This window comes from Camellia sinensis, chromosome 7, assembly GCF_055761805.1.
Source record: "Camellia sinensis isolate YWXY chromosome 7, ASM5576180v1, whole genome shotgun sequence".
Taxonomy (NCBI): domain Eukaryota; kingdom Viridiplantae; phylum Streptophyta; class Magnoliopsida; order Ericales; family Theaceae; genus Camellia; species Camellia sinensis.
In genome coordinates, this window is record NC_138967.1 from 45092583 (window position 1) to 45164671 (window position 72089).

The 72089-nt window shown below is 33.0% G+C and overlaps 2 protein-coding genes across 5 annotated transcripts; both read right to left on the bottom strand.

The window, feature by feature from the left end:
- Positions 1-24794: 24794 nt before the first annotated feature.
- LOC114264210 (UPF0481 protein At3g47200) lies at positions 24795-41656 on the bottom strand. The gene is made up of 3 exons (XM_082880664.1): positions 41519-41656; positions 33802-34313; positions 24795-25482 (listed from the first exon to the last, which is right to left on the bottom strand). The coding sequence occupies exons 2-3, from the start codon at positions 34302-34304 to the stop codon at positions 24879-24881; spliced, it is 1107 nt and encodes a 368-aa protein (XP_082736790.1). The 5' UTR covers positions 34305-34313; positions 41519-41656; the 3' UTR covers positions 24795-24878.
- Positions 41657-65948: 24292 nt separating this feature from the next.
- Positions 65949-69404, bottom strand: LOC114264197 (putative inositol oxygenase). Of its 4 annotated transcripts, XM_082877811.1 has the most exons (10): positions 69203-69404; positions 68382-69104; positions 68119-68171; positions 67712-67906; positions 67238-67402; positions 67027-67149; positions 66846-66915; positions 66680-66758; positions 66497-66578; positions 65949-66323 (listed from the first exon to the last, which is right to left on the bottom strand). In XM_082877811.1, exons 6-10 carry the CDS (start codon positions 67060-67062, stop codon positions 66297-66299), a joined length of 294 nt encoding a protein of 97 aa, XP_082733937.1. In that variant the 5' UTR covers positions 67063-67149; positions 67238-67402; positions 67712-67906; positions 68119-68171; positions 68382-69104; positions 69203-69404; the 3' UTR covers positions 65949-66296. The 4 variants fall into 4 exon arrangements, with proteins under 4 accessions (XP_082733937.1, XP_082733940.1, XP_082733941.1 ...); XM_082877815.1 differs by lacking the exon at positions 69203-69404 and having other exon boundaries at positions 65989-66323; positions 67712-68022; positions 68382-68545; XM_082877814.1 differs by lacking the exons at positions 68382-69104; positions 69203-69404 and having other exon boundaries at positions 65979-66323; positions 68119-68250.
- Positions 69405-72089: the final 2685 nt, after the last annotated feature.

Below are 72089 nucleotides of genomic sequence, written 5' to 3' on the forward strand. Positions count from 1 at the left end.
AAGTAGGGGTGATTGCAAATCAGGTTAGATAGGGTGACCTCTCATTTTCCTTCCATCCATCCAAACTTATGCAAATTGAAAAAAAATTAATCCACATCTATTCACTTAGTTAGCGGATACGGATTGAGCGAAACGTGTAAGTTCGCACTGTGGATTGGTTTTGTTGGTTTAGACTTTACTGTTTTGGACATTTTTTGAACTATTTTTCAGTAATTTTTTAGGACAAATTACAATGATAGTCCTTGTACTTTACCTCTTGTGTCATTTGAGTCTCTATACTTTCAATTGGCTCGATTTTCACTATGAATTTATGATTTTATCTCAGTTTGGTCAAATTGATTAAAACTCTTAACATTTTTTTTTTTGAAAAATAGGCACATAAGTGTCACATGCATATTTTTAAAGACAAAATTATAAACTTACTCAACCCAATTAGGTACCCTCAACCAATTTAGTGATAATTTTTCTTAAACAACACTAATGATATTATTAATTGGACTAAATTGAAATAAATCAATCTAAAATTAAAATCAAAATTGAGCCAATTGAAAGTGTAGGAACCAATATGACACAATATAATATAAGAACCACCGATATGATTTTCCCAATTTTTTACTATTTTGCTCAAAAATTTTGATTGTTTATTTTTATAATAAAAATAAAGACCCAACTTTTATATTTGATAATAGTAAATATAATTACTAAATAAAAGGTCCGTTTTTTTAACACAAAGAATAAAAGCATAACATTATATTCTTAGGAGTGTTGGTGAATTGGGTGACCTTTCATCCATCATCCATCCGAACATAGGCGGATTAAAAAAAGTACATATGTATCCATTTGTTTGGACTATTAAAACCGTCTACTATGGGCCCGTTTGGTGTAACTGTTAAAACAACTTATAGATTATAGCTTAACAGATTATAGATTATGACTTTAATCAGAAGTTGTTAATCTGTTTGGTGTAACTGTTGGATTACAGATTTAAGTTGCCGAGTAGTGTTTGTTAAATAAGCTGTGAAATAATTTTTTCAATTAATTTTTATTTTTATTTTTTTTGTCTGCATTTCTCATAAAAAATAATAATAATAATCTATAGTCCATTTGAGTCTTTTTCTATTTTTAAAAAATAAAAAAATAAAAAATAAAAAAATTTAAGAGTATAACCATAAATTAACATGTCCACAGCAGAAACTGATAATCAGAAACAAGGGGTGAGCAGCTTCTCAGAATCAGCTTTTTTGAGTTAAAATAAACTGTTAGAATCAGAAGCTGTTTGAAATAAATTTAACCAAACAGTCCAAAATAACTTTTTCAAAGGTAAAAGCCATAAGTTAATTTTGAAAAGCTGCAACAAACACCCCCATATGTAGTGGATTGATTCGGACTATTCAATTTTAGCTGGTCTTATGGATGCTTACCCAATCCTAAACCTAAAGAGATACTTAGTGAGCAAAAGGCTAACCACACAGACTTCAACCCTTTCGTCGAAACTTAACATTTTTATGAACGGTAATGATACATCCCACTAAAAGTGGTGCTCTAAAGCACCACTAATGAGTTGGCAAGCACTTTAAATAAATAAATAAATAAAAACAAGACACAAGCAGTGGACCCCGTCCACTGCCACATCACTAGTGGTGCTTTTAGAGCACCACTTTTAGTGGTCTCCAGCATTATTGTTTTACGAAATGCAAATATGTGCATTGTATTATTTCCAATCCTATTTTTTGGTTTTATTTTACAGAAATTATTTTTAGACAAATTTTCATTTGTCTTTATAGAACTTTTTTCACATGTTGTCAAATATTTTTACTTTTAGATATATCAAGATTAGTTATATCTAAAAAGTAAAATAAAAATAAAAATAAATAAAAATATGAAAAATAATTAAAAACAAACGGAATTCCTAACAAAAATGCACAGTATTTTTGTTCAGATTTTTTATTTTATTTTTAGTAAATTATTTTTATATTTTACTTAATTTATTTTAATTTTTAGATGCATCTAGATTAGGTGCATCGAATATATATATATATATATATATATATAAGTAACTAAAATGTAAAATAAACAAAAGCACATCTAAAATATATTTTGGGTAAATTATAATAAAAAAATGGTTTTAAGCTTAAGGTCATAGTAAGATTTATTTTTTTTGAAAAAAAGGGCATGTAATATTTTCATAGTAGTTGGGATCTATCAACATTTTCACAGAGAAATTTCGGTGCAAAGAAATTTCATTGCAGGGAAATTTCAACTTTACAAAGAAATTTCAGAAATGATGAGTTGGAATTTCTCCGATAATATTATTGAGGGATCTTAACTAATAAGAGAAAAAAATATATTGCACCTCTCCTACTACCAAAAGCTGGAGAGAGGTGTTTCACTAATTTTTCCAAAAGAGAAAACACTAGGGTTTGACCTTTATAACAAAATAAACTTTGAATTTTTTATTTTGTTAATCTAAACGGTAATCTTTTGATTTTTTTTTAATCCACACTATTTGTTTACTTTTTTAAAGTAAAACTGACGAAAAAATAGCATTTTTGCCATTAAACTCAACAAAAAACAATATTTTGAACATTTTATATACATTTACATTAAGTTTAATAACCGAAATATTATTTTTTTCATCCACTTACTTAACGAAAATTGATAAATAGTTTAAATTGAAAACAAATTAAAATTTTATTTTTTTACATGATTAGACCCTGAATTTTTTTTAAATTTTTTTTTATAATTCTCTAAATGTTTTTAAAAAATTAAAATAAACATAGCAATATTTAGGTGCCGTTTGGTAACACTTACGTTTTCAGTTTTCTGTTTATATTTACAAAAATTTAAAAAACTTAAATAAAAACTTGTTTGGTAAAATTTTTGATTTATAAATCAGTGGTCTCAGTTTATAAATTTGGCCAAAAAATGAAAATATAAAAAATGTGTTTCCGTTTTGGGTTTTGAGTTTTTTATTTTTTTACCACTCAACATTAGCCACCACCTGCTACAATTTTCCACCACCATCTTTCGCTGCCACCACCCACCACCACCACCCATCCCCACCACCACCTGCCACCACCACCCGCCACCACCACCACCCACCAGCCACCACCTACCTTCCATCCACTCACCACCACCCACCTGTCATTCACTTACCGCCGCCACCGCCACCACCACCATTACCACCATCACCCGCCCGTCACTACCATCCACCGCCCGCCACCACCAACTGCCACCTACTTGCCACCACTACTCACCAGCCACCTGCCACCACCATCCACCATCAGCCACCTGCCATCCACCCGCCGCCACCACCACCACCACCACCACCATCACCCACCCGCCACCCACTTGCCACCGCCACCCATCACCCACCATCACCACCCACTCGCTACCACCCACCCACCCGCCACTTACCCGCCACCAGCCACCACTACCCGCCACCCACCTACCACCCACTCGCTACCACCGACCACCTGCCACCGTCACCCACCCACCACCCACCCACCACCACCCGCCATCCACCTGCCACCACCACCGCCACCCACCTATCCCCACCACCACCACCACCACCACCACCACCCACTCGCTACCACCCACCACCAGCCACCGTCACCCACCCACCCACCACCACCACCACCGGCCACCTACCCACCACCACCACCACCCACCCACCACCACCACCCGCCATCCGCCACCCACCTGCCGCCACCACTCACCACCCGACACCCTCACTTACCCACCCACCACCACCACTACCCACCCGCCACCACCCACCACCACCACCAGCTACCCACCACTCACCGTCACCACTTTCCACCACCGTCTTCCGCCACCACTTGCCATTTCTCACTCTTTTTTATATTTTTAAAATTTTTTAAACATTTTATCAATTACCAAACGCGTTTTTAGTTTATATTTTTCTAAAAATAAATAAAAAATAAACAAAAACTAATTTATAAATTTTTTATAAATATAAATTAAAAACGTAAACGTTATCAAACACACCCAGTAACTCATACGACTTGTTAGAAACTCCGCAACTATGTTCCGCTTCCCCCAATGAAGAGTGGATATGAGGGGGAGAAGACCTTTCACCTTTTTATGGAGTGGAAAAGTGCTTCTTTTTGGATTGGTGCTGTTTTTTTAAAAAATTAAATTTTTTTTTATATATAAATTTAATAGTGTAATAATTTATTAAAATATGTAAGATAACTTTTCTAATAATCAATTAATTATTTATTTTACATATTATTAAGTCTTAAAAATAAATTTACAAGTGGTCTTTCATATTATTATTTTTTTATTTTACGTATAATTATTACTATGCATGATGCATGAGTTTCATTCAAAAATAAAATAAAATAGGAGACTAGTCGGCATCTAGAATCTGAGATGATATTTGGTGGTAACACTTGGTTAATGGTTGTCTCAAAAATCAAATAAATGTGCTGGCTCTATTTTCAACTAATAAAAAAGTACAAATTATATTGACCTCCAATTAAATTTGTTGAAATTATGGAGAGTTCTTTTGAAAGTTTTGAAATTACACTGACCTCCCATATTAAACTTTTTGACTTAACATTGTAACTGGAAATAATCATTTCACCTTTTAGTTCAAGCTGTAGGAATTTATTTTTTATTAGACTACCACATATTATATTTTATTTGATTTGTGAAAAATAGGTTGAAAGTGATTCAGACAAATTGACTGATATGAGCTCAAAATTAGTATTGTGATCTATAAAATTTTGGGCCATAACCAATCTTAGTATATTTATTAGGAGGAGAATTTCCTCCGGTCCAAAGATGCTGTTTAGGCCCGTGAGGCCAACCATGGGTCCCGTTTCGAATTGTTCATTTTATCGGACATTTCGTGTATTTTATCCACAAAAAAAACTAGGTTGATCAAATAACTGTAACTTATTCAATTTATTACGTTTCTCATTGAAAAAATGAACGGTTCGGATCATCAAAATGGGACCCAAGATGGGTGTCACGGGCCCAAACAACACCCTCCAGTCCACATTTTGGACTAGAGGGAATCCTCCTCCTATTTATTATTAGGAAAATAACCAGTAAGTTCTATTTTCTCTTAAGATTACTAATGAGTCTTATCAAGTTTCAATATGGACAACTAAGTCCTATTTGTGAGAAAATATTCTCAAAAGATTCATTGCTCTATAATGGTGTGCCTTATCCCAATTTTAACCTTCCTATTTAATATGAAAAACAATTTTAATTGTAAACACTATTAATCTTATACTTACAATTTTGTTTATGAAAAATCATTTAATTTGAACAATTAAAAATAATTTAATTATAAAGTTTCTAATAAATTAAAATTGTTTATGATGTTTTTTGTTTCTATTTTGATGAAAAAGATAAAATGAAAATAAAATATTCTATTATGAACAATTGATTTCTTTTTTTCATTGTGATTTATGATTTTTTTAATACAATATCATAATTTTTACAATTAAAAAAATATTATTTCACTTAGATTAAACATATTTTCATATTAAATGAGGGGTAAAATTGAGATAACATCTACCATTATGGAGCAATGAACTTTTTGAAAATATGTTATGAAAAATAAAACTTAGTTGTCCATATTAAAACTTGATAGGACTTTATAGTAATCTTAAGAGCAAATAGGACTTATTGATTATTTTTTCTTTATTATTTTATATGTGGGTATGTAGTATGAAAGTGTAAGGTTTGTTTTAAGTTATTTGAGTTTCTTAATGGGAGAACTCAATTATTGTTTTATTTAGGTTCGGTCCCTCTTCTATTCGATTAGGATTTACATATATCTATAAATATGTAAATCAAACAGTTGTCAGTTCCATTGAAAGACAACATAAAGAACAAGAGAATGAAGGGAAGATCGGTGCTAGGATTTTCTAATTATGAAAACCATTCATCAATATCTCATGGTAATGGTGAAATTAAACAATACGCATTTAAATTTATTTTAATTGTTTAATTTAATCCAATTATTATGATATTTTAATTTCTGATATATAGATCCTAAAATGTGACTTTTAGTAATTGCATGACAAGGGAAGAAGACCTTTCTCCTTTTTGTAGAGTGAAAAAGTGTTTCCTTTAGGAGTAGTGCTATTATTTCTTCAAAGTAAAATTTATTTTTTAAATTTAGTGATATGATAATCTATTAGAATATATAAGATAATTTTGTCTCCCTTTTATTTATTTTCTAATAATAATCAATCAATCATTTATTTTACATAATACTAAGTTTTAATATAAATCTAAAAATTGCCTTCTATATCATTTTCTTTCATTTCCTATACAATTATTACTATGCATGATGCATAAGTTTCACCAAACCAGTGACTTGTCGGGACAGAGAATCCGAGATGATAATGGGGGGTTTCTAAGCCTTCTCAACCATCTAAATCGGATTGGATCATGTGCTTGTCACTAAGTTCACATCGATGATTTAAAGTATTCATTGTGTCGAATTTGTTGAGTACTTTATACTTGTAAAAAATCACATTGATTAGATATCGGTAGCCACTTGATCAGGTCAGTATTGTGTCAATGGTAAAAATAATTTTTGAAATAAATCATTAATACAAATGTGATATGATCAGTGGTTACGGATATCCGATCAATGTGATTTTTTATAAGAATAAAGTACTCAACAAATTTTATACATTGAAGAATTTAAATTATCAATACGAGTTCCGTGATAGGACCACAAATACCCAGCAACAACCTCCATTTAAGATTCTTAACTGAAGAGAACCAGTGGCCTTTGAAAAAATCTTCCCCATCATTCATCAACACTAGGTTGTCTAAGAAATCAACATAAATGTGATTGCTCTATTTTTTAACTAATAAAAAAGAATAAATTATACTAACCTCCCTTCAGGTTTGTTAAAATTACAAATACCTTCTTTAAAGTTTATAAAATTATATTGGCCACTCCTAATAGACTTTTTAACTTAATACTATAAATGAAATTAATCATTTTACTAAATCACCCTTTAGTCCAAGCAACAAGAAATACAAAACATCTCATTGTATTCGGATTGCTGCATAATGGTCATTTATGTATAATGTAGCAAGGTAATGACACGGTTGGGTAGCTAAAGGGTTGGCTTAATGGTAAAGATTTGGGACTTGATCCTTCAAAGTCTCAAGTTCGAAACTTTCTAAGTAAAAACAATTTTTTTAGGATAATCCATATGGGACTTTGTCTTGACTTTAATTGGAACCCTCGCAAGTTTACGATAGAATTGATCCCCTAAATTAATCTGTCCAACGGGTTGGATACCGAGTTATTCAAAAAAAAAAAAAAAAAAAGAAGTTATGTGTTCAATGTGGAAATCCCTTCAGTATATGTAACAAGCTAGTTACATATATATATATATATATATATATTTTGGTAATTTATCTTATTTTTGTGATAAATCATACATAAACTTCTAGTAGGGTTACGATAATTTGTGGTTAATTCATTTATTAACCACAAATTGTTATAATTCTATCAGAAAATTAAGTATTATTTATCACAAAAAATACGTAACATTTACTAAAAAATACGAAAGAATGTCCATTTAGTACACCTCTTCAGGAAAAATGTGTACCAAAAGGATTCCCCTACACTGTATGTCTGATATTGAGTTGCTGCATAATGGTATGTATGTATGAAAAATTAGAGGGTCATTTATTCATAAATCCCTCTTCATTTACTCCCTTCTTTTGAGAAGAGCTAATTCTATCTAATTTTTTGGCTTTTTGGCTAATTTAGCCTAATTAAATTAGCTCTGGTAGGGATGAACTTTTGGATTTTTTTTTTGTTTGAATGTGATGGTTACGAGAGAGAAAGTCAAATAATTATAGTTTGGATGTGACATTTTGTCTTATTGACTAAATTAACCTATTTTATCTTTTTGTGCTTATTTAGTCATTTTAGTATGTTTCTCTTTAGTTTAAATTATTTACTTATATTCCAATAAGCCCAATGGATGACATTGTTATCAAAATACTCGTAATAATAATTGGGGGTTTCAAAAAAAGGGAAGTTTCACTCCAGTCCAAATCGAATTCGATGGTGTTATTGGGCCCCCATGGACCTACCATGAAGCCCGCATTGATGATCCATACTGTTCAATGTGTAGAACTCGTTGAATACTTTATCTTTACAAAAAATCACGTTGACAGATATCGGTAGCCACTTGATCAGATCACTTTTGTGTCAATGGTAAATATGATTTTTAAAATAAATTGTTAACACAAATGTGATCTGATCAAATGACTACCGATATCCGATCAATATGAGTTTTTACTGGGATGAAATACTTGACGAGTTTTACACATTAGCGGTTTGGATTATCAATGCAGGCTCTATGGTGGGCCCACAGAGGCCCAAAGTACGATTCCTAGTTTAAGAGAACCAGCCTCCTTTAAAAAAATCTTTCCCACCATTCATTAACACTTGGGTTGTCTCAAAAATCAACATAAATGCAATTGCTCTATTTTTCAACTAATAAAAAATAATAAATTACAATGACCTCCCTTGAGGTTTGTTGAAATTACAGACACCTCCCTTAAAGTTTTTAAAATTATATTGACCTCCCCTATTAGACTTTTTTTGACTTAACATTGTAAGTGAAAATAATCATTTTACTAAATTACCCTTTAGTCCAGGCAACAAGAAATACAAAACATCTTATTGTATTTGGATTGCTTCATAATGGTTATTTATGTATAATACAGCAAGGTAATAACACGGTAGGAAAGGGTTGGCCTAATGGTAAAGATTTGGGACTTGACCCTTCAAAGTCTGAAGTTGGAAGCTTTCTAAGTAAAAACAATTTTTTTTGGATAATCCATCTACAAATTTGTCCTGGCTTTAATTGGAACCCCTGCAAGTTGAAGATGGGATTGATCCCCTAGATTAGTTGGTCTAATAAGTTAGATATCGAGTTATTAAAAAAAAAAAAGAAGAAGAAGTGGTGTGTACAATGTGGAAATCCCTTCGGTATATGTAACAAGCTTGTTACATATTTTTTTGGTAATTTATCTTTTTTTTGTGATATATCTTACATAAACTTCTAATAGAATTACGAAAATTTGTGGTTAATTCATTTTTTTAACCACAAATTGTCATAATTCTATCAGAAAATTAAGTATCATTTATTACAAAAAAATATGTGACATTTACTTAAAAATACGTAAGAAGGTCCATATAGTACACCTCTTCATTAAAAATGTGTACCAAATGGATTCCCCTGCACTGTATGTCTAATATTGAGATGCTGCATAATGGTTTGTATGTATGAAAAATTATGGGGTCATTTATTCAAAAATCCCTCTTCATTTACTTCCCTCGTTTGAGAAGACATAATTTAATATGATTTTTTGGCTTTTTTTAGTTTGAATGTGATGGTTATGAGAGAAAAAGTCAAATGATTACAGTTTGGATATGACATTTTGTCTTATTAACTAAATTAGCCTATACTTATTTAGTCATTTTAGTATGTTCCACTTTAGTTTAAATTCTTTACTTTTATTCCAATAAGTCTTATGGATGACATTGTTATCAAAATACTTGTAATAACAATTAGGGTTTAGAAAAAAAGGAAGTTTCTCTCTAGGCCAAATCGGATTCGAGAGTGTTATTGGGCCTCTATGGGCCTACCACGAAGCCCGCATCGTTGATCCATACCGTTCAATGTGTAGAACTCGTCGAGTACTTCATCTATGCAAAAAATCACATTGATAGATATCGACTTTGTGGTGGGCCCACAGAGGCCCAAAAGTACTCTCCAATTAGGATTGCCAACTGGAAAGAACCAATCCCCTTTGAAAAAATCTTTTCCTCCATTCATTTACACTTGGGTTGTCTCAAAAATCAACATAAATGCGATTGCTCTATTTTTCAACTAATAAAAAAGAATAAATTACGATGACCTCCCTTTTTGACTTAACATTGTAAATGAAAATAATCATTTTACTAAATCACCTTTTAATCCAACCAACAAGAAACACAAAAACATCTCATTGTATTTGGATTGCTACATAATGGTCATTTATGTATAATGCTGCAAGGTAATGACATGGTTGGGTAGATAAAGGGTTGGCCTAATGGTAAAGATTTGGGACCCGACCCTTCACAGTCTCAAGTTCAAAATTGTCTAAGTAAAAATTTTTTTTTTAGAACAATCCATATGGGACTTTGTCCTGACTTTAATTGGAACCCTCACAAGTTGACGATGGGATTGATCCTTCAGATTAGTTGGTCTAATGGGTTGGATACTGAGTTATTTAAATTAAAAAAAAAAAAAAATGGAAGAAGTTATGTGTACAACGTGGAAATCCCTTCAGTATATGTAACAAGCTTGTTACATATTTTTTTGGTAATTTATCTTATTTTTGTGAGAAATCTTACATAAACTTGTACTAGAGTTACGATAATTTGTGGTGAATTCATTTTTTAACCACAAAATGTCATAATTCTATCAAAAAGTTAAGTATCATTTATCACAAAAAATAGGTAACATTTACTAAAAAATATGTAAGAAGGTCCATATAGTACTCCTCTTCATAAAAAATGTGTACCAAAGGGATTCCTCTACACTGTATATATGTCTGATATTGAGTTGCTGCATAATGGTATGTATGTATAAAAAATGTTATAAAACCTTTGGATGTTACACGGAAAAGTTGAAGCCTTTTTAATTATACACGGTGAGAGTTTGAACACCTTCTCATAAAATTTAAAGGAGTTTCTTTGGTACATAGAGAATAATTTTCAAGGAAAAATGGGGAATTTTTTTTTTTTTTTTCAATGCATAATGGGTAGAGAGTCCTTTAACCTTGTATGAAAATATTGTGTAACGAACTGAGCTTGGATTGCTAACTATGTGGTTGTGTATTTTGTTACTTGTAGAGGCATTTGTGACCACACCTATTTAATCTTGTTTCTCGGAAACCCATACATAATGGGAACTTTGTTTTGTTTGACCATAACCGCTTTGGTTCATAGTAGATGAATCGTGAGTGACTCACTATGCATTATGTTTCTATCTTTGTTACTCGGGTGTCCTTTGGGCACTGAGATGAGAGGCTGAAATCTGGGAAACTATCTCAAGTATTGATCTATATTTTGATTGGTGGATGTAGTTCTTTGTGATTGGCCCACCTTGAACCTTAATGTCAATTGTTATCATACCATTTTAATCATTTTATTGTCATAATTTCAAGGACAAAATTTCCTAAAGTGGAAAGGTTGTGATATCCCAGGTCATTGACTTGATTTGAGTGTGCATTTTGAACTTATCATTTTACATTCGGAATCTCGAGTGTCGTGTGGTGTGTCGATGTTTGAGATTTGAACTTGGTTTAACCTTCTTGGCGATTGAGCGAGTGAAAATTTTTGAGTTCCAAATGTAAGGATGGATTGAAGAAGTGTGGGATTACCTTCAACTCCATTACTATCATAATTAGAACCTCTTTAGTTGATGTTAGAGCATGGATTGGGGTGGCATTGTGACGGTGGAGTGAGATTTGACCAAAAGCCTTGATTCAGATTATTGTCCTTTGAGTAATCATCACTCTTTTATCATTTTCTCTCTTTGCACTTTGAATCTTTATGTGAAGCTAGAACCATTGGAAAGTTTAATTTCGGGGCTTCGATTTAGACACAAGAATGACGAAAACGAAGTCCAAACAAGAGAGTTATATCCATTTGAAGTTTGCAAATCTAAGTTATGAGCATAGTTTGCTCGAGCACAAATTTGAGCGCTTGAGTGGTTAAAATTTGTCTGAGATACTACAAGTATTAATTCATTGCTCGAGCTCACTTTTGACTGCTTGAGTGGTTTGTTCAAGAAAGTAGAGATGCTGAGAGTTTTTATTCACCGTTTAAGCGGTCTGTTCGAATTTAGTGTATTTTAGCTGTCAATTTGAGTCAAATTTGTGGGTCCAACCCGTCTTTTTTTCCTTGCGCTATATATAGTCTCTCTCTCTCTCTCTCTCTCTCTCTCTCTCTCTCTCTCTCTCTCCCCTGTAGAACCATTATCAAAACTATACAAATCCTTCAATACAAGCAAATCAAAGAAGATTTTGATAATAGTTCTTTAGATCAAAATGACAAGTTCGACAAGGGCTACATTTTGATTAATTGGATCGAAATTCTTACAAAGTTGATTTTCTGGGTTTCTTCTCTTCGTTTCAAATGGTAAAGATTTCTTTGCTTCTTTTCAATATTTCGTTACAGATAGATATGTGGTACTTTTTATTGCATAAAAATATGATTGTGTTATGAGAATTTGAAATGCATATAGATGAAGGTTAGGGTCTCAAATTAAAAGTATTTAATGTTGGATTTTCTAGTTGATTATGGGAATTGTGAGCTAATGAAAAATATTTACGATGTTTAATGTAAGAAGCTCTAATTTTTTTTTTTAAATTTATGATTTATGAGAAATGATGATTTTATAAGCGTTGAGCCATATTGATTTTGTTGAGAATTAGAAATAGAAAGAAGTAATTGGTTGCCATGATTGATTATTGAAAACAAGGGAATTGATCATGGAACATTATGATTTTTTAATAATGAATTAGACTATATTGATGTTATTGAAGGTATGAAAATTATGAGAATTACGTTGTTCTATTTATAAGAGCTTATATTAATTAATGCTTAGAGGTTTTGTCATTGGTTATTGATGGAGGATGGTATTGGTTGTTGTACAATAGGTTATGTTTTGTTGATCAATTGTGTAATCTAGAATGACTTGAAAACATTATGGGTTTGTGTAATCATGTAAGTAGATGAGAATGAATAGAAGTAATTTGAGAAGCTGATGTTTTGTGGAATGTAATTGTACTACATAAAGGTAATGTGATCCTTCAGCTAGCAACCAGTAAAGCATGTTGGGTTATATAGAGGTAATATGTTTCTTCCGGTTAGCTACCGGTAAAGCAGACGATGATATATAGAGGTAATGCATTCCTTCTGGCCAGCAACTGGTAAAATAGACTGTGCTATATATAGGTACCGCGTTCTTTCCGACTAGCAACTGGTAAAGTGGGGCTCTGATGTAGGGCTTGGCGAGACCATGGGATGTTGTGTATTTGAGATTTCATAGTTGGTGTATGTATATCTGTTGAGTTACTGGTTGATAATCAACTTGTCTAAGTGAGCTAGTAGTCATGGATGTTATCCACGGATTGTTAATTGTTAGCTATTGAGATTATCTGCATGAACATGGTTTTGATTATAAAGAAAGTGAAGGGAAAACTTTTGAATAATTGAAAGTGAATTTGGAAAGATGAGAATTTACTTTCTTAAATTACTAAACATGGATTCCTTGGAATTATATACTATTGTATGTATATTTTGGATATCAAAGAGAACATTACATATATGTATATGTATTGACTTGGAACATTCATGATCATATATATTTATAGGTTATTATTGTTTAGAATCATCGGAGATCCGTATTGGATATATTTGTTCATCCCAGTTGTTACACCACTTTTCAGGTGCGGAGTTGAATGCTTCGTCCAAGAATCAAGAAGTTTAATTTATTTGTGGGATTTGAAGTTTGTTAATTTTAAGCGAAATGTCAAGGTGTGGTGGGAAAAATGTATTTCTTTTCATCGCAGTTGTCTATTCTGAAATTTTGTAACATAAGCTTAAAGACATTTGTTATAAGTATTATGTTTGAACATTTCATCAATGTATTTACGAGATGAGACATTTATGGTTTATTCTTTCTTTATCGTGCTTCCACATTTTATTATTTTATAAATTAATTTAAATATGAAAAATTGGTAATGATATTTGAGTAATAAAAGTTTAGACATTACAAAAATCTTAATTTGTTGTAGTGATGTTAAATTTGCAGGACAAATTAATTACCATGTGCCAAAATTAACATTAGAATAAGTTAACAACAAGATTGCCTCTTTGAAATTTAAATTTGAACTTGGAATAATTGTTTGGGCGTATGAGACCCACTAGGGGTCCTGTTTTGATAATCTAAAATCATTAAATTTACAAGGGCCTCGGTATATCATTCAAAAAAATAATTAGGTCGATCTAGTAATCGTAACCTTAGACCATCTCTAACGGTGAATCAAAATTTTCATAAAATTTGAGAAAAAAAAACTAATTTTCTCAATCTGATATTTCTTCATCCAACCATGCATCAAAAGGGGAGGGTCGACCGGTAAGGCAAAAAAAAATTTTTTTTTTACCTGGTTGAACCTTTTTGACCGGTTTGAACCTACCTATTTGAAAGGGAACCGGTCGACCGGTTGGTCAACTGGCTGGTTGACCGGTTGGTCTCTTCCAACGGTCACCCATAGTAAAATAGTGAAATGTATACCCTATTCTCACTTTGATGAATTTTTTGGTGAATTTTCATTTTGATACCAATTTGCTAAAACCATTGGAGCTCTAAAAAGTGACTTTTTCACCAAAATTTAAATTTGATGCCAGGTTTGGTTCACCATTGGAGATGCTCTTATTATTTTATCATGTTTGTCCCTAAAAATAAACAATAAATATGTTTTTGAAAATAAACTATCTATTTTTTTTTAACACAAATGTAATAAAATGACAAGATTATGGTTATCGGAATTTAGATCAGCCAAATGAGGGGTGGACCCTACGTGTTCAAACAATTTTCTCAAATTTAAATTTAAATTTGAGAAATCTCACCCATAAAGCTAAATGAAAAATAGATACCTTTGCATATGACCAGAATTTAGGGGGTACAAAACAAAACAAAACAGCCGAGACAACTGATTCCCCCACTATCCCCCAGTGTTTTGTTTTTGATAAAAGGCTGCTATTATTCCTTCAGGACCTGGGGCTTTAAGCCCTCCCATGGAAAACACAGCCTCTCTAACCTCCTCCATCACGAAAGGGGAATCCAGCAAAACTTTATGTTCTTCGGAAATTTTACAGTTTATAGCAGACAACAATTGAAAATTACTTGGATAGGACAAGGAGTTAGGAGTACCTGAATCAACAAGGCCATGGCAATAGTATAGCTTCTTAAAATAATCCACAAAAGCACGTTGAATTTCTTTCTGATCAGTAACAAACACACCATCCTCCAAACGCAATTTGTGCTGCCAGACTTCTATTTGAGCAATAATGCCAATTTCGAAAGTGTCTGATTGTAATCTGTTGATGCTGAGTTAAAACAAAAGCCCGTGAGCCCTGAATTGGAATTTTCCACACTTCAAACCTTCTAAACCCCCTTTTTCTCTGGAATATTGGACTTGTATCTATAACAAGAGGACTGTGATCGGAATCCATAGAATATCTTTGTTTTAACTGTTCTTTCTCCAAACACATTTGGCGGGGTTCCCGGTTAGGTTTTAACTTCGATTTAGGTCAGCGGATTTCAGTAGGAGAATGGATTGAGAATTGGTTCCAAACTGCTCCAGATGATGAGGCTATTGCTGAATCAATTAAAGTCCTTTGGGGAATTTGGATATACAGGGACAAAGCAGTGTTTGAGAAAGTGGTGGTGGATCTATATCAGATTTTATCTAGTATTAATCAAATGAATTGGGAATGCTGCAAACTTGCTTCAAAGGTGGTTAACAGATTGATTTGAATACAGGCCATGTCTCATATGTGGAAGTGGATATGGAATACTCCTTCGATCCAAACGAGCCCCTTGGATAATTTTCCAGCAGTGACCTGAAATAAAAACAAAACTGCGGACGGTGGTGTCGGAATTAGCACTCTGACGGACAAGTCAATTATTGTAGAAGATGTGGTGCTTTTTGGGTTTCTTGAGGTTGAAGGTTATTATTTTTCACATACCTCTTTCTCCAGTCTCTCTCCTCCTTTTATAGAATCACTCTCTTTGATTTTCACTCCATGCAGCTTAGCCTTTCATCATGATCGTGTCAGTGCCCATTCCCTTACTATGCTTTCTCAAAATGGTCATTTTGGTCCCATAGGATGGGTCTATGCCAACTCACCCGACATATTTGGCTCTTCTATTCAGCACAGATACCCGCGATTCAGCGCTCCCCGATGTTCTCATGCTCAATCGGACATTTAAAGACGCAATTAGGTGGCCTTGGCCTATTCAACCCATTTTAACAGGCTTCGGCCTTATTTGGCCCACAATTACTCGGCTCCCACATCTCAGATTGGTCAACTTTTATTTTTAATAATAGTGCAAAGTGGTGTCCAAATCCTTGTTTTGACAGGTTTATAATTGATGGAGCTTGGTTGCCGAATTCATCAAGAGCTGGTGCTGCATGGATTGCATTAGATAACAGGGGGAATCAGATTGCTTACAAGAAGTTTTCCTTTTTCAGCATTGGTGGCTGAAGCTCGAGCTTGCCTTGAGGCGCTGAAATGGTGTGAGTTCAAAGGATCAAAGGATCAAAGAAGGACAGGCAATGGAATGGGATATTAGATATATTTTGCTAGATATTTGTAATCTATGTAAGCGTTTTGATATTGTATGTATAACATAAGTTACCAGACATGTAGTGCAAAATGCACATAAGCTAGCTAAAGCAGCTATAGTCTTTTTATTTGCTGAATGTTTTGTATCTTGACTGTCATATATATGAATCTTTACCTTCCTCGAAAAAAATAATTATTATTATTATTGTAGTTTCGTTTCAAAAAATAGTAGAGCAAATTATTATATCTTTCAGTCTCTGTAATTTATTTTATATGTTAATTTAGTCATTTCAGCTTATTTGGTTTGGGTCTTTAGGATATACTTTTTAGAAAATTGAAATTTTTTGTTTTTTGTATTTTTTTTTTTGTTTTAACTAATTTTTTTAAATATTCTAAGTATTTTTTTAAATTTTTAGATACACCTTAAATAAATACACTTAAAAAGTATAATATTTGTGAAAAATATGTTTGGAAAATTCACTAAATACCAAAAATATTTTTTTTAAAAAAATACAAGAATTGAAGACATTTTTCATATTCTTGTGTATTTATTATTTTTTTTAAAATATTTTTTCACAAATATTTTACTTTTTAAATACGTCTAATTAAGGTGCATCTAAAAAAAGTATAAAAAAAATTAAATTTAAAAAATATTCACTAAGAACAAAATAAAAATAAAAAATTCAACATTTAAAAAATTGAGTTCAGAAAATTAAAACCAAACACAGTGTCTGTAACGCCCCGAAAATTGGGCAGGGTATATCTATTTATGCTACAAAACTCATCTGATAGACTAACACATATATATAACTAACTATTCCATACATCAATTTCCATTAAATCCCAAATGTCAAATACATGCTATTCACTTCTCAATGCCCCAGTTCCAATCCCAAGCATACATTTTACCACAAGTATGAAATGGAAGCGAACAGATAATAAGTGCCCTACAGGCTTACAAATTTATCCAAGAACATTCTTGGTTACACAAAATGGAGTTTTAACTTGTATGAGAGGGTTCAGAAAAGTTGTTAGAAAATTCGAAGATCTTCGAAGATCCTTGAAGAAGAATTCGAATTCTCTAGAAGATGATGAGAGGCTTAGATTCTTCAATAGTCTCAACTAAGAACAAAAAAGAAAGAAGATGATGGAGATAAGAGATTGGGTGAAGAAGAAGGCAAAGTAGCTAAAGAGAGAATAATGGCAAGGCTCTCCCATGGATCTCCCACTTTCACTCTCAAGGTTGATAATGGAGATGGGAAATTAGTTCTTTCTCAAGAGTCATCGCTCCAAAATCAATCCCTTGTAAAGCTATGGGTGGGTGCTATTTATAGGCACCTCATGATGTAGGATGGAACCCATGTGCAAGGCACATGGGGAATATTCTCTCTAATCACCTTGTCCGAGGAGGTGACCTCTCCGAGGATGAGGAAAACCCCTAAGAGGAGATCAACCTCTCGGCAAACCCTTCTTCTTAGCCACACCTAACCAATGATCCCCAATCATCCCAAAGGGTCAGGGGTAATCCCAGAGGACGTCCTGCCGCAGAAGGGTCAGGGGTAGTTCAAGAGAACGCCTTGCCGCAAATATTGTCGAGTCTCAAGGACCTCCTAGATCGTGCCACCTCGACCCGGGTATAGGCTAGTTTAACCGAAGAGTGAATTTATATCCACTCACCATCCTCGGGATCAGGTCCTTTGTTTGAACTCCATTACGCCCATGGTTCTGGTGCGTAGATCCCGAAAAGCTCCAAGCCCACAAGTGTTCTAGGACTCATTAATGGAGTGACTTCTAGATTGCGTCTGAATCCATTCGAAGCCAAGTGCTTCGGACCTCTAGGTTCGTGGATCCGAACCATTTCGATTCCGAGTGCCTCGGATCTCTAGACTTGCTTAATACCCTTTCGAGTCCGGACCCGAGTAAGTTTCTAAGTTCATGGATCCGAATCCTTTCGAGGCTTAGAGCCATTCAGCCCGTTTGATGGTGATAAATCCGGGCCCACCAATCTTGGACTTGCGATAAATTCGGGCCCACCAACCTTGAACTATTAGGTCTAATTAATTTATGAGGCTCAAATTAGCTCATCTCACACAACTCAACGCAAATATATCCTTGGGCTTACATTCAACAAATAACAATAAAACAAAAATGAAGTCTCAGCTCTGAGTCCTCCCAAGTCAATGCCTTGGCGGAGGCATGGCACCTATACCTGAAATGGTTTTCCTTATAGGGTGAGCCACAGCCCAGTAGAGATATACTACACAGCATATGAACCATGACAAGACTAAAAAGGAGTATGCTCATGCCATGCTCATGATAAAATAATTTATCTTTCTTTTTATAAAGCATGCAATGCTGAGATGCAACAACAGATATAAAACCATTTCTATTTTAAACCATATCTGTTACATGAATATAGGCTCTGTGAATCTCTAGGTGAGTGTCTGGAAGTAGGCCCTAATGCACTACCACTGTCATTTTTACCAATAAACTGGAAGGCTCGACACCTAACCGCGCGGTTCTACACCCCCTACCCAGATTCACCAAGTATTCATCTTTTCGCAAACAAATACATTTCCAAACATTTTCCAAAAACAGATACATATTCAATGAACTGACCCCATGTTTGTTTGGGCGGACTGGATTAGCATTCCCATGACTAATAGTCCTAGGACTACGAATCCGTTGGATTATGTATCCTATCTTAACTAATAGTCAAGTTTAAAATAATTAGTCCGTACTTCAATTGTTTAACCAAACATCGGATTAATAATTTTATTGGACTATTAGTCCAATCTCAAGCTCATGTCCACCCAAACAAACATGACCTGAATGTAATGCAATGTCCAATGCAACAAATGAGGAATGTGGTTCAATTTACCTAAGTCTCATGCATTTCTACAACAATCATGGCTATCTTCCACCAATAGCCCAAAATAGATATTTCTAAACGGATATTTAAATAATTAAATTCTAAAAAAATTCTGATAAATACAGTCTATTCCACATCTTATCAAATATGAACAACTATACTAGTTTTCATATCACAATCACGTCCGCTAACCTCTCAAGGTCCATTTCTTACCGTGCCAGTTTTATTCTAACAAATATATTAAACAAAATAATACCGTTAACGCCCAAGAAAACATCATTTTCTTTCCAAACTCATTCTCCAAGCATTATTCAATCATGACATCCTATTTTGATCGAAGGCCCAAAAGTTAAACGCAATTCCTTTATTTTTTTAAAAAAAATGCTCTTTTGGTCACAAACTGGTAAAAATTTCAAAACTAATCGAATCGATGACCGTTTTTGTTCAAATTTAAAACATAACTCTTTCATAACCTTATAAACATATTCAAATTATACACTTTCGCAATTTGGGTATCAGCTTTTTATTTTTCTCAAAATTTCTCTTTTAAGCAAATAAATTACAAAATTTTCAAAAATTCTAATTAAATTATATACAACTCTAAACTCCCTATAATCAAGTAAAAGTGCATAAAGAAGTGTAGGAAAAATCTCTACCTCAAGCTAGAAGAGGAAACAAGCAAAATTCTAAAATTTCGATTTTGTCAAATTTTGATCTCTACCGGTCAAAATGTTGCTGTCGCCAAGCTCTTCATTTTGGCCTCAAGAACTAGGGTTTAAAACTTAATGGATGCTAGATCAAGAAAAGAATTAAGGGTTTGTGGTAGTGTTTAGAGAAAGATGAGAGAAATGAGGGAATAGAAAGAAAGAGAGAGAGACAGATGATGAAGCTCTGCTTCTCCAAAACAAAGAGAAAGGAAATCAAAGTAAAGGGAAAAAGAGAAGAGGGGGTGGCTCATGTGTTGCCTCTCTTGATTAAATATATTTTATTTTTATTTTATTTCAAACATCTATCTATATATATACACCAATATATGTATATATATATATATATATATATATCAACTAAAAGTACATTTCAACATCTTTAATGACAAAGTAAATAAAATATTTTCTCACCACAAAATATATTTTGTTTTCTTGTACACGTCACAAAATATAATATTTTGCTCACCACGAAATATATGCCCATTTTATTTACTACAAAAATATATAATTTTTCTCATATGGTACACCCCATAAAATTAACTATCAACTATTTATTATATAGGACCAAAATAGATAATAAATAATAACAACTCCCAAGGTGGTTATTACCAATCACATTTTAAAAGGACCAAAATAAACCCAACAAATTTATCTCAAATCATGGTCCGAACACTCAAAACTCAATTTTAAATTCTGCTATAAATTAAACTGAACACCAATTAGTCCGTGAATTTTCATAAAATAAATACTCATCATTAAATTCTGAAATTTTTATCCAACGTGCTAGACTCATATGAAAACAACATATAAAAATTTCATAATCTTTTGAGATCGGGAACTATTTTTAAAAAATACCAAACGAAACTTTTTTGGCACAAAATTTACACGGCAATCAAATTCGAAAATTTGCTTAATTAAATTATGCGCTGGCTATTTAAAAAAAAAATTTGGGGTCATTACAGTGTCAATTTTGTCCTTTAAATTTATATATATATATATATATATATTAATTTAATTCAATTAATAATATATATTAAGAAATTAAAAATAAGATAATAAAATTTTCTAAAGAGAATTAATCATTTTAAATTGGACACACACGCTCCAATGGATTGATCATTTTAAATATTAAATGACAAATTTACCTTGAATTTTGTTATTTTTAATTTGCACAAGCTCAATGGATTGTAATAAATTTATAATTGAGTGATTACAAATGATAAGGAAATCGAAAAATCTGAAAACTGAATCGGACTAGACTAATTCGATAGGTTTGATTTAGTATTTTTAATTTATGTTTCGGTCTTGATTTGGAAAATTAGGAAATCAGTCTCTGCAGATTGATTTTGGATTTAGGTCTACGATTCCGGATTAAAACCGAACCGGACCATATAACTTAAGAGCAATGCTACGTATCTCGAATTTGAGCTTTGCTCGAATGGCTCAAATTTCACTTTGCCAGTCGTCCAGCCGATCATCTGGTAAAAAGGCTGATAGCCTCAGTCGACAAGGTGACAACCGCGGTAGACAAGTATTTCACCCGGTTGTTCGGTCGGTCGACCGGTGAACAGAAATTTGAACCATTCGAGGTAGCTCAATTTGAGGCACCAAGGATTTCCCATAACTTAAACCATATATGTTTATTTACTAGGTATTATGTTTGTTCATATTAATGGTGGAACAATGTCAAAGTTTATATTTCAAAAAATCATGACAAATTAATATTGAACAATGTTTGCTTAATGTTATGTTTTGCTTAACTGATAAATATTATAAAAGTAGTTTGTTTGATGAACATATTATTATTTTTTAAATTTCTAATAGGTTGAATTTTTTAAAAATATTTTATGATTTTTTGTATACATATTATGTGAAACCATAGTTCCAAATCGAACTGAATCGTACCATGTTTAAATGGTTTGGATCGGATTGGTTCCAAAATTTTAATGATTTGGCTTAGTTCTAATTTTTATGGAATCGTAAACAATGAATCGGTCCTCATTTTATCCAAAATCGATCCAAACTGGACCATTAACCCCTATATCCATACAATGACAATGGACTACTACTTTTTTTAATTTTATTTTAATTACTAATTGTTACCTTTTTTAACATCAAATATATATATATATATATATATTCCATAGAGATATCATAACATCCGTGAACCTTGCCTCCGAAATAATTGGTTGATAGTCAAATTTAACCCAACTCAAATGAAGGACCTACCACCGAAATGAGTAGAAAATACACAACTCTTAACACACAGAAGACAAAGTCATAAACAAAATGAGTAATGATTCATCCCCCCTTTTTCCCTCACCCCCTTTGACCCCCTCTCTCTTTCATTGATTACCTTTTTTTTTTTTTTTCTTTTTTTTCTTGCTCCTCCAATCACCCCCTGCCACGTGGCAAAGGGGATGAGGGGATGACCCCCAAAAGGGGGTCCCAAGCATTATTCAAACAAAATATAGCATTACCAGCTTCACTAAATAAATGAGTCCACCCTCAGAAATCAAAGTCCTGCAGAAAGACTAGTGCCTTTCCACGCCACGGGGGTAATTGCTACTTTTAGGGCTGAGCAAGAAATCCGTAAAATCCGTAATCCGATCCAGTCCAGTCCAATCCGATAGGTTTGGATTGGTTTTTCGAATCCGTGGTTCGGTTCCGGATTGAAGAATTAAAAATCCGTAGTCCACGGATTGGTTCCGGATTGAACCTCACGGTTCCGGATTTGAACCGATCCGGACCGTATACAAATAGTCTATATTTTTATTATACATCCTCCCCCATAGTATCTTCTCTTATTCTATATAAAATCTAAACTCAAACCTAAACCACGTATGATATCTTCTTTTATTACTTTTGTTTTTTAGTTTTTAGTTTTAATTTGTAATGATCTAAATACTTATGATGAAACTAGTTTTTTTATGATTGTTTAAATTCTAGAACATTATGTCGCTATTATAAAAAAACATGTTGCTATTGTAGAACTAATATAGCGCTATGTTTATATTTTTATAAAATTAAAGTATTATATATATATATATATATAATTTTTTTTTGTTATTTAATTATGTGAATCCGTGGTCCTAAACCGATCCAATCCGTGTTGAAATGGATTGGTTCGGATTGGTTCCAAGATTTAAACGGATCGGATTGGTTCCGTTTTTTCAGAAACCGTAGATAACGGATTGGTCCTGGTTTTATCCCAATCCGGTCCAATCCGGACCATGCTCACCCCTAGCTACTTTGATCTTTGAACATTGTTGAAAGTGAGCCATTTCTACTTTCTCCATTTTTAAAAACCAATCAAAAATAATTTTTTTAAGAAAGCAAAACCAATAAGCAAGTTTGGTTTTAAGTTTTTAAAAACAATTTTTAAAATTTTTAATTTGTATTTTTATACTTTTAATAAATTTTTTAAATTTTTTTAATTAATTTTTAAATTCATTTAATATAATAAAATACGAAAATGTATTGAATTTTTTTATTTTTTATATTTGTATTTGGTTTTTTTTCTTTCACAAATATTATAATTTTTAAGCGTATTTAGATTAGGTATATCCAAAAAAATAAAATTTTTGAGTACAATATTAAAAAATTCACTAAAAATAAAATAAAAAACACTAAAAATAAAAAAAATTCAATTTTTTGAAAAGTTGACTAAATTTTCTAGAACCAAACATGGTAAATTAGATTTTTTTAAAAAAAATTTGTGTATTTTTTTTTTTTTTTGTAGAATATAATTTGTGTATTTTTATTTGCACCTAATTTGTACCTTGGCTTGTTTGATCTAGCGGAATATAGTATAGGATTGGTATTATTAATCTATAAGATTTGCAGTCTATTGTTTAGTTGTAAATTTTATTATTCAAATTATATTCCAATGGTCATTCTGTCCAACAAAATTGATAAATATTTTAATACGATAATTAATAATGCAAAAGATACATATAATTGAAATTATATTTTTTTTTATCATATTTATTACAAAACAAATATAAACAAAAGAAAATTATATACCTCACTAATCCAACTAAATAACTAATCCAATACTGATGTCATAATTCTCACTATCAATCTCACTAATCAAACATCCCTAAGGCTATGTTTGTTTGGGCAGACTGGATTAGCATTCCCATGACTAATAGTCCTAGGATTACGAATCCATTGGATTATGTATCCTATCTTAACTAATAGTCAAGTTTAAAATAATTAGTCCGTACTTTAATTGTTTAACCAAATATCAGATTAATAATTTTATTAGACTATTAGTCCAATCTCAAGCTCATGTCCACCCAAACAAACATAGCCTAAATGTATTGAATTCTATGTGGCACTGAGTTCCGAAAGAAGAATACCGAAAGAAGAATAGGCTGACACGTGTCAACCCATAGTAAAATGATTGAAATTTCCAAACCATTCAACTAATTGGTCAAAATATATATATATATATATATATATATATATATATATTCATATTTGTTCTTACGGAAGTGCTTTAGACCTCTAATTAGAGCTGCTACAGTACAGCTCTAATGAGCTGTTCACCTATAAGAAAAAAAAAAAAAGAAAAAATCAGTGAAATAAAAGACAAAAAATAGGAAAGGAGAAAATAAATTAGTGTTCCATTAGAACTCTCTTTTTAGAGGTCTAAAACATTTTTGTTGTTCTTTTTATGTTGAACAGTAGAAAGAGATATTATTGAAAAGAAACCATCACACAAGGCTCCCATTCTTCAACAAAGAATCGCGGAGCCAAAACAAGAGCGAGTAACAAAACCAACCAACCTACCTCATAGTCTAGCTTCTTTTATTTAGCGGCATAACAAGAAACAAAACAAGACTTGAAGCAGAGATATCTAGTTATATTTTCCAACAGGATGAATACTAAATATGGTTTGTAACACAGTGAGCAAAAGCAACACAACAGCAGCAAGAAACGAGATGAGTGCCCATGGAGTGTTGAAATAATCCCGTCTTAAGATCGCCAACCATAAGTTCCATTTCCTCCTGCAATGCTCATTCACATTGTCATAAACTTCGTTGTAACCTACATTAGATGATATGACATTGGAGCCGAGCTTGTTTATCATAGCCGCAACCGCTTCATTGTCACCTAAATGGTTTAAAATAATTCCACGGTGAGTAAGTATTTCGACATCTTCTGAGGTGTTCACAAGGCGATCCATAAACTTGCGATAAGCAGTGAAATAATTCCTTGAAGTGTCAGGAAGGTATTGCTCGTATGCAATTAAATTTCTGAAAAAACACTCTGTATCGTCCTCAATTTTTAAAGTTGGGATTTCCATTGTCCGATTTACAAACCCTATGTTGAACATATTCCGTCCCTCAATCTTCTTGAATTTGATCCCGGCTTCTTGGAGCTCTTTTGCAGATTTTAGGGACTCACCTTTTCTTCCAACAGTATTTCTTTGGGGTACCATTGAATGAAATTCACTGCAACAACAATATGTTGGAAATGGTTATAAAATTCTGGATAAAACCAAAATTTTTTCCTAAGTTCGGTCTATTTTTTAGGTGGGCCCCGAGTGTCGATTTACTCGGGTCAAAGTGGTAACGCATTCTATGCCGCGTTGTGATTCACGTGGTATATTTGGTTGATCAAAACCATTACCGAGTGAATGGGAAATTGAAGCCAAAGGGTGCTCCATGGAAATGGAGTTTTGGTGGAAATTCCTTAAGGTTGTATTGGCTTGTCCCACATTGATTTGGTGGGAAGTTTTGAAAGGGTTTATAAGGCTTGGGTTTGATACTTGGGGTGTGCCCCAAGGGGTACCCAAGTGTTTTAGAGGGAGAGGTTATGGGCAAAATGGGCTAGACCCATTGGACCCAAAAATCACCACACACGCGCGCGCGCCGCCGCCGCCGTCCGTCCGGTCGGGCGGGCTTGGGCGCGGGTGCGTGGTGTGTGGTTGGGTTGGGCTTCTAATCTTTTTGGGCCAAAAACATTTGAATTTAATTTTATTTTTTATTAAAATAAAATCCAGAATTCAAATTAAATTGGTTTGGATTTTTTGTACATCCAAACAGGGCCCTTCCCGTTTTCAAACAGAAATAAACTGTTTTGGAATTAGTGTACATCCAAACAGAGCCTTTCCCGTTTTCAAACAGAAATAAACTGTTTTGGAATTAATGCACACCCAAACAGGGCCCTTCCCGTTTTACTATCTGTTTGAATTGATTCAAATCTGTTTGAATTCAAAACCCAACAGGTATGATACCTGTTCAATTCAAAACAAAGAGTCACCTTCACATCTATAAATAGGACCACCCTCATTTGGATTTTGTAACTCTAATTTTCGTTCTTCATAATTCTGCAAACTTCCTCTTCATTTTGCTGCATTATTTTCTTGTCAGAGAGAGTATAAACACTTAGTGTGTTCGTAAGGCAAACAATTTGTAGTGCTGCTATTGTTTGTAGTAGATCATTTTATCCTGGGAGATAGACGTCCAAATTCTGAAAGCACCGTGGAGAGGACGAATCTGTCTTAAGGACACAGTGTCAAACACTGGACTTGATCAGAAAATAATTCGAAGAAATTAAATCAAGTAAGTTATTTAATTTATTTTCAGTGTTGTTTTTATTTATTTAAATCAGATTTTAATTTTGTTTTTGTAACAAAATAAAATCTGTTTTTATTTATTTATTTTTTATTCGAGTTTGATTTTTGTAATCAAACAAATTCTCTCCTTTTATCTATTTCTTTTATTCTTGTTGTTGTTTTGTACACAACAGAATTTAATCTATTTAAATACAGTGAAGATTGTCCTACAATCTTAAGACAGATTCCTTTTTGGGTATCTTCATTGTATTTAATTTTCTGTGTTTTCAAATTAATATTCTGGTTGGAAAAACAAATAGTGATTTATGCTATTTGACAGATAGTAGTAATATACTGTCTCTTTTCTTTGACAACAACTAGTAGTACGATACTGGTGTCATTAACAATTCAGAATATTATTTGGTATTACAGAAAATTCTTTTGATATTTTATTTTTTCTAGTTTTAGTAACAAGGAAAATAAAATTATTTTGTTGTTATAATTTATTTTCTGGTTTTAGTAATTAGAAAATTAATTTGTGTTTTAATTTATTTTCTGGTTTTGGTAACTAGAAAATTATTTTGTGTTTGTTCTGATTTTTGTAATCAGATAGTTTTGTGGTATTTTATTTTCTAGTTTTAGTAACAAGAAAAATAAAATGATTTTGTGTTATAATTTATTTTCTGGTTTAAGTAACTAGAAAATTAAGTTGTGGTTTGGTTTTCTGATTTTTGTAATCAGATATTATTTCGGTATTTTATTTTACTAGTTTTAGTAACCAGGAAAATAAAATTATTTTGTATTGTAATTTATTTTCTGGTTTTAGTAACTAGAAAATTAATTTTGTTAATCAATCATGTAACCTTTGTGACTCGGTCACAATCTGTTATTTTTGTAAGTAACTTATGGTTTCGTTTGGTAGACCACTTATTTTTGAACCCTTTGTGAAAAGGTGTTAATTATTTTAACTTTATCATAGTTCATCGTGAGTATACATGGAAGAATTTGTTTCTAAAATAAAATATTAGTTTTACAAACTAATTTTAGTTTATTACAATGTGGATTCATAGTCTTGAATTGTTTCTGCACTTGAGTCGAAAAATATATATATATATATATATATATATTCAGAAGAACATTTTAATGCATATTTAATTTATTTATTTATGTACAAATCAAACTGATTAAATGAAGGTATGTTTTGTCATTTTGAAGTTTAAAGTTTAAATGCGTTGGATTTTATTTATGATTTGAGAATCCTTTTATTTCATGATGCAAGTGATAGGATCGTGCATGATTAATTTATTTTGTTAATTCATTATTTTTAGTTGATGCGTTTGATATGCATGTATGATATCAACTCAAGTTATTTCTTAACAATAATTTCAAGTGATTTGGAATGATAAATTGTTATGTCGACATTGGACATAAACAGGTTAATTTGAATATTTCTAATCAATTTTGAATGGGTGTTTAAACACCAGAGAAATTTAAACATGAAGATGTATGTAATTATATCGGTCTGTTTAATTGGGAAGTAATTTAAGAAATCTTTTATGTTGATTATTGAATTATGTGACATAAGATGTCATTAATAATTATTTTACTTGCGTAGTAGAATTTGTTAAACCATGAACCATTTTATTAATATGGGGGTGTATCTCTTGCATTAGTTGAGATAATTTAATTTTCTTCTGTCACAAATATTTTTATGACAGTGACATTTATTTGTTATTGAGTTGCAAGAATGTATACAATCAAATGGGTTTTTGAATTGTTTGATTCTTAGGCAAAAATTTTTATGAGGATATGATTTTGTCAAAACATTAATTCTGACTTGAGTAGTCATAATTATTTTGGTTTTTCCTTGAATTTGTTTTAAAATTCATTGATTTATATCAGAAGTGATAGGGGTGGTGAATATGATGCACCATTAAATGAATTTTGTGCACAACATGGCCTTATTCACCATACTACAGCCCCTTATTCTCCACAGCAAAATGAAATTGCTGAAAGGAAGAATAGAACCCTAAAAGAAATGATGAATGCCATGTTACTAAGTTCAGGCTTACCACAGAACTTGTGGGGGGAAGCAATATTGTCTGCTAATTATGTTCTTAATAGAATACCCCACAAGAAAACCAAAAGCATTCCTTATGAATTGTGGAAAGGTCGACCACCTTCCTACAAATACTTAAAAGTGTGGGGGTGTTTGGCAAAAGTTGAAGTACCTGTTCCTAAAAAGACTAAGATAGGACCAAAAACAGTAGATTGTGTGTTTATTGGTTATGCTCAGAATAGTAGTGCATATCGGTTTCTGACTTATAAATCAGATATACCTGATATAAATGTGAACACTATTATAGAGTCAAGGAATGCTGTGTTTTTTGAACATGTCTTTCTTTACAAGAAAGGACATGAATTAAGTTCACAGAAAAGAACTTATGATTGTACACAAAGTCAAGAGACTAATGACAATCAAACACAAGAGACTAGTAATAGTCTCAACCAACAGGATTTAACTAATGATGAACCAAGACGGAGTAAGAGAGCAAAAACATCAAAATCCTTTGGTCCAGATTTTCTGACATTATTTTACTTGCGTAGTAGAATTTGTTAAACCATGAACCATTTTATTAATATGGGGGTGTATCTCTTGCATTAGTTGAGATAATTTAATTTTCTTCTGTCACAAATATTTTTATGACAGTGACATTTATTTGTTATTGAGTTGCAAGAATGTATACAATCAAATGGGTTTTTGAATTGTTTGATTCTTAGGCAAAAATTTTTATGAGGATATGATTTTGTCAAAACATTAATTCTGACTTGAGTAGTCATAATTATTTTGGTTTTTCCTTGAATTTGTTTTAAAATTCATTGATTTATATCAGAAGTGATAGGGGTGGTGAATATGATGCACCATTAAATGAATTTTGTGCACAACATGGCCTTATTCACCATACTACAGCCCCTTATTCTCCACAGCAAAATGAAATTGCTGAAAGGAAGAATAGAACCCTAAAAGAAATGATGAATGCCATGTTACTAAGTTCAGGCTTACCACAGAACTTGTGGGGGGAAGCAATATTGTCTGCTAATTATGTTCTTAATAGAATACCCCACAAGAAAACCAAAAGCATTCCTTATGAATTGTGGAAAGGTCGACCACCTTCCTACAAATACTTAAAAGTGTGGGGGTGTTTGGCAAAAGTTGAAGTACCTGTTCCTAAAAAGACTAAGATAGGACCAAAAACAGTAGATTGTGTGTTTATTGGTTATGCTCAGAATAGTAGTGCATATCGGTTTCTGACTTATAAATCAGATATACCTGATATAAATGTGAACACTATTATAGAGTCAAGGAATGCTGTGTTTTTTGAACATGTCTTTCTTTACAAGAAAGGACATGAATTAAGTTCACAGAAAAGAACTTATGATTGTACACAAAGTCAAGAGACTAATGACAATCAAACACAAGAGACTAGTAATAGTCTCAACCAACAGGATTTAACTAATGATGAACCAAGACGGAGTAAGAGAGCAAAAACATCAAAATCCTTTGGTCCAGATTTTCTGACATACTTGTTAGAAAATGAACCTCAAAGCTTTAAGGCAGCAATGACAGGTCCTGAAGCACCTTTGTGGAAAGAGGCTGTTAATAATGAAATTGAATCCATTATGCAAAATCATACTTGGGATTGGTGGATCTTCCACCAGGTTCTAAACCTCTTGGATATAAATGGATATTCAAGAGAAAAATGAAAGCAGATGGTTCAATTGACAAGTATAAAGCAAGACTTGTTGTTAAAGGTTACAGACAAAAGGAAGGTCTGGACTATTTTGACACATATTCCCCTGTGACAAGAATAACATCCATTCGCATGCTTATTTCTATAGCAGCGTTGTTTAATTTAGAAATACATCAAATGGATGTTAAGACAGCTTTCTTAAACGGTGATCTAAATGAAAAGATCTATATGGAACAACCCGAAGGGTTTGTAGTATCAGGGCAAGAAAAGAAAGTTTGTCGACTTGTAAAATCCCTTTATGGATTAAAACAAGCACCTAAGCAATGGCATGAAAAATTTGATCATGCAATGCTTACTAATGGGTTTAAGATAAACGAATGTGACAAATGCGTCTATGTTAAAAACACTGACCTAGGATATGTCATAGTTTGTCTTTATGTGGATGACATGCTTATCATCGGAAGCAGTCAAAACATGATCAAATCAACTAAGAAGATGCTTAACAAAAGATTTGATATGAAAGATATGGGGGTCGCAGATGTTATATTAGGAATGGAAATTACTAAAACATCTGACGGATATGCATTATCTCAATCTCATTATATTGAGAAAATCCTTGATAAATTTATCAAGGATGATTTGAATTTAGCTAGAACACCTGTAGATATCAGTCTTTATTTATCAAAAAATAAAGGTGATGCAGTGTCTCAGTTAAAATACTCCCAAATCATTGGAAGCCTAATGTACCTAATGAATTGTACTCGTCCTGATATAGCTTATGCTATCAGTAAATTGAGTAGGTACACTAGTAACCCTGGAGAAGACCATTGGAAAGCGATCATTCGAGTTCTTAGATATCTAAGATTTACTCGTGATCATGGTTTGAACTTTACTCGATATCCAGCAGTACTTGAAGGTTATTGTGATGCCAATTGGATATCGGATACTAAAGATTCAAAATCCACTAGTGGATATGTCTTTACTCTAGGAGGCGCTGCTGTTTCTTGGAAGTCCACGAAACAAACTTGCATCGCACGATCCACAATGGAATCCGAGTTCATTGCTTTAGACAAAGCAGGTGAAGAAGCAGAATGGCTTCGTCACTTCTTAGAAGACATTCCAATGTGGCCAAAACCTGTGCCAGCTATTTGCATTCATTGTGATAGTCAATCTGCAATGGGCAGGGCACAGAATCACATGTATAACGGTAAGTCACGACATATATGTCGTCGACATAATACCGTAAGGCAATTGTTGTCAAACGGAATAATCTCAATAGATTATATAAAATCTAAAGAGAATATTGCGGATCCGTTAACAAAAGGTTTGACAAAAGAGCTAGTGTATAGTTCATCAAAGGGGATGGGATTAAAGCCTATTACATAAGAGTCGTCATAATGGTAACCCTACTTATATGACTGGAGATCCCAAGAACTAAGTTCAAAGGGACAACTAAGTTATGTATGGCTCGCCAGAAATCACCAAGGGATTAAAATTCCTACCCATTCCTATGGTGAGAGTGATATCTGCAACATATGTTGTCTGCAGGGGTATAAGGATAAGCTTTGCTTTTAATGATTACTTATATCTTGATTAAGGCATAAAATCAAGACGAGTATAAAGAGATACTCACAATAAGAATCACCTATATGAGTGTTGAACTGGGGCCGGTTCTATGAGAATGAAAAGGCTAAATTCTCTAGAAACACTTATGAAAACCAGGCGCGTTCAAGGCCAAAATGAACACAACAGTGAGAACCACGATGTGTTAGAAGATATTTTGTGTGAAATCTATTGTCTTGGCTTACACAAACGGCTGAACAATTCAAGGCATCGCGTCCATTGGTTAGCCAGTAAGTCCGATAGGTTATCACTAGGGAAGGTTCAAAGCCGAAAACTACCTATCCTGATGCAAGATATTTTCGACTTATACTCTTTCGTTAAAGTCTGCATATTGTTGCATTTCCGTTGTCATCAAATTCCATTCATGTGGGGGATTGTTGGAAATGGTTATAAAATTCTGGATAAAACCAAAATTTTTTCCTAAGTTCGGTCTATTTTTTAGGTGGGCCCCGAGTGTCGATTTACTCAGGTCAAAGTGGTAACGCATTCTATGCCGCGTTGTGATTCACGTGGTATATTTGGTTGATCAAAACCATTACCGAGTGAATGGGAAATTGAAGCCAAAGGGTGCTCCATGGAAATGGAGTTTTGGTGGAAATTCCTTAAGGTTGTATTGGCTTGTCCCACATTGATTTGGTGGGAAGTTTTGAAAGGGTTTATAAGGCTTGGGTTTGATACTTGGGGTGTGCCCCAAGGGGTACCCAAGTGTTTTAGAGGGAGAGGTTATGGGCAAAATGGGCTAGACCCATTGGACCCAAAAATCACCACACACGCGCGCGCGCCGCCGCCGCCGTCCGTCCGGTCGGGCGGGCTGGGCCTGGGCTTGGGCGCGGGTGCGTGGTGTGTGGTTGGGTTGGGCTTCTAATCTTTTTGGGCCAAAAACATTTGAATTTAATTTTATTTTTTATTAAAATAAAATCCAGAATTCAAATTAAATTGGTTTGGATTTTTTGTACATCCAAACAGGGCCCTTCCCGTTTTCAAACAGAAATAAACTGTTTTGGAATTAGTGTACATCCAAACAGAGCCTTTCCCGTTTTCAAACAGAAATAAACTGTTTTGGAATTAATGCACACCCAAACAGGGCCCTTCCCGTTTTACTATCTGTTTGAATTGATTCAAATCTGTTTGAATTCAAAACCCAACAGGTATGATACCTGTTCAATTCAAAACAAAGAGTCACCTTCACATCTATAAATAGGACCACCCTCATTTGGATTTTGTAACTCTAATTTTCGTTCTTCATAATTCTGCAAACTTCCTCTTCATTTTGCTGCATTATTTTCTTGTCAGAGAGAGTATAAACACTTAGTGTGTTCGTAAGGCAAACAATTTGTAGTGCTGCTATTGTTTGTAGTAGATCATTTTATCCTGGGAGATAGACGTCCAAATTCTGAAAGCACCGTGGAGAGGACGAATCTGTCTTAAGGACACAGTGTCAAACACTGGACTTGATCAGAAAATAATTCGAAGAAATTAAATCAAGTAAGTTATTTAATTTATTTTCAGTGTTGTTTTTATTTATTTAAATCAGATTTTAATTTTGTTTTTGTAACAAAATAAAATCTGTTTTTATTTTTTATTCGAGTTTGATTTTTGTAATCAAACAAATTCTCTCCTTTTATCTATTTCTTTTATTCTTGTTGTTGTTTTGTACACAACAGAATTTAATCTATTTAAATACAGTGAAGATTGTCCTACACAATAATGCAACAGGCCTAGAAGATGTTTGATGTCATCTTCTCTTGGATTTTCATCAGGAGCTTGTAAAAGTTTACCTGGTGGTATCGGATCAAAAAAGCTAACAAACATGCCAACGAGGTTGTCTAGTGAGTCAGAGTCACTAGAATTTTTGGTCATGTTGATTTTCAAATAACATTAAATCACGGCGTGTGCCAAGTCCAATATGGTCAAGCAGAAAAATGCAGTCGTTCGGGTCTATCGGGGATTTCATCGCATACTTGCGAAGCAACTCAACGATGAAGCAACTGTCAAGAACCATCATTTTAACAAACGCATTTGAATCAAGGCTAATGGGTTCTGCATAAAACTTGCGTGCTCTTTGTTCAGATTCTTGCATCGCCGCGATGTATCTTTCCACACTGGTTTCATTTCTTCGTTGAAGAAGCTGTTGCAAGTAGCGTAATTTGTGCTCTTCCATTGGTTGCAGATTATCCTTACCATGGTGATAAGGACCAATAGCAACTACGCTTGGTTTATAAGCTTTTTCATTTTCATTGCGTAGTAGATCATGTACTCGAAAGATGCAACGTTCAGATGGTATAGGAGGTAACTCATCAAGCTTTTTATCAATATCGAGCATAAGGTCGGCACTTGTCTCTGACATGCTCTATGTCTGTGCACACAAATTTTCCAGACCATATGTCAAAAATAATAGTACAAATTTTCATGCCTTCAGTTAAATCAGATCTACAATTAATCAACAAGGCAAATTGCATTTCTTTCTCAACTTGGTTTTCTTTGCTATGAAATATGAATTAAAATGCAAATTCAGACATAAGTTTTCTAAAAGACAATGAACAAGACAATAAAATATAATTTTCAATGTTGAATACTCTTATATCAAAAAAAATTGAAAAATAAGGATAAATTACACTTACATCCCTTGAGGTTTAGTATAATTTCAAAAACCTCCCTTGTGATTTTAATAATAACACTAATCAACCTTACTTTTCAAATTATTATCAAGATTCCCCATGGTTAATCCTCTATTAAACAAAATTCGCCGATGTCATACATTATAAGATTTAAATGCCATGATAGCCCCTAAGTTACCTTATCTATTCAATAATAAATTTAATTCGCCTCCCTAAAATTTTGCATGTAAATTAACAAACACTCATGCATATTTTAGCAATGTTGAACAAAATTCTTAAATTCTATATAATATTTTTTTTTGATCAGCAAAGAAAAGAAACTTTATTGATGAAAAGAGCAAAAACAAGCAACAAAATACAACCATAAAGGAGGGAAGTGCAAAAAGCATCAAAGCTAACACTCCACAATCCCAACTAGGTTGGCATCAAGGAGGAAGCACAATCATCTGCTAGCACTAAACCCACAGATTGGCGAGAAACCAATCCAAAACAAAGAAACAAAAACAAAAGAAATAAAAAAATCACCCAAACACACAGCCTTCCAAAACTGCCAATTTGTAACCCAAAGTTGCATCAATTTGTAGCCCAAAACTGTTGCACTCTCCTAGCAACACTAAAGAAATAAACACCCAAGATAGCCAGCAGCAGCAGACAGACACCAGCAACAAACCAAAACCAAGACTTCTATACAACTTTTGTAGCCCAAAACTGTTGCACTCTTCTAGCAACACTAAGAAATTAACACGCAAGGTAGCCAGAACAGAACCATAGGACAGCAAAACAGACCAGCAGCACTCCTTCTTTCAAAGGCCAAGACAAACAAATCCAAGGCAGCAACTGTTAGAACAAACTGCTCCAGAAGTACTACAACAGTTCAGCACAAAATTACTCATTTTCAGCTTGCTACACTACAGCAGATCAGGTCCAACATGCTCAGATAGATCAACATCAGCCAACTGAAACAACAGAGCACATTCCATCGAATGAGCATCAGTGCAGCACAACCTATTAGTTCAACCTACTATTGCATAACCCAACTTCACCACTACTACACCTTCGAGCTGAATAGCAGCAAGTATGCTTAACCACCAACTCCCAAATCCTCACAAAACAAAATTCACCATCATCACAAACACAAAATATCAGTTCAACAATTAGCATATTAGTACAAGACCATTATTGACAGCAACAACTCCCAATTTAACTCCCCTGAGCACCATTTCATCACCCTGAGCCCCATTTAGCAGACCTGAGCACCTCCAAATGCCATACTAGTAGCTGAAAACATTAACAGTGAAGGGAGTTACAACCCAAATCAGCAACACCACCCCAGAAAATAAACTTTCACTTCAAATCTGAGCAGGAGCATCCCAACAGCCCACCTTGACACAATAACAGCAAAGCCTCCTCTGAACTTAAGACATATGTCTCACCCATTTTATATTTGACACTATCTCTTGGATGGAGAAGCAACACCCCGAATCATAAATTTTGAACCACATGGCCACTCTAATTTTAATAAGCTCAGACAAAGCATCAGCATCAGGATTAACATTATTAAAAACACAGTCATTCCTATATTTCCACAAAGACCAAACGACCGAAATAAAAACAACCCACCAAACCTCCTTTACCTTTTTCTTGAGCCTCCATCCCAACCACCAGTTCATCAAGCCTTCGAAAGAACCTGGAGACACCCATTGGATTTCCCACCATGCCATGATGTTAGACCACACACGCCACACAAAGTTACAAGACAAAAGAAGATGATTACAAGTCTCCTCCTCAACTTTACACAGCACGCAACATAGACTCCTCGAACCTCTCAAAACTCCCACTCTACTTAGAAAATCAGATGTTTTCAACCTACCCCTCCATGCAAGCCAAGAAATGAATTTGGCCTTAGGAGGAGCAAAATTATTCCAGACCAGCTCATAATTACCTAAGGCAGGCCCAACTCTGTTTTGGCACCAATTATACACAGAGCCAACTTTAAAGGTTCCTGACTGCTCAGCCTTCCACCGAATTGAATCCCTTTGATTAACATCAAGGCTAGGACCTACACCCAGCAGACTTTGCAACCTAATCATCTCTTCTTCTTCCCATTCGAAAAGAGGCCTTCTGAAATTGAAACACCAATAATTATTACTAATTCTGCGATATATCAGATCCTTCAAACTTATCTCCTTATCTACATTCAGTTGATATAGCCTTGGAAATTGGGCTTTGAGACTTAATGATCCCAACCAAGTATCTTCCAAAAAATTTACCCTACAACCATCACCAATCCTAATCTCCACATTTTCCCGAAAAAAGTTATACAAATAAGGGTTTAAACATGACACATCAAGAACATCTTTCCAAATAGAAGAAACTGAACACAAATCCTGCACTGGAGGAAACCATCGGCCCCCCGATATCCCATATTTAGCACAAATCACAGATTTCCACAGAGCATCATTTTCAAGAGCATATCTCCACCACCACTTGAGAAGCAAGCATGAATTTAACAACCTGATATCTCTTATTCCAAGGCCACCCTGCTTCTTATTCAGCTGCACCTCTTTCCATTTTAACAAATGTATTTTCCGTTTAGATTCATCCCCTCCCCACAAGAACCTAGCTTGAATCTTATCAAGTTGTTTAGCAACACACTCTGGAATCTTAAACAAAGACATATAATAAACAGGCAAGGAAGACAAGACAGATTTAATAAGTGTGACCCTTCCAGCATATGACAACAGCCTACCTTTCCACCCAGATAGTTTCTTTTTAACTCGATCCACAACAGGCTGCCATGTTTGTTTCCTGCGAGGATTAGCACCAAGAGGCATTCCAAGATATTTTAAAGGTAATTTGTGACTCAAACAGTTAAGTGTTTCTGCAAACTCCTCCACCAACCCACTCTCCACTCCGTCTCCACAAATCAAACTCTTATGAAAATTTATCTTCAGCCCCGATACCACTTCAAAACACCGTAAAATTCGTTTGATTGTCATGATTTCTGACCACTCAGCCTCACAGAATATAATAGTATCATCAGCGAACTGGAGATGGGACACATTCACAGCTCTATTACCCACGACCACACCTCTTATAAACCCCAACCCCTTGGCCCTTGACAGCAGAATATGCAGACCTTCAGCAACAACATTGAACAAGAACGGGGACAAAGGATCACCCTGTCTTAACCCTTTTTGTGGACAGAACTCAGCGGAAGGGGAGCCGTTCACCAAAATGGAAATTCTAGCGGATTCCATGCACTCCTTCATCCATCGAATCCATCTTGAACCAAAGCCAAAACTAGAAAGCATATGCAACAAGCAATTCCAATTAACAGTATTCCAATTCTATATAATATTAAACAAGACCCCAAAATTGTTAAGATATAATTAAAAAACTTAACAGGAAAAAAAACTGATTTTTATTAATAGAATACCTAAAAAGAAATAATATTTCTAAAATCAATATTAGATAACATCTTATAATATTTTAATATAAGACCTATTTCACACTACATAAATAATGTAAAATTTATTATTTTAATTAATGCATATATTATTGGGTAAATTACAAATACATCCCTTGAGGTTTGCTTAAAGTACAAATTATTCTATGTGGTTTGAAAAATTACAAATACCTCATTGTTAGGATTTTTTATTTAACAGAATTAAATAAAAAATAAAATTCATAATTGCTCTCCTATACAATAATAAAATTACCTAAATTATTAATCGAAATATATTTCTAATATCATTAAAAGCTGTTTATTGACTGATTTATTAATAAAAATGGCGATTTGTTATGAAATTAGAAATCTCAGGGGGTAGAATGTAATTTCCAAAATCACAAGGACGATTCGTATTTTAATCAGACCTCAAATGGTGTATTTGTAATTTATCCTATATTATTTGAATTTCTATTTTTTAAGAAGTTAAAACAAATTCACATTTTAATTATTTGTAAATAAAATGAACTTATTGGGATTCATGAAACAGCATTTGAATATTAGATATTACTATAATTAAGGAGTTGTTTGGGGTATCCTAAATAAGTGCACTTTTTGTCTTTTTGGACTAAAAAGTTGAGGGAAAAAATATGGATGTTTGGGTTAACTTTTTGACTTTTTATAAAAAAATGTATATTAAAAAATTGTATGAATTGGTGTGTAGGAAAAAATTATGATTGAGAGTTGTGCAACCGTAATTTTTGACTTTTGGTGAATAGTGATAACTTTTTAACTTTCTGAGTAACTTTTTGACTTTTTAACTTTTTTTACACTTCTCAAACTTAGCCTAAATTATGTTTTACTTTATAAATCAAACATACTTTCAGTACTTTATAACATATGGTCAAGTCACTCATTTTTTGTTCATCAATATATACATATATGTATAAGAGAAATGTTTTTTTCCCCAGATTCTCGCGCCCCGAATGTCCCTAATGCCCAAAACGACGTCGTTTTGGGCATTATTTTTATTTATTTATTTTTTCTTCTTCTTCTTCCATTTTCAGTCTGAACCAGAGAGGGAGAGGGAGAGAAAGAGAAGAGAGAAAGAGAGAGAGAGAGAAGAGAGGTCGCCGGTCGCCGGTCGTCGGCCCAGCCGAGCTCGTCGCAGCCTCCGACCGCCGCCTCCAGCCTTGCCTCCGCCTCTCCTCCCCCTGTGAGTATGCCCCCTCCAGTCCCCTCCTCCTCCTTCCTCCTCCTCCTCCTCCTCCTTCTTCTTCCTTCTTCTGCTGAAAAAAAAAAAAAAAAAAAAAAGGAATTCGGGGCATTCGGGAGAGCTCAGATTCGGACTCCCAATCGCGATTGTATATATAAATTCAGTAATGATTCAGAATATTAATTTTGGTATATTAATAAAATATTAATGATATGACAAAAAAAAATAAAAAAATAAAAAATCAAAATTAAAACATCACATTACAATAGATAAGGTCCACTGTCAATTTATTAAAATTAACTTTAAAATTAAAGAATTAGAATTCGAACGCATTTTTCACATAAATTTATGGATCTGATGGAGTGGTTGGTGAGCAAGGCAGAGGGCGCAGATTTGATGAAACAGGTGGCAGGAAGGGTCACCAGAGTTGATCTGAGGAAAGGGGTAGTAGGAAAAGGTCAGAGGTGGTGGATCTTAGGGAAAGTGAAGTAGAAGAGAGACTTCAGCGGTGGATTTGGCTTATGGGGAGTGTTAAATTAAATTAAAATATAAAATAAATAGGAATTAACAATTGATCTAAAATATAATTAAATTAAAATTAGATTAACATGTTAGAAATTATAATAAATAATGACGAATTTAGGATTAATTGTGATCTAAAATATAATTAACTTAAAATTACATTAAAAAGTTAGTAATTACAATAAATAGTGAAATATTTAGGATTATTTGTGAGCTAAAATATAATTAAATTAAAATTAGAATAAAAATTTAGGAATTACAATAAATAATTAAGAATTTATAATTAATTGTGATTAATTGAATTAATAGTAGACATTATAAATTAGAGAATTTTTTTTAAGATTTCTGATATTAAGATTTTATAAGATAAAAGATATATAATATTTTCATAGTAGTTGTGGTCCTTCAATATTTTCACAGGAAAATATCGACTCAGAGAAATTTGTGCCCGACTTAGAAATTTCAACCCCAACACAGAAAAATTTCATTTTCACAGAGAAATTTATTTGACTTCTCTAATATGATCAGAGAGAAATATCATCGAAGGACCTTAGCTAATATAAAAAAAAAAATATCTTGGACTTTTCATACTACACAAAGTCGCAGAAAGATATTTCACTAATTTTCCCTATAAATTATGTGTATGAGAGATGAGAGAAAAAGAAAAAATAAAATAAAATTTAGGGTTTGAAGGAATTATAGTCATTTCACATCTATAGTTAACGGTTGCACTTTAGTCTAAAACTACGTAGAGGGTATATGACTATTTTTAAAAGACAGGAGGATAATGTGCTAATAAGTCATACCACAAGGAGCAATTACTCTGGGTTTTGGTCTACGCATTTCCTTAGTTTTTTGTTGTTTGATAGTGTGGGGTGCTTGGTCTGTTTCAGGTTTGGTTAGTTTTTTTGGGTGTGGTTGTTTTGGTGTTTGTGGTTGGTTTCTCACCAACTCGTGATGATGTGCTAATATATGATTGGGTGTTCTTATTGGTGCCAACCTAATTGGGATTGATTAGGTTCACTATGATGCTTGTTGCACTCATCCTTCTCTATCTTTTATTGATGTAATAGTTTTCTGATTCATCAATAAATTTCCTTTTCTTTGCTGATCAAAAAAAAAAAAAAAAAAAGTCATACCACAAGGAGATAAAATGAATTATGCCCTTATTTAAATTATCTAAAACTACTTTTTTGGTATATCTAATACTCATAATTTTATTTGTAAGACTGAGAAACCAAACTCTAATATTAATTTAAACACACAACAAAATAACATACTTTTTAAAGACAAAATAAAATTTTAAATTTTTTCTGTAATAAAATCTTGATTAGGTACGGTATTTTACTAATTTATAATACTTATGAGTATATATTTAATTTTTGCAATCTTTTCAGAGAGTAAATAGATTTGAATTAAATATTTTAGGAACTTAATGCATACAATCAATAATTTAGAGATTAAATCGACTTTAATTTATATATTTTATGGACTAAATAGAGTCAATCAATAATTCAGGAACTACATAGACCCTATATATATTTTTGACAAACACTTGCACATAGATACCATATGACTTTGAATATATATATATATATATATATCAAATATATTTTTATGATAATATTATAAATTTTTTATCCACATATTTCTAAATCACAAATTATCGAATAATGTTATGTAATTTTTATTTTTAAATCATAAATAACAGCACCCTTAACAATAAAATTACGTAATATTTGAATCATAAAACTTACTTGTTGAGACTTCTTGATCAGTCGCCTCACTAATATTGCGTCAGCTAAAAAGAGGCTTCTTTATGATGAGAGAAGAAAAGAAGTTGATAAATGATTGGAAGAAAACTCAATTTATAATCGACAGCAAGCGTATTAATTACAAAAAAAAAAAAAGAAAAAGAGAAGAGGGGGGGGGGGGGGGTGAGAGACACCCACACAGACAAAAAAACAAAACAACACAATAAGAAAAGCAATATAAAGTAAAGAAACCAAAATTTAATAAATGCCTAAATTTCACTTTATTCCCTCATAGACAAAAAAGAAAAGAACACAATAAGAAAAGCAATATAAGTAGAGTCCAGAAATCAAGATTTAATAAATGGCTAAATTTTACTTTATTCTTGGTGTTTGGTTGAAGGATTTTTTTTTTTTTTAATCAGGAAAAGTCAGTAGTTAATTGTTAAATTAGCATCACGGGAGAGTTGAAACTCACGCCTATACACCTTACAAAAAATTGTTGCTTTCCCATTCTACTCCTAAGATGGAACCCAAGACCTCTCCTTTAAGAGAGAATATCATATCAAGGCCCAAGATATATTGTTTGGAACGTATATCCACTTAAAAGCTTAAGTTTGTAAGTAGAGAGTTCATCCAATGTATATTAAGATTCATATCTTTTACTCTTTATCCAATGTGGGACTGTACCTTCATATGCTCCAACAAATTTGATGAGTGAAATGAAAAAGAAAAGGAAATAGAAACAAAATGAGACCAAATTGATAGAATTCAAATTTCAAGTTATGTTTCATTGAGTTGGGCAATGGGGAAAGAAAAAAGCCAAGATTAACCCAAAAGACAAAAAGAGATATTACATTTTCTTTTCCCCTGTTTTTTTCATTATAACCAAACAAAAAGTGATATTATGTTTCCTTTTTTCTTTTCATTTTTCTCATCAAATCTTCCAAACAAATACAATCTTAAACTCTATTTTTTAGGATCAAATTGATAGAAAGTGAAAGAAAGACACACGCACACAAAAAAACCTAACATTTTAAAAGTTTGCTTGGCATAAAAGTAGTGGAAAATAAAAAATAAAAAAAAAGTTAATTTTGTTATACAATCTAAACTAGCCTTTTAATTAAAAAATTGCATGTGTTTATATAAGGAGTTATTTATAACTAAAATTTCAAATTTTCACATCTTGTTTCTTAAAATTTTCATCTAGAGAATCTATTTTTCTTCTATTTCTTTTAAAAAATTAAAATATATTTAAGTATTTTTAAAATTAAAATACCTTATATGTAACTAATCTCATTGTGCAAATCATAAGTATTTTTTTTTATTTATTTATTTTGTGGCAAAATTTACTTTAACTACATGTACATTATTCCATGTGTAATTTACCAGCTAAAATTTAGAAATAAACACATAACTCCTTATGCGTTGGCATTTGTTTTAGACTTGTTGTTAACTTAGACAAAATGTCTAACGGCGCATTTCAATTCACAAACCACAAGAAATTATGTGATTGTTTTCAAATGATAGGAATGATTTGAACATAGGGCAAACAACAAAAGAATAAAGTGAAATTTACCCAAAATAAAATATATATAAAAAAAATTGCTCATATAAATAAACAAATAAAATAAATCAAAAAGATTTTAGATGATATTTCTCCATCTGTTTTATTTGATAGAAATAAGCGTATGGTTCAAAATTGAAAATAAATTTTAAAAAATAGAATTTAAATTAATAAAATTCAAAATTTATTTTATTACAATGGTTAAACTATAATTTTTTTTTTTAATTTCCCAAGAGAGTCAAACTTTAGTGTAAACCCATATTGTATTGCTCTATCAATAAATTCCATTTGTTTTTTTTCTTTTCTTTTCTTTTCTTTTCTATGACTAGAAGACAAAAAAAAAAAAAAAAAGAACCCATATTTTAAAGAGAAATTAATTATGGCTTGCCTCAAAAAACCACTAATTCTATACCTACAAATTAAAATTACAAGAAGTTAAGAAAACCCAATTGAAAGTAGTTCTTTGTCCAAAGAATGACAATAAAATAACAATATTATAAATTCATAATTTTTTTGGTATTTTACTCAAAAATGTATGGAGAAGTATCAATTTATAGTTCAGATTCATTTACACATGCACCATATAATACAATCATTCAATTGTCATTGCACACTTTAAATGTATACACAATTCAAGAATAAAAACTTGCAATGAAAAGGATTCAAAACAAAAGAAAAAACAGCAACAATAAATAAATATGGCATCGAAGTTTCACTTGCTAACCAAGAAAGGTAAAATAAAAGGAGATATTTCTTAGGCCCTCCATACTAGAAAAGAATCACCTTGCTTGGTACGCCAACAATACATGAAAAAAAAAGCATCGAAGCTTCACTTGCTAACCAAGCAAGGTAAAATAAAAAAGAATCACCTTGTTTGGTTTTGAGTGATTTTCATAAAATCGAGTTTTTTATTTTTTATATATATATTTTTTATTTTTAGTGAATTTTTTAGATATTTTAAATAAATTTTTTACTTTCTAAACCCATCTAAAAAGTAAAATATATATATATATATATATATTTGTGAAAAGATATTTAAAAAATTCAATACAAAAAAAATACTCTTTTTTTTGTATTTAATGAATTTTTTATAAATTTTTTCTATATATATTTCAATTTGAAGTGTATCTAGGTTAGGTGCATTTAAAATATAAAAATAAAAAATTCAATTTTCTAAAATGTGATCTCAATTTTCAAATCTCTCTCACATTTATTTTTAGGGGAGTTTTTTTTTAAGGTCCCTAATAATAGTAATTTAAAGAATAAAAGACACCAAAAAAATGGGTGATGCATCAGGTCCCTGAACTATATGGCGTACATTTTTAATTATTTCGTGGACCAAAATATCCTTCACAAATCAACACAGAAATGAATTGCATTCCGACGACTGAGTTCCGATCCAAACAAAACATCCAACCATCTTCACGACCAAGAGAATAGCAGAATTAGGGTTTCAATATCATCTTCACCATCGACATTAAAGTTTCATTATCTTCTGTAAAAATCATTCCCATTCCTTCCTCACAAATTTCTCTGACCCCGTTTTCACTGTTCATTGTCATCTCAGTTCATCTTCGTCACATAGCATCATCATCTCAGGGCATTTCAGTTCGTAATTAGCGTTTCATCCTAACTCTAGTAAGTTTTTCTACAATCCCACTAGTTTTTCTCTAGAAACACAGTTAATTGCATTTTATATTAACCTTCCATTAATTAGGGTTTCAATTTCGTAATAAAAAGCTACATGAATTTGAAAAAAGTTATTTCTCTGTGTTTTGAACTTATTCTTAAATATGTTTGTGTGATCTTATCTATAAATTTCTCTGGTATTTGCTTGATGTATGTTTCTTCTTTGAAGTTTCTCTGGCATGTTTATTTTGAAAAGAGTTATTTCTCTGTGTTTTGATCTTATTCTTGAACATGTTTGTGTCATTTTGTCCGTAAATTTATCTGCTTTGTAAATTTCTTTGGAATGTCTATTTTTCTCTGGAATGTTCTCAGGCATTTTTATTTCTGTGCCTGCTAAATTTATGCTTTTTTTTTTTGAATTTTCTCTGGTTATATTTTACATCTATATGTAATATTACTCTCTTGTCTATGTCTAAGTTTCTCCGGCATTTATAATTTTCTCTGGCCACATCACTTTTCTCCCTTGTGTGTCTCTACCATGTTTAATTTTCTCTGGCATTCTAATATTATAGACTGGAAATTTTCTCTAGAATGTGTAATTTTCTCTGATATTTTCATTTTCTGTGCTTGATAGGTTTATGATTCTTTCTTGAATTTTCTCTGGCTATATTTTACAGCTATATGTAATTTTTAGCAATTTTTAAAAATTTCTCTAGCATGTTTATGTTGCTTTAGTTATTTTCTATGGGAATGGAAAATTTTTGTGGCTAAATGTATTCCACAAGAAAACAATTAGTACTTTGACATTTAATTTTCAGTGTCTAATTTTCTCTAACATTTATAATTTTCCTTGGCCACCTTAGTTTTCTCCCTTATGTGTAATTTTCTCTGACATGTCCAATTTTCTCTAACATGTTCAATTTTCTCTGGGATTTAATGTTGACATCTTTATGTTTTCATCATTGTCTAGAAATGGCAAAACGTAAAAGCATCAAAACACAGAAAACACCGAGTAAGAAACATAAACTATCTCAGCCTTCTTATGATCTAAGATCAAAAAGTAACAAAACACCACAAACTCCTTGCCAAAACACAAAAGTCCAAGGTGATGAAGCAACTAGCATCAAGATGAATATCCTAACTTTAAAAGACTTAAGCTCAAGGGGGAAAAAAGCCTGTTAAACTCCAAAGAAAGAGAGCTCATTACAACATTCAATACCGATCCAACCTCTCATCTGTTATCTCCTTTTTTCAAACACTTAAATTCAATTTAAACCAACTTGTAGAGCTTCAAAAGACCTCATTTTGGTATTTGATCCAAGCTCTAACCACTGGAAAGGTGGATCCAAGGAAATCTAGGAAATCTGATGATGATGTAGTTGCAATAATCCAACGTTACAATGAAAAAACAAAAACATTCATAGTTGGTAAAAAGAACTTGACCTTTACAACCAATGACATGACCTTGATTTTTGATTTGCAATGAGGTAAAGGAGCCATGTCAGTAAGATACTCTAAAAAGCCAAAATCTGCATTCCTAAGGAGAAGATTCCCAAAGGACACAAGCTCACTAGTCCCGTTCTTAAAAATGCCTTGGTCAAAACAATGAAAGGCAAGCAATCAATTGACTTCAAAGATGTAGCAATCATTGTTACCTTGTACTTGTGCCTCACCCTATTTTTTTGCAACAAGTGGGAATTTAATAGGGTGGGTTTTTATAAAGTATGTGGAACCTCTTGAATCAATGAAGCAGTATGATTGGCCAGAAGCAATCACATCAACATTGATCGATTCTATCACAACATTGCACAAAACTCCAGAAAAAGTTACAGGGTGTGTCATTGCATTGCTAGTAAGTATAATTTCCATCCAAATTTACAGTTATGATACTTACAAATTTATGTGTTTAGCAAAATTTAATTACTTTAGTTTCATCACTATATTGGCTATGTAAATATGCAAATATCATTGACTCGGAAGACAGTAACACAACTGATTTCCCAATATGTGCCAAATGGAACCTATTAAGCTTGACCAAACAGCTGCAGAAGACACCAGTCCACTCTTTTGCACCTCGACAGGTTAGATTTCTATCGCCGCTGAAATCTCAGTGAAATTTCAAAATTTCTCTGACCACTGGTTTGTTTTCCTCATTGTGCCTTGATTGATTAAGATCAATTTTCTCTGAACATTCAATTTATGTTTTTTTCTTTAATTACCACTGGTTTATTTCTGCCCTTGTAATAAATTTTCTCTACAATCCAAATTTCTCTAACCACAATTGTAACACATTAACTTATATGCCCTGATTGATTTTCTCTGATATCTGAATTATGTTGGTTGTTTCATAATTTTCTCTGACCCATAAAATTATTTCTCCTTGTGTGTAATTTTCTCTGACCCATAACTTATGTTCCTTGACTGATTGAGATTAATTTTCTTTGAAATTTCAATTATGTTGCTTCTTTGATTAACACTGTTTATTTCTGCCCTTGTAATGAATTTTCTCTAGAATCCAAATTTCTCTGACCATAACTATTTCCTCTGAAGTTTGTTTCCCATTATTATGATTTAGATGAATTTTATTTGTCTTATTTGAATTTTTTCTCACAATGAATTTTGTAACATTTCTCTAATAAAAGAGCCTCTTGTTACAGATAGATAACAATGAGCTAGTTAAAAACCTATTAGAGGAGTTTTGTCTTGGTAAAAAGAAGAAAAAAGAATAAAAAAAGACAATTGTCAAATTCAATGAGACATTAGAAGATTCATCTGAAGAAGGAGGAGGGAATGAAGAAGGAGAAAACAACACAGAAGAACAAGAAATCAGCAATGGAGAAGAAGATCAACCAAGCAGTGCAGAAGCGGAAGCCAGAGAAGAAAGTGAAGAAGTAGAAGTAGAAGACAAAGAAGAAAATGAACAAAAAGAAGAATACAATGAAGAAGAAGATGAGGACACTCAATCTAAAGAGCAAGAAGAAAAAAATGAGGAAAGTGATGAAGAAGAACATAATGAGCTGCTGGACAAACATCATGATAGTATTTGTGGCTTAACAATGCTTCAGTCTCAAGAATCTGAGGAATCAAAGGATGCTCAAATTACTAATCTACATCAAAGACTAAAGGCACTTTCTAAATCCAAAATAGAAAAAGAGAGAAATTGGAATGAATTACTTGCAAACAAGGACATTGCAATAAGAACCTTGACATCACATAACTCAGAACTTCAAGAAAGAGACAGCACAAACCAAATGAAACTAAGGATGTTGGAGGTTCAAAAACTAGATGATACAAAAACAATTCAACAGTTGAGGTATTCAATTTTAGAGCTTGAAACTGAAAATGCTAGATTGCATAAACAAATTCAAGAACTATCCGTCCAACTAGCAACACAACCTTACTGAACACCAACACAAGTTCAACCACAAGGTCAGTGAAAATCTTGAGCCACAAAAAGTTATGTCCTTGTGTTGACATAACTCAGAGAAATTTCTATTTATCACAATTTTCTCTGTCAATGGTAATTTTCTCTGGAAGTTAAATTTCCCTGACCACATTAGTTTCTGCTGCTTATTTTTATTGATTTCTACTGCTTATTTGATTTTCTCTGTCTGTTTGCTTATTTGATTTTTGGGGCTTGATTGATTTTCACTGTGTATAGTTGGAATAGAAGTAGAACAACAACCAACAGCCCAGCGACAACAAGTGGCACACAAAGAACAACCAAAACAAAGGGCAAAAGTCTTGGTAACTGAAAAATATTGAATCAAATAAATTTACATATTAAAATATGATCTCTTACTTCAGAGAAATTTAACTTTTACTGATATTTTCACTGTCTACAATGAATAAAGATCCTACATTAATGATAAAGAATTTAAAGGCAAAAGGAAGGAAAGAAAAGCAGCAAGATCCAGAATTTCAATATCCCAAAGTTGCGAAGGTGACTAGAGGTTCAAAGCAAGATACAAAGCAAACCACCAAAGATAAAGAAGTACTTGATGCCGATGAGTACGTCTTGCTTCAGCCAACAAGTATCAGAAAATTTTGCGTTTTTTCACAAACTCTACAGGTTTCAAAATTGGTAAAAGAACATGTAAAAGACATCTTGCAGCATATATCAAATCTGTCTGGACTCGAGTAAGTACAACAAATGAAATAGAAGATAACAAACAACAATTTACTAACTTATATTGCATTAACAACTATTAAATCCATTCTTTGTCATCTTGTAGGGCTTTAATCTAGACAAGTGAGTTGAATCTTATTACCTTTGAAGATATTGGAAACCTAAGAAAGGAAAAAGAAATTGCCAACAATGTAAGTCTTTCATCAAAATTTCTCTACAATGTTCCATCAGCCTTTATAAACAAATGTTACAATTATAAATGATATTTTTCAAATCATTGATTGCTATGGAGAGATCTTATTTGCTGACCAAAGGAGAAAAGGACAACAACCAACGTCATTTTTTTCACATGTATGAGCTTAGTATGTTACTACTCTTTTATTTGATTTTCTCTGGAATTTACTTACTATTTTCTCTTGTTAAGATACTTCTTGAAGCTGGTTATGTCACTAGTCTAATTTTCTCTGGCTAGTTGTGTGCATTTAAAATTTTTCTGTGTATATTTTTTAAATTCATGTCATTTCAACTTTCTCATAACCATTTTTTTTATTTTCTCTTACCACAGAACTTCATCAAGATGACGGAAAATCAAACTTTTCGAGTCTCATTATTTGACAAGCATCTTGAAACAGCATGGGGGAATTATGTTCCTGCATTTCCCAATAAAAATCAGGGGCAATGAGAAGTCAACAGATGGAAATCACTGGACCTTGCTAGTCTTGGACAAACAAGACAATTTATGGAGGTTGTACAACTCACTAAGGCCAATGAGGGATGATGCACAAGACAAATATATCAAAGATGCAAAACAATTGGTAACGAGTGCAAATTTCTCTAATCCATGATAATATTTATGTGATGATAATTTTCATAGAATCCCATTGATTTGTGTGTAAATTTCTGTGTTATTTAAAAATTATTTTTTTGTAGCAAGATTATGTGAAGAATTTTTTGAAAGCTTGTCCTGAAAGAGAGGTACAATCACAACCCTCTTTCAAATTGATAGACTCACAAAACACAAATTATGACTTTGAATATGTCAACAATGCTCCACACCAAGACAGTGATTCATAAGTTTCATACAACATCTATAAATAAGATAATCTAATTTGAATGTTTCTTAAAACTAACTATACTGATAATTTGTATGCAGTGTGGATTGTGGCCTCTTTGTATGCTACATAATAAGACAATATAGCAACCATGAACTTATCAGCTCGAAATTGTCCACACAATACGTAAGGTTGATGAGGACATAAATCATAGAGAGATTTGCGACCTAAGTTGGCCGGTCATGGACAGAACCAATTCAAATACCACTAGAAGAAGAACCAAAAGTATAATAGTGAAAGCAAACTAGTGAAAGAAAGACAATGCACACAATGTAATTAGGAATAACCCTTAAATTTGTTTTTCATACATTGAAGGAATGATGATGTTTAACATATATGTATATCTCTTTTTTTGACTAATGTAAATTTCATAGCTATCAATGATTAAATATATATATTTTTTATAATGCATGCTAAGTTGTGATTGTCAACACCATCCACACAGAGAAAATTATCTACAGAAATTTCTCTGGTATGATGTTACCAGAAATTCACAAAGAAATTTAATTCGTATCGTGCCAAGGGGGTGCCTATATGATAATGTAATCTGTAATGCTATGTGTTTGTACAAAACAATCATCAAATTCAAAAAACTCAAAGCGCGCAGTAATTTTTTCTGGATGAATTTGAAGCTTCAAAACACAGTGCACAAATAATTTTCTCTGCTAGTGGCAAATTTCTCTAGATGAATTTGATTGGTATTATAAACACACTGCCTATAGTATGTTTTAACAAACACAATGCACTCTGTAATTTTCAATGCTATTGGCAAATTTCTCTGGATGAATTTGACCTCACAAAACACAATGCATATTTCAACAAACACAATGCCCATAGTAAATTTCTCTACTATTGAAAAATTTCTCTGAATGAATTTGACTGGTATGAAGTTACCAGAAATTCACAGAGAAATTTAACTTATCATGACAAGAGGGTGCCTATATGATTATGCAATCTGTAATGCACTGTGTTGGTACAAAACAATTATCAAATTCAAAAAACACAATGCACACAGTAATTTTCTCTGCTATTGGCAAATTTCTCTAGATGAATTTGAAGTTTCAAAACACAATGCACAGATAATTTTCTCTACTAGTGACAAATTTCTTTAGATGAATTTGATTGGTATTATAAACACACTGCCTATAGTATGTATCAACAAACACAATGCACACTGTAATTTTCTTTGTTATTGTCAAATTTCTCTAGATGAATTTGACCTCACAAAACACAATGCATATTTCAACAAAAACAATGCCCATAGTAAATTTCTCTTCTATTGGCAAATTTCTCTAGATAAATTTGACTGGTATTATAAAGGCACTCCCAAAGTATGTTTCTAAAAACACAAGACAAAAAGTAATTTTCACTGCTATTGGAAAATTTCTTTAGATGAATTTGATTGGTATTATTATATGCACATTGTCCAAAAAATACATTTCACAAAATAACATACACAAAGTAATCATCAAATGTATTATTCAATCAATAAAATGTATTATCCTCAACTATTTAACAAAGGTTCCTTGCATGTACTCTTATTATGGCGACCAATACTCTCACATCGACTACACTTAATCACCATTTTAAACTCTCCAGTATAAGCAATTATGTTCTTCTTTGGCCTCCCAGTTGGTCTTTTACTCAATGGAAGTAAAATCATAGCATCATCAATGCTACACACAGGTTTTTCAACAGTTGGAACTGGGCCAATCGAAAATGAGTATGCTTGACGATACATGTCAGCATGAAAAAATGGTTCAACAAATGAATTCAAATTCTTTCAACTCCTAAAAATTGCAGCAACAACATATTGACATGGATACCCATTTATTTCCCATTTTTGACATGAATAAGTTCTCAACCCAAGATCAACCATAACTGAAGGAAAACAATGCACTTCAAAGACATTATCAGATGATAAACTCACATTCCATGTCCTCCTATCCATGAAAGCCTTCTCCAATACACTATCCATACGGGGACAGAGAATTTTATTTCATTTACTAGAGAGCAGCCGCCTATTAGACCTCATATTCATGATTTGCAACCATATCATGTCCACCAAATTTGTTATTGACAAGTGCTGAGCTTCTCGTATCCATGAATTGAATGACTCAGCAATATTTGAATACATCTCACCATAACGTTTCCCCTCAAAATATGCATCACTTCAATTTTCATACGGTAAACTTCTCAAGAAAACACTCACAATGTCTCCTCTCTCACATTTTAATTCATTTAACTTGAAATGGAATGATGCCTTTGTTGGCGCATATGCACATTCTGAACACTTTGACACAATTGTCTCCCTAACAAAATTTGTATTTCCACATGATAACCTATCCCTCAAATTTCTCTTTAGATGTTCAAGACAAAATCCACGATAGCAATTAGGGAAAAACCTAGCAATTCCTTCCACAATACCATAATGTCAATCTAATATGAAACTTATCACCCTCTCCGATCCCAAGACTTCACATAAATGTTCAAGGAACAAACACAATTGTCTTTATTCTCAGCATCAACAATGGCAAAATCTATAGGAAAAAAACCTACAAAACAAATAGGAACAAGCATGTTAGATATACATATGCAGAGAAAATTAGAACAATAAACAACCAGAGAAATTTGACATTGCCAACATCTAAAGAAACTTCACACAATGGCAGAGAAAATTCACACAATGGCAACCTCCAGAAAAAATTCACTTAGTGAACAAACTCCAGAAAAAATTCAGATACTGGCAACATCCAGAGAAAATTCACTTAGTGACCAACTACAGAGAAAATTCACAAAATGACAATATCCAAAGGAAATTCACTTAGTGACCAACTACAAATAAAATTCACACAATGACAACATCCAGAGAAAATTCACACAGTGGCCAAAACTAGAGAAAATTCATACAGTGACCAAAACCAGAGAAAATTCTAAGTGCCAGAGAAAAATCACATTCACTCAATTCCTACATGTATAGAAAATTCACATACTTAGATAAAACTAGATATATTTACAATTACCTTCATTCTCATCTTTCCCCGTCACAGCAAGCATAACTCTTTTGTATCAGCCTTTCAAAAATGTTCCATCAAGAAACAACAATGACCAACAATATTTGAAACCAGCAATGCATGCATGAAAAGTCACAAACACTCTTTTGAAATGCTTGTTATCTTCAAAATCTAACTCAAAACGACTACTTGGATTGTTCTTCAATGACTTATCAAAATACCACCGTAATTGATCGAATGACAAACAAGAATCCCCATATGTACTACATTTTTCTTTTTTAACCCCCAACCAACCACAGTTATAGCTGATTGAGACCCCATACTTGTCTTTCATTTCTTTGACAACATCCACGGATAAGTTAAAGGTTTTGCACTTACCTCTTCAAGTATCAGCCCATAAACTACGTTGGAAGACATCCTATCATGTTTACTAGTACGAACCGTCACACCACATGTATATTCATTGTTCAAAGTTCTTATGTAAAAAAACCTATTTGTTTTTTCAACTGAAGCATGTACACGCCACATACATCCCCTTGATTCCTTACATGCACATTCTCCCAAAACCCTCAGCTTGTCATTTTTAACATACGTAAACTGAAAACCAACCTCAATAGCATTCTTGCATAAAACAGTACGGAACTCAACCACACCACCCTCAAACTTTTGTCCAACACTCATACTATTATTTCGCCAACCAGCTGACAATAACACCTTTTCTTTGTGAGAACAAAACTTAGAGAGTGAATTCCTTTCAATATCCACCAGACTATCACATTCACCATGCACAACATCTACCCAATTAGACCCCACTTCATCCTCTTGATCAGAAGTACTACACCTAATAACTGAAACGTCAACTATATAAACACCACATGCACTAACAACCCTCAACATATTCAGAAAATCAATATTATTTTGAATTATACAATTCAGATGACCCACAATAGAATATGAAATACACATCGTCTCAGGTTTCAAATTCGTCCATGTTTTACACAAAATGCTAACCAATTCCTCAAAATTCAATTCGCATGAAACATTAATGACAATAGTATCATTCCCATATTTGCACAACAACAACACTGCACTGTCCGTCGAAACTGAAAGAAAAAACAAGAAAAACAATTTGTTCAATATAAAAACACTTCACAAGAACAACATAAAAGTTCAGAGAAATTTCTAATAATTATAATTTTCTCTAGATTATAATAAGAAGTTTATAATTTTCTCTGGACTCCAATAAAAGTCTAGAGACATTTACAAACTTATATTCACCTTCAAGATAACAAAAACAAAATCATAGAAAACTTAATGAATCCAAAGAGAATCCCAAAGAAATTTACTGCTAATTATAAAACACAATCATAGACAAAAAACACTGCACTATCCATCTAAATTGAAAGAAAAAACACAAAAAATAACTTTTGCTGAGAGAAACAAAAACTTATATTCACTTTGAACTACAAACTTATAATTTTCTCTAAACTACAAACTGAAAGTGAATAACAAACTTATCATTTTCTTTGAACTAAAAATAAAAGTCTAGAGAAATTTAAGAACTTATATTCACTTTCAAGATCACAAAAACAAAAACACATAAACGTTAAATTGACAAAAATGCTAACTAGTCCACACAAACGTAGAGAAACTCATAGAGAAGATCTATTATGTTCACAAAACATTCAATTGAGAAAAATAAGAAATAAAAAATAACAAACTTATAATAACATGTCCACAACAAATTACAATTTTTTCTGTGATTTTCACTGAACTACAAACTTACAATTTTTTCTATGATTTTAACTGAACTACAAACTTATAATTTTCTCTAAGATTCTATATGCATTAGAAACTTCTAATAATATGTCCATGTGAACTTATAATTTTCTCTGTGATTTTCATTGGATTATAATAACAAACTTACAATTTTTTCTGGACTATACCAACAAAAGTGCAGAGAATGAAATTTCTTTAGTTTAAAGAAATTTCTCTGGTTTGAAAAAATAGAGAGCAAAACTTATCATTGATCAGCATCTTGATGAAAAACAGAGCACGAAAAATGAACTTCAAACATCAAAATCAACTACACTATCAACTCTCTTTGAAATTGATCGACAAACAGAGAATGAAAAATGAACTCCAAAAATCAAAATCAACTCTATCAGGTTGGCCTGTATCTAAAATTGATCAATAACAGAGAATGAAAAATCAACTCCAAAAATCATAAACAACTTCACTGAGCTAGCCTCTCTTTTAAATTGATCACAACTGAAAACAAAAACCTAAAGCAAAAATACACTCGAAAAACTAATATAAAATCGGAATCCTTACATAAAATTCAAAACAAAAATCAAAATCCATGTGTAATCTCCATAAAAAACATACCTAATTCAACTCCACGGAAAAACCTACACAATCAACACACTGTAACACCTACACGATCATAACAATCTCTATCATCAAGTCCACTGCAGCACTTGCAAAATCCCTACGAAATCTCCACGGCGAAGTCATTCAGTTTCTAAAATGTCCACCGTGAAGTCAGCGATAAAATATTCAGTTTGCCAAAATCCAAACAAACTTATGTTATAAAGAAGGGTAAATTAGGTATTTTATAACCTAAAATAAGGTTGAGGGACCTTAGCCATTGTGAAGCCCCTGAAAAAAAAAATGTATTCTCTTTAAAAACCCTTATGTTTGAATTATTTCCTTGAAAGCCCCTCAGTTTTTTGAATTATTTCGAATCTTGTCGGTTAGCCATTTTTTTTTTTTATTTTCATCGAAACAGGAATATCCTAGCGGAATTAGGTTCCTTAGCTTAATTTAATTTAATTCTACATAAATAAGGTTCCAAAACATAAGTTTTATTCCAAGCCCTCACTTCTTTTATTAATTTCAAGATTTGCCCCAAAACTAGTACATGTACTTTTTATACTATTGTACCACCAAATCAATTTGAGATCTATATATGTATATATATATACATTGGGAAATGTGTCCATAGCACCTATATATTGAATAAAAAAATTCCCCATTTCCCTTCCCCATGGCCGGCCAACCTAGGAGAATGTGAGGGACCAATTTTCAAGACTTATAATTATGATATTCTAGAAGCTCTAGTACCTAGTACCCTTAAATCTAGCATTGTGTTCCCAACACTAGTTCCATTCCAACTAGAGGCCAACTAAATATTATCTAATCACATGATTAAGTTCCCTAATCACTCCTATTCCATTAGACTCCAAGTAAATCCAAACTTTTCAATCCAATTCCAACTAGTGGGCCTTTATGTCTTTTTACACCAAAATTGCCTATAAATACAACCACCCCCCTAACATGGCATACACAAACAACACATGCTCACATACATTCGGCCTAGATGAGAGAAAGGAGAGCAAGAGAGAAGTCTTGAGAGGGAGAGGAAGGAAGAGGAGAGCAATCTTGTTCAAGCCTAGCAAGTAAGCCACAACACAACTCTCTTTTTTATTTTCCTTTTTCAAACACATGTTCTTAAGGGATCTACCCATTGTTTTCAGATGTGTTATTAATGATTTCCTTGTGTTAAAAATGATAAGAGTTGAGCCATGATTCTACCTCTCTTGTAGTTCCCCTCATTTTGGTACAAAACTATCTTTTTCATACCAATCTCTCAAACTTTCCAAAGGCACACCTTCAAGCTAATTTTCTGAGTTTAATATATATTATTTAGCATGTTTTCATCACAAAAGAAATGAAAATTTTCCCATAGTGGATCCCTTTCTCACAAATCTTCTTGTTTTGGGTATTGTGCCTTAAGAATCTATTTTCACAGCCAACTTTCAAATTTCTAGAAAAATGTATAAAATTATTCTGGACCTCCATTTTATGTCAAAATCTTCCTTAAGGAGTTATCTTTCAACTGAAATTGGTTTCATTGAAAAAAAGTGAGCGGTTTGTAAGAAAATCAAATTTTTGTAACGGTCAATGAATTTGGACAACGCTGGAGTGTTTCTTAAATAACTAAAAATCTAGAAAAGCTATCCCACTTCAGAAATATGTTCTGGAAATTATATTAAATTCTCTACGAACCATAGGGAGGTCGAGTTCAATAAAAATCTAAAATAGCCCTTTTGACTTTAATCTTTAAATGGTATTGAATCTGGAAATTTAGTTTTGCATGGGTGTTTTATGCTCTTGTGTACATGAATATGCTTATTAGTTTATGATCATGCCTTGGTATGATGTTTCATATGTTATGGTTATGTTCCTTACCTTCTTCATTTTAATGATACTCATGCTTATGTGGATATTACTATCTTGTTGAGTTTGTTCTAACTTGACTTAAAACATTGATCCAAACGGAAAACTTAATTGGGATGGTATTGGGTTTTCGATCACTTGAATAATGAAGAGATGATAATGTGTTATGTATGGATTGTTGGGATGCGTTCCCTATTTGGAAGTTAAGTCTGGCACAAGCGGTTGTCGCGTAAATCCTGGAATGGAACAGACGTATTCGGACTCTTTGCGATGTTTTGATTGGTGAGATAAGGTTGGGTCCGGATGGGACATTCAGGAAGATAAATTTTTTTTGGAAAGATAAGTTTGGATTCAGGAGATAAAACCTTTTTCTTTTCGCTATCCCTTTTGAGGCCCTGCGGTTGGCGCTACGCGGTATATAACCGTTGGTAGGCATCCGAAGTTAGTTCTGCAACAAAGTAGCAAAAAGGGGAGTTCTGAATAGTCCGATGTCCAATTCTTGTGGTCGGGAGGTTGAAATCTCTTTAGGGGATTTCTAGAATACTAACCACTAACATTATAACCTTGTTATCTATTTGAATGACATGCTCATTTTCTCTATTATTGAAATTGCTATTATTAACTTGAATATCATGCTTCACTACTTGTTTGCCATAAATGTGATGGTGTATTGGATTGGGAAAAAGGGACGGGGTGTGTGTGCGTTTACTGGGCATTCAAAACTCACAGCGTTTCATGCCAGGTATTGAAGACTATTAAGCTGGTCGAAGGCAAAGCTGAAGTATTTGAGGACGTATGGCTATCCTATGAGAGTTAGGAACTAGTTATGTTAAACGTGTTCTGAGATTGTAAGTGATAGATCCCATGTTGTATTTAAGACATGATTTTTGTTATTTGTATATATATAACATTTGTAACCTATCCTTATACTCTATTAACTCATGTAGGCCTTGTGTTAATACCCTGTCAAGATCTGTCAAAAAGGTAGCTTTGCTATCTAAGGTGGTTGGACTTAGAAGGGAGGCTATTTTGACTCCTCCGACCTTCCTAGGATCTTGTTTGGTTATTAGCCAAATGACTCATTAGTAACGTTTCCTACTCTTCCAACCTTAGATAAACCTTGTATTTAATGGTTAATATATTATTTGATGTTCTCGATTTTTGGGGCGTCACAACCATCAAAACATATTGTTGTGGACCTCTCCTCCTATCAAAAGTTAGAGAGGGATCTTAGACCAATTTTCCCAAACAAAAAATACGGAAAATAAAAAGTTTCATTTTATGAAAAGTGGCTTAATTTTCAAATCTCTCTCGCCTTTATTTTTACTTTGATATTTCATTAGAAGAAAAAAAAAATATATATATATATATTAACTATGATGGGGCGATGCAATTTCAAAAGCAGATTATAAATTTTAAATCGCAGATCAAATCAATTGACAGTTAGCAACCGAATCGATGCAAATTGTGTGGTTTTAGCAGATTGAGTGATATTTTACACATCCTACAAATAAGTTGAGGATCAAATTTCCATGACATGGGGATGAGCTCTTCTTCATTAGAGTTGTGCAAAATACCGCCCAATCCGTTGAAATTGCACTGATCCGCATCAATTATTCTATCTGTTAACCGCATATTAAACTTTAAAATTTATACTTCACCTTCAAAACTGTTCTGCTCCGCTATAGTTAATACATATATATTTTTTAACCTCTAATGAAATATCAAAATAAAAATGAGTGTGAGAAAGATTTAATAGTTATATATATAAAAAAATATTACGTAAAATTAGTTTGTGTTATATATATATATATATAGAATAATTGGTTAAAAATATTCTTCAATCTGCTAATCCACCCCAAATAGCCTAAATGCGATTTGATTATTGCCAATATGCTAATCTTCCATTTAGTTTGTAATTTTACGCGCAAACCACCAAAACCGTACCATGCACACCCAAACTCTCCATTCCCCATTTCTCTATATTCTTTCATATTCTTTATGTGAGCCCTAATAAAGGGCACACATAAATGATCTAAACTGTCTACTTCGTAGGCCTCATTATAGATATCCCATTTCAACCGATCTTGAGACTTAAGCGCTTAAAATGACTCCCAATGATGAAAAGTGCCATAATTTTGACTTTTGAGACATTTGAAGTTGTTAGAGCTGATGTATTCTCATTGTCGTGCTAAAAACTATTTTTAGCTAAAATTGCCATTTTTTTTACTCATCTTGAGTGCCTGTTTTAACCTAGTAAAATTTGGAATTGGAAAATTTATATTTCATACAAACTTGTAGCCCTTTAAGTTAGATTTCTAATGTCGCTTGAATCACCTCAATCAGATATCGGATATGAGCAATACAAATGGTTGTCTAGTACGTGCGACCACATGTGTCATATGCTGCCATGTCTCTATTGTGTGGCTGCACATGTAGCCAACCAACCCAAATTCCTAGTTCGTTTGGGATTGTGTTGCATTTTGGCTGGGAGGTGTTGCGAGTTAGCGATAGGGAAATCCTAGGACGACCATTCTTAGTCCCCTAGTCACCCCCATGCCTATAAATGCACCCCATTGCCTTCTATTTTGATGATGCCCTTGTGTTAGAGTGATTTTAGTTGTCGATTTAAGCTAGGAAAGAGTGTTCATCCTCTTGCCTCCAATTTCAAAATTTCAACCCTAAATACAACAACATACTAACTTCAAAAGGTAGATCTTGAGTTGAAGCAAGGTGATCAAAGCGAAATAAAGCTTGAGAGAAGCTTTCAAACACATCCTCACTGTTTTCTGTTGTTCTTCAGTTTGATTATCAAACCTAACGTACTGATCTTATTCTTCTTTAATATCAATATATATAATCACGTTTTCCTTGCTTAATAATAGTCAGATATTTTGCATGTTATTATAGCATCATGTTAGATTAGATATAGTTTCATTTCGCTTGAAATTTAATTCATGTTTCTATGATTGTTTAGCATGCTTTAGTTGTTGTATATTCATGCATACTAACGCCGTTAGTTCATACATATTTATTTTAATTTGTTATTTGTTAAGTGTTATGTTAATGCATGTTTATTATTTTAGTTGCCTAACTAGTTATAAGTTCATATTGCATATTTTAGTTGCCACATTTAGGTTCATCGTATATTATTGTTGCATATATTTATTGGCGTGGTATTGAGGAGTACTGGGTGAGTCCTCTCTCTTCATAGCATATTGCGTGTTGCTTGATATATTGTTGTTTTTATAACGCAAGTTAGAAATTGTGTCATCAAGTTTTAACCGCTGTCTGTTTCCCAAGATGCAACAGTTAACACTCAAAGTTGCAACACTACAATTTTAAGTCTAACAAACCAAATCAATGTTGAAACTCACACACTCTCTTTCTCTCTTAGAAATTCCTAAGCACTAAAAATATGCAGAATATGCAAGAGCAAAAGATATCGAAGAAGAGAAAAAAATTAAAAGTCTGAATGAAATGAGCTTCTAGAATGGGGAGGCTATAACCTTCTTGGCAGCTGTTCAGATGTGTTTTGGTGCCTGTTTGGAGTTGGCTGGAAAGACATGACTAGAAATTGCAACTTGTTGAAAATGAGGTAACTTAAAGGAAAAAAACAAAATTTGAAATTCAAATTTGAATTCAAAATTTGAAATTTTTGGGAGAAAAGAAATTGAATTTAAATTTTGTGCAAAAAAATTGAAAAAATTTAAATGAATTTTGTCCAAAAAGTATAATATTATTGACCAACAACCTGTACCTAGCTTGGTGCAAGGCGATGGCAACATCCATATGATAATCTTGGTTGAAGCCCACTTTGTCCATAACTTCCCTTTACAAAACTTCAGTACCTCAAGAACACAAACCCTAATCTCAAATTTGAAACTTATATACACACATAAGTTTCCTTGTCTTTCTTATGTGAGACAATTCCATTTCACCAAAAGTGTAGGAAACCACCAAAACTCTATTTCCACTAATCTCACTTTGGAGTCTATTTTCAATTCACTTGTAAATGGTTTTGTCAACCCATTTACATGGTGTTACTCACCACACGACATAGGACACGTACTCACTCAGACTCACCAAAAATAGAGAATGGAACCCGCCTAATTTTTAGCTCAAACTTTGCTAAAATTATGATTTTCACAAAACTATTTCCAAAAATGTTTAGATCGAATCGGGTTAGATCTTAATTGATTAAATAATTATTAAATATCACTACTTAATTGGCCCAATCAAAAACTATAAGCAACTAGTCTCAATTTAAACATACTACACACTTCTTATAAGTCTATGTAATTATTTACATAATATTCTTAAGTTAACAAAACTTCACAAATGGTCTAATTAAATATATTATAGAACTAATTTATATGCTCTAAAACAATGATTGATTCTAATATATGAAAGAAAATTATTTTTTGTTTAATATGATTTCATACCAATGACTTAAATTATATTCTTTTTTTATTACAATAATTTTTTAACATGTGATTATCAATAATTTTTAATCGAAAAATTAAAATTTTCAATAATATTACGTTTGTTAACACTATATCACTGTTGGAAAATGCCTCTATAGGTACTAAAAACGTCGCTAATTCTTTTTGTGACGTTTAGTATCAAACGCCGACAATGCGGCCGTCGCTATAGCTTTATGACGTTTAAAAAACGTCATTATATTAGTATAGGCGGCGTTTTTAAACGCCACCAGATGTCCTACCCTAACGATACTATGACGTCACTATGATATTTAGCGACATTTTTGAAACGCCGTCATAGATATTTATACATTTTAAAAATCTAGCCATTGGGGTTGGGATATAGGGATGTTTAAAAAACACCACCATAGCCTTTTCTTTTCTTTTTAAATTGTGCTAAGCTTGACATTTAAATATAGTGACAGATATTTATACATGTCATAAACAATTATTAAGAACTAATAATTGATGTATATTAAAATAATAAATAAACTAAGCTTAAAAACAAAATAAAAAATAAAAAATAATGCATTGCATACCCAAGAATGGAAACAATTCATGTTCAGACTTTAACTACGTCAATTAAAATCAAAATGGTCAAGAAAAAGTCAAATTACTTAAACTTCACAAGTAGCTCTCATCAGTGTGAGATGAACATTTAAAAGAGGTGATTTGCCAAAAAAATTGCACAGAACCCCATAAGCTGTTTTAACAATTACAACCTTCAAGACTCTTATCTTAGCTGTTGCTTTAAAGATGAACAAACACAAACACAAAGCAGCAGTAACAACTATTAAAAAGATAAGGATCTTACAGAAGTGACTCCCAAGTGGGCATTAGCAGAGACTAAACAGAACAACTATTAAAAAAAATGTCTGCTCAAGTGAAGAGACTCCCAAGTCCTACTCCTAGCAGAGCTACTTACATCCTTTGCTCAAGTGACCTCCATCTGGGCTCATTTCTGTGCTGAGAAATTGCCAATTATTTATCTTCCTTTGTCACCACAATGACAACTGCTAGGTTTGTCTTCTATTCTACATCATTTGCTCCCAAGTATCATACAAGCAAAATTGAGAATTTACAATAGAGATGTTTCAACATTAGATAAATATTAGTACACTTTGAGTCTAGTTTCTCACTCATTTACAAGATCGAACATGAAGCTGATAAAGTCAAAACAATCAGGGCTAGTCCATAAACTGGCTGATAAAGTCAAAACAGTCAGAACATGAAGCTGAACTCAATTAACTATAATCTTATTCAAAAAGTAGACTCCAAATATGATGGCAAGGTTTACCAAATTAACAATGTGAAAGTATTCAAATAATTCATTGTCTTACCAGCAAAACCTTGCACCATTGTCATTACCCACTCAGCTACTTGCTGCATTGACCAAAAGGCACATAATATTACCAAATATCCCACAAGAATTGGACTTTTTTCGAGGTACTATTTTCTAGGTTGATATATAAAACTATGTGGCTAATTTGGCTTAATTCAAGTTTTTAATTTGTTTCCAAACTAAAAACAACCAAATTGTATCACTCCAATTTTTCATTTTCCTCATTTTTTCAGGTTATCCAATCTCAATATCACGCAAAGATGTGTTGCGTTGCATTTAATTTTTTATGTTTTTAATTCTTTCCAAACTAAAACCCACTCTTCTCTGTTTTAGGTTCTTTGTTCTAGGAATAAAGTAGTATCACATACCATAACCTCATTAACTGAATCATTATTTGACATCTCATCTTTCATGTATGTGGCCATCCACACCTGTGGCCGACTAGCAGGAACCCTATTGTTCTTTTTTGTCTCGTGTAAATGAAAGACAACCAAAATCTTAAGATAAATAAGAGTTGATTATACATGGGAGAAAAAACAAAAAGGTGAATGTATGCCATAGTTCATTATAAGAGCATTGCCTACAAATATATGAATAGCTAGCAACATCATTTTATATAGATGTATGATGTCCAACATTATTTACAAAATCTCTAATAATTTACTGCTCCATCTTCCCTATTTTGAATGAACCCATAAAATTTGAATAGAAACCATAATGAATATAGAACAAATTCTGCAAGAGAAAGAACACAAAACATGGGACTCCACATATAAACATGTAATTTAGAACTTCATATTTGAGTAAGCTCCTGAAGAACGAAAATGCTACAGTTGATTGAAATAAAATGAAAGAAGTTGGAATAAGATTGATGAATACAAAACTCCATACTTTGGACAAGAATATCATACAAAAGGTGTAGATTGACAATGGAAATTTAAAGGAAATTGTTCTCATCCAATGTCAAGACTAAACACAAAAACTATTACTCAATCTCAGATGTCATAAAGTAAACTGTCATGGAATTGAAAATTGGTGTGATTAGTGCACATGAAGCACATGTAAGCATCCTGTTACTGTTACAATTTTATCACAAGTTCTTAATAATAGTCTAAGTTCTTAATAATATAAACATGCCTTCAATTATAAGAGCTAACAGTTTTTGAGTTTTCTTTTTGTGAACCTCTAGCGTACATGGGAGACACACATTGGCATATTTTCTATAAATGAACTAATTCTTCAATTGATAAAGAAATTATAATCCTTAGCCTCATCTAATTCTAGACTTTATTAAATTTTCAAACCACACAACATGCAAAGAAATGAACAAAATTAAATAGTCCAATTAGTGGAGAAGTTTCCCTACAAAAACAGATTAAAAAAAACTTGAAACTAGTTTTCATGAAAATCCATAATGTCTATATATCCACGTGACTATAAAATGAGACAAGTATATCTTCAACTAAAGCTAGTACATAAAGCCCCCTCTTAAGCACAACAAAAAAAATGTAACAATAGACACTGTAATTTTAAAGGACCTCGTCATTTACAAAGTAGAGTAAGGGAAAAAGAAAGCTAATGAAGTGCCAATGCTAGTTGGGCCATGCAGACAGACAGAGTTCACGGAAGTTGGGCTGTTTGGGTCCATCACAAGGTAGCAGCCAATTCTACTTGGTTCCGCAAAGACAAAAGATCCTTTCTACAGTGCACATAACATAACCAATCCAAATCTAAATTGACTTACATTAACAGAGGATAACAACATGAAATGGGTATGAAAAATCTTCCAGAGTTTGTTCTAGATCGTCCCATAGTTTTGCACTCATTTTCCCATTGAGCTGGGACCCTCTAGTGCTTGAACTAAAAGCTTTATCTGCAAATCTCAAGAGAGAGGGACCAGCCAACCTCCCAAGGTCAGTCTTTTCAGCTATACAATCTGTACAAAACACATGTGATTCCATGAAGATTGAGAGAATCACATGAAGAGAGAGAGAGAGAGAGAGAGAGAGAGAGTTCTTTCTAAACTTGCTTTGTGAAAAGAAACAGAATGATCTAAATTTCATACAATAACAACTTGATTACAAGGATTTATACAAGTGGGTAAGAGTTTGTTATAACAAACTCTTAACTAACTATATCTACCTCTCTGTAACTAACTATATCTAAATGTCTAAGCTAACCAATTCCACTAGTTCTGTTTTCATTAGTATAAGGACTACTGCTGTTGTTGTGAGCTTGGGCTGGAGGGCTGCTCTGCAATCTGTTTGTGAGCTGTAGAGTGAGCTCTGTTGTGAGCTGTAGAGTGAGCTCTGGAACTTACACTTTTATCACTTTGCTAGTTGCGCCAATCATCCATATAGTTTCTGTGAGCAACATCAAATACTTCAGTACTAATACAATCATATACAATTGTATCAAATTTATCTTCCTGCTGGTTTCTTTAAGCAACATTCCCGGAGAATCCTACAAACCTCTGAAGTGCTAAGGCTGAAAATATAGAATCCATGCCAGGGAGAACCCCAAGCTCTTCTCCAACCACCTACCATACCACTAAAAAAAAAAAAAACATGAGAACTGCTCATGCACTGCTGCAAAATGACTTTTAGCGGCGTTTTAAAAACACCGCTATATGTCTGGAAAATGCCGCTAATTCCTTTAGTGACGCTTACCACCAAACGCCGTGGACACGGCCGTCGCTGCAAGTTTATGACGCTTTAAAAACGTCGTAAAATTAGTATAGGCGGCGTTTTTAAATGTGGCAGCCAATGGTATAACATGACGTCACAAAGGCATTCAGCGACGCTTCAAAAACGTCATAATAGCTTTTTTGTTATTTTAAAAAAATAACTATAGTGGCGTTTTGAAAAACGCCGCAATAGATTTTATTTTTTAAACTACTAATTTTGTAAGATTTAACTTTAAAAATATACCTGTAAAATAGCAATAATGAATAAAACTTTGTACAAACATATATTTCTGTGAGATTACTATTCCCTCACATATATAATAGTACCCAATACAACATCCTTCAAGAAAAAAATCCAATAAGTTCAATCCCAACATCATTCTACTTGTGTATGTTTTATCTTAGGCAAAAGCATTAAATAGAGAGAGTATAATAACTACAGAAAAGCTCATCATCAGAGGATTTACAAAGAACCCACAAATCTTTGTTGTGTTTTATACAAGTGCATGAATCAATCACAAAAAGAAAAATAAAATAAAATCTGTGATTTCTCAAATCAATGTCTTCAATTTGGAATGTTCACCATCTCAGCTTAGCTGGGAAATACTGCAAAAAAGTTCACTAATTAAGAATGCGAAAAATCAAGATAAAAAAAGAAAAAATTTGAAAAATAGATGTGCATAGAAACTGATCACGGAACTCATAAGATGCTCCTTGTGAGTGAACTGTTTTGTAAATGGTTTCTACACACCTAGTTTCCTGACTAGTGTAGTGCTCACCTTCTCAATAAGAGAAAGATAGTTTGGCTTGACCTTCTCGACATCAATGCGCACTTTGCTCTTACCATAGAGGTCATATTTGCTGCATAAATTCAAGAAAGTTTATGCAAAACAGTAAACTTTGTTAGTTATATTGGCATAACACATGAAATTAAAAACAAAATGCTAAAAAAAAGGGGTTACTTGAAAATTTTCAGCCACTTCAAATTCTCAACATCATCCGCATTCATCAAATGTGTGTATGCTCCTGACTTGTGTAATGCTGCAAGACGAATGATCCAGATATTCATGTTATTCATTAAAAACTAATTTTGGAATTTGAAAAAAATATTTTGGCATAAATGCTTACGATAAAAAGAGTGGTATCGGATGATGAACAATGCAGCTGGAGGCAAAGTCATTCCATTTTCCTTAGCCACCTGAAAAATGAAAATCCAAATTACATTAACAACCTATTTTTATAGCATTAAAGATCGAAATTTGACTAAATACTTGAATATTTTCTAAAGGGGTGAAACTGAGGCACATACCAAATACATGTAATCGTCATGCCCCCACAATATCATTACATTATCTAGTCCACAACCTTCTGAGCAAATTCCATTCTTGGTGCTGTAAGTAGAATTTCTTGAATCCAAATTGTACTCGAAGTACTGCATAAATAGTATTTATTCAAGTTTGTTAAGAGTCAAATTATTAATTAAATAACTTCTTGCTAAGTTTGGGGTTGAAAAAGCACACCTTGTGATGAACAATTGATTTGTCGAAAGCACAACCAAGAGGGAAGGTGTCACATGTAATGTCAATGTTAATTAGTAAACCTAAAAACTGGTATATCAACGAAATACCTAGTCACACAGTATGACTGTCTGAGGGCCAAATACTGATTTGCTGAAACCATGGCCCCTGCATGCATCATCAATGTGTAGAAAAATATAAGCTTACAAATGCTGATTACGAAAGAAAAAAATAAATAAAAGAGAAAGAAACAAAACTGAATTGCAGAATTTAGCAAAAAGACACCACACAATAGAGTTTTTGCATGCATTTGGTCCATGGAAGGCAAGAATTTCTATAACCAAATTGAAAAATGTCTCTATTTAGTGGAACCATTTTCAAGAGCCTTCTATTGGTGAAGGCTTATGTAAACTATTAAGAGACAGCTTAAGCTTCTAAAGAGAAATTATGGTGAGAAAAAAAGAGTGTGAATACAACCTGCACAGTGCACATCCACCAACATCAGTCTCTGTAGTTTCAACAATGCGGATGCAACGCTTGGTTATCTGTTCTAGAGAATCTATTCCTGTGATTCTTCCAGCTGCCACAGCATTTGCATTGTGTTCCACAAAATTTTCTTTCTGGAACATGTTTTCGCAATATTTGCAGTACCAAGTAAAAGATCTCCTCCATCTGCACAAATTGAGCAAAGATCATCGTTTTCCTCGGCAGATAACTTCTACAGTTGTGACAATTTCAAAGACAACTCATGGAGAAACACTCCATTTGATGTATAGATGTGTAGGTAACTGCATTACGGGAAAAAAAGTTATCTAATGATGTATAAATGGTCACAAAAACCACATGTTCACTAAACCTCCCAAAAACATCAAAAGAACACTCACGGCTTGCGACGAGAAGCCCAACCCGCATGTGCTTCAAACTGAGAAGGGCTGACCTGCTCACAAATGTTGAAACAGTAAACACCTCAATGAGAATCAAATAAACTAGTTCAGTTCCATCAGGCAGTGCATCATCCTGAAATACCATATCACTACCTTTAAAAATTATTACTGTTATTCTTTGAACAAATCCATTTTTTTCTGATGCGGGCAATAAATTTGATTCAACAAACGGTCTAGTATGACAAGCAAAAATTGAAGTATACCTGTTTGACCAATCTGATTATGCTTTGAGTGGCTTGTACTGAGCACATTATTCTTATTGGATTTAGGAAGTGAATGAGCACCTGACCTTGAAGCAGGTATTTTGGGAATCTTTGATTCTTTCTTTGCAGATTTTGTTGTGCTTGCATTTGCAGGCCTTTTAAGAGTACAAAATAGTTAAGGCTTTTTCAATAAGTGTATTATTAAGAAAAAGAAAAACCAGCCCAAACAAACACATTCATGGGAAAAATTAAGTCCCATAGAAAATTACAATGAAAAGGATATGAAGGAAAAACCACTAGTCGTGGACAACCACCACTTTTAGACCTAGTCCTACTACCCCTCTGGTTTGAAAGCATTTTCGGTATACCCTGGAAGCATATATTCAACAAAGACACAATTAGTAAATTGTTATAATAAAAAAAAGAACCGTAGTTGTTCTCAAGCTCCAGAAAAACAAACTGCAGAGGTTGGTGCTGCATTATCTCAAGCTGATGAAACATGCTTCATCAATAAACTACCACCATTATCTCTTTCATTTGAATTAGTTGCATGGGTTTCTTTAAATGAATTCTCTTCAAGTACTTGTAAAACTGCTGAATCACTGTTGCTGCCAGAATTACCAGACAACGTTCTCCCTTCTTCATGAATAGTTGGCAGCACCTCCCTACATGAGTTACCAATGCTTCCACGGAGCATAGATAATTCTAAGGAATTCAAAACACCTGACAAAAAATAACTCGTAACTTTTCCCATGTTCATTTTTTAAGCTCAATATGAAGATGTGCAACATACACATAATACAAGAAAATAATTTAAACACCTTCTTCAGTGAAGAAAGCCTTGTCCCATGCTAAGCTTTTTCGTAAATTGTATGCTCCGGGCCTTTTCCTTCTCTTCATTTGCCGTGACTCCACACTCAATTTTGGCACTTCTGATTCACATTTATTTTTTCTTTGTTACTACTACCTATTGGAGTTGAACAAGAAGGTTCTTCTATTCCCACATTTTCCTTTAAACCCACTGCAATCCAAGAGAGTAAACATCATATACCATACATTCATTGGGGTTATAAAAAGCAAATCTTACATCTCGAGTTTTGGAAGTACTTTCGGTTTCCAATCAAAGCCATAATACTCGAGAAAGCAAGGAAACCAATTCTCAAATTTTAACCAGAAATGAAGTGTAAGCTGCTTCTTCTGCTAGAATGTTTCCCCTTAGTTATTTTAAAGGCTAGTCTTATCCTACCATTATTCTTAATTCATACTTAAATAATAATAAATAAATAAATAAACAAACTTGTCCAATTGAAATGTAAACAAATAGCCCAATTTCATTCAAATGAATCAAATTGAAAAGCAAAGAATTAGAACCACATGCCAATTTCAAGCAGAATGGGAAAATTTTTCATTTTTTGTAAATTTCAACTTATTTCTGTTGAGCCAAATGGGCAACACACCCTAGAGAACCAAATCAATGATCAACAACAAATTACATACTTAGACACCAAATTAAATGAAACAGGCCAAGAGAGAGAGAGAGAGAGAGAGAGATGATTTTGGTAAATGTATAATGTGACCAAACCATTCAATGTGAACAAAAAACAAACCCCAGAAATACACATGAATGAGGACCACCACACATGTTGTACACAATTTGATGCATTTGAGAAAGAGAAACTAGCATATGAAGCAAAACCAAATACCTAGAAAACCAATTCAATTGGAAAGATTGAACATTGCACAACACTATTCGAGCTACAAAAAGAAAAAAGAAAAAAGTGAAATAAAATGAAACAGAAACCAAACCCTAGAAAGACAAATAAACCAACGAAACTTGGTTGAAATCGGGTGAAGAAATAAAAAATTGTAAAGAGAACGATTTGAAGTGCAAGCACAACGGAAATCAAACAAAAACATAAACCCTAGAAGACGAAATCAGAAACACTGACTGATTGGCGAAAATCGACAAGAACGGTGGGAATTAAGGGTAGATCCGGGGATTTGCAGAGGCGAGCCTGAAACAGGAACATCTCATAAAATTTTTATTTATATTTTTGAATGGGGGGACTATTACTCAAAATCGGGCGATTGTTTGGGATTAAATTGGACAAAAAAGACAAGAAAGAAAGAATCAAAGAAAGAGAAGTAATGGATTGATATGAATATATAACGAATTTACCTTGTTGAAATGTTCATATTGACAGTTACCCAGACTAAAGACACCATATATTAGAAAGAGAAGCTATTCTGGTCACATATATTCCACCAAGGAAATGCTACTAACTAAGAACATGGATCCGTATATTCTTGTCTTGTTTTAGAAAAGTTGATTCACTAAAAAAAATGGACAATGTATTTTGAGATAACCAATGCACACTCCGTTAAAAAATAAATTTTAATGGTAATAAGTTGAATTGTTCTTGAAGGGCTAATAAGATCATCACTTATGGATAACAATCTCATTCACTTGAAATCACCTGTTTTTTTGTGAAAAATCTAGAAATCCCCTAGATGTTGATTTGTGATTATGTATCAATTTAAAGCAGAATATAACAATCCCAATCAAACAATCAAACAATCAAGACAAAGAGACACAACGATTTAACGTGGAAAAAACCACAATTGGACACCTCCAACTGTGATCAAAAAACCACGGGCAACAGCCACAAGAACAATCCACTAAGAAGAATTAAAGGAATTACACAGGTATACTCTCAATTACCTAGCGAATCCACAACGCCTAATTGAACCAACCTCTATGTGCCTCTTCCAACCCCATCTTCACCACGGAATTGTCTTTCTGATGAGCCACTCCGGATTCCACCAAAGCTTCAGGCTCGAATTCTTCAGAATCCACAACTGAAGAATAACTCTCTCTTTTGTGTATAACAAACAAACCTTTGATGTACTCTCTTTAGATCATGAGTTGAATACTCAATAAAAACATCAAAGAAAACTCCCAAAGTATCTCCAGATATAAACCCTAGAAACCAAAAAGAAGATCTGGAGAAGTTATTTTAAAAATCTGACCTAACACGCGAATTTATAGAATCTGTCCCGCGATCTCCGCTCGAGCTCAACACAGCCCGCTCGAGCGGACTGACCAAAAACTGCGTGCGAACAAACTGAGATGCGCTCGAGCGTAGGAGAATCCGCTCGAGCGTAAAATCACACATTCCAGTATTTTTACAGACGACTGCAGAGATGCTGAGAGCTTCCAATCCACGCTCGAGCGCCCGATGTCCCGCTCGAGCGGACAGGCCAAAACTGGAAAATCTGGAAAAATAAAACATGATCGAATGGCAACTTTGAATGCATTTTTGCATTTTGCTTCGGGGGCGCTGCCCCTCAACCCCGCCGTGGCGCTGCCCCGGACCCGCCAAGGGGCGCTGCCCCCTGGACCCCCGCGAGCTGACCGGGCAGCTCGATCCCCGTCATAATCAGCGAAGTGGCAATCTTGAAAGCTTTATCATCACAAAATTCTCTGAAATGCTTGATTCGGGTTGGATTCGCATCTAACAACTCATAGCCTCACTGAAATAAAAATGCGAATAAAATTACAACTCAAAGGAGTTTTGTCAAACGGGATTGCCAAGAAATACAACCTAACAATCTCCCCCTTTGGCAATGCCGTGACAAAACACACCTAACAAAGAAAATCCTAAACACCCCAACCCATGACAGCCAACAAAAGCCAACTTCTTTTTT

Bases quoted from the DNA above. Each gene is read 5' to 3' on its own strand.
- LOC114264210 (XM_082880664.1), bottom strand. From the start codon at position 34,304: ATGTCAGAGACAAGTGCCGACCTTATGCTCGATATTGATAAAAAGCTT. The intron at 25,483-33,801 runs GTGACTCTGACT...AACATATTGTTG, and splicing joins CAACATGACCAAAAATTCTA to TTGCAGTGAATTTCATTCAA.
- LOC114264197 (XM_082877810.1), bottom strand. From the start codon at position 68,528: ATGCAAGCACAACAAAATCTGCAAAGAAAGAATCAAAGATTCCCAAAA. The intron at 67,907-68,118 runs GTGAGTGTTCTT...CAATTTGTGCAG, and splicing joins TGGGCTTCTCGTCGCAAGCC to ATGGAGGAGATCTTTTACTT. The intron at 67,403-67,711 runs GTTGTATTCACA...TGATGCATGCAG, and splicing joins GGTGGATGTGCACTGTGCAG to GGGCCATGGTTTCAGCAAAT.